We start from the raw sequence: 72,089 nt of genomic DNA on the forward strand, positions 1-72,089 counted from the left end.
TTCCAGTGCTTCACCACCCTCCCAATGAAATAGTGTTTCTGAATATCCAACCTAGACCTCCTCCACTGCAACTTGAGATCATTGCTTCTTGTTCTGTCATCACTGAGAACAGCCTACCTCCATCCTCTTTGGAACCCCCCCACCTCCTTCAGGTAATTGAAGGCTGCTATCAAATCCCCCCTCACTCTTTTCTTCTGCAGACTAAATAACCCCAGTTCCTTCATCCTCTCCTCGTAAGTCATGTGCCCCAGCCCCAGTTGTCCTCTGCTGGACTCTCTCCAATTTGTCCACATCCCTTCTGTAATGGAGGGACCAAAACTGGACGCGGTACTCCAGGTGTGGCCTCACCAGTGCTGAATAGAGGGGAATAAGCACTTCCCTCGATCTGCTGGCAATGCTCCTATTAATGCAGCCCAATATGCCGTTATCCTTCTTGGCAACAAAGGCACATTGCTGACTCATATCCAGCTTCTCGTCCACTATAATCCCCAGGTCCTTTTCTGCAGAACTGATGCTTAACCAGTCAGTCCCCAGCCTGTAGCGGTGCATGGATTCTTCCTTCCTAAGTGCAGAACTCTGTACTTGTCCTTGTTGAACTCCTCAGATTTCTTTTGGCCCAATCCTCCAATTTGTCTAGGTCACTCTGGACCCTATCCCTACCCTCCAGCATATCTACCTCTCCCCCCAGCTCAGTGTTATCCGCGAATTTACTAAGGGTGCAATCCATCCCATCATCCAGATCATTAATGAAGATGTTGAACAAAACTGGCCCCAGGACGGACCCCTGGGGCACTCCGCTTGATGCTGGCTGCCAACTAGACATCGAGCAGTTGATCACTACCCATTGAGCCCAACTATCTAGCCAGCTTTCTATCCACCTTATAGTCCATTCATCCAATCCATACTTCTTTAACTTCGCTAAAGTCAAGGTATATCACGTCCACCGCTTTCCCCATATCCACAGAGCGATCACATTTATGTTGATGGAAAAAATTCCATTTATTACAGTAGGAACAGGGTTTTTGCTTTTTGACTTTCATTAGTTTTACATACATAAGCAATCTAAGGGATTGCCCATGTGGAGACTTAGGATGTGAATGTACAGCGCACAAGCCTGCTGCATGCTAAGGCCTTTGTCCAACTGCAGTAGGTCAAACCACTCTACCTGCTACTGTGCACTAAAAGTTCCACAATGCACTTTACCTACTGCTTGTTGGAAAGCTCTTATAGAGGCTAATGTCAATATCACCTACTCAAGCACCCAAAAATTGCAAGTCAGGACCCAAAAAATCATGAGATTTTAAAAAAGGATTTTGGATCTTTTCATTTGCCTTCAGGTTTTTGAGTCCAGAGGGTTCACATTTTCCTGGTTCTCTTTATCACCCTGAGAACTATAAACTTTTTAAAATTAAAGCTGAGATTGTCATGTAACCACATGATTCCAGCAGCTGGGACTTAAAAAAACAAAACCAACCCAAATATTAAACTTATGATAAAATTGTGAAAGTTGGCAACAGTGTCTTTGGCTTAATAAAAGAAAACGTGTGTTCTGTTAACAGTTTAATTTGAAGAAATCAGGAAAAAGAACAAAGAAGTACACTTTCTACATTTCTAATTTAGGCCCAAAGAAGCCTTTGTTAATGACCCTGAAGCATCTCTTCCGCATACAATTTGCTTTGGTTTTGGAAAGCTGTTTTCAATTAAAGATATTTATAAAGAAAATTATTTTCTGGCATTGTTTACATGCCAGCACTGAGTTGTTATAAAAATAACAAAATTGTAAAGGGACAATGCAGCTGGCAATTTCCAGAGCACATCTCCTTCTGACAACAGCTGCTGTGTACTGCCTTAAATTATTATCCATGTATTTACAGACTTGGGTATGATTCTGATCTCACTGACATCAGTGGAATTAAAAACGTGGGAAACTTGTGACTGTAAACTAAGGTCCTGAAGTCCTGCATTCCTTAATCAGGCAAAACTTCCAATGTCTTCAAGGACTGCTCGTAAATAACAGTAACTTTTCAGGCTGGCATAAGGCTGAACAAGTAGAAGTGGAGAGGCAGCACCGAGGGTTTAATAAAGTGTAGTAATAATATAAAGAGCCTGTTGCAAGATAATAAGAAATCAGTTAGTTATCTGATGAGAGGTGATTTTTGCAGGGGTAGCAAGTTAACCCTCGCTCCAAAAGGGATGTGGGTTAAAGTAGGCCTTGTTATATACACACCATGCTTTTGAACTAATATAGTGGAGTAGTTCCATCTGGAAATCCCCAGGAAATAAATACTATTTACTGATGCACAGTTGAACAAGAAGCAAGTCTCTGTACATGATCAGATTAGTTTTCCGCAGACAACCAAGTGGTTTTCCAGAAAATGCCTCATGGATAGAATAAGGAGGATAATGAACTTGGATCAAGGGTTAAATAGTATGTACTGCAAATGAAATAGAAATAAAAAACAAAACAAAACAAAAACCTGGATACAAACGACAATAAATTCAGAGCATTTAACATTCAGGCAACATGTGGCCATTCAGTCCTCTGCATTCTCTGTGGGTAGTTGGAAGCAAGATAGCTCATACTGGACTCATTGGCTAAGCTCCAATTGGCTATTATCCAACAAAACTGCAGGTGACTGCAGAGGGAGTCGTTAACTCATTACAAATGGAGTTTCTGGGTTAGGCAGCTACTAAAGGAGACCCTTTCTTCTGTGGTCTAGAGTTTCTCATGTTGTTAGTTGCTGCTGGGGGTTCCATAACCCAGGCAGTATTTCAAGGAATCTGACTTAACGGAATTGATACAAGCATAGTTGCTTTAATAGCATAGTGAAGAGTGAAAGAGGCCTCATTGCACTGGAGCTGACACTGTATCTTTTCTCCCCAGCTCCCTCAACAGACTGATCTCCCAGTCTAGAAGCTGCTCCATAAGATAGATCACTGGGACGAACCTTCCTTACCCTTAATTCTGTGTGTCTCAATGCCAGAAACCCCTATAGCAAAGAAAGGTAAGTCATACTTCATCCGATGAAGTGAGCTGTAGCTCACGAAAGCTTATGCTCAAATAAATTGGTTAGTCTCTTAGGTGCCACAAGTACTCCTTTTCTTCATACTTCAGGGGCTCCCTTAGAGTTTCTAGTCCCTTGGTGTATTTAGATTCCATTAGTATTTTGGGATGTGGTAGTATTCTAAGGAAATCAGGGGGATATTTATAAATCACTCAGACCAGTCAGCTTTGATTATAGCTGATTTCCAACACCTTCTGTAGAGACCAGCTGTGCCTTTGAGAGCCTTATATAAAGCAAATACTTCTGAAAGTCTTAGCAAACTGTTCAAGGTAGTGGGAGTTTTGTCAGAGAAATATCAAATGATAACTGTAAGAACACTGAAATGAGCGGGGATCACTGAGATTCAGTTATAATTGCAATAAGAAATTGTGTGGAGCCTAGTCCTTTAGCCAGAATCTTGCTCCTATAAAGAGTCCAGGAGCAAACCCATCAAATGTTGTGGTGGAACTGCCCTCAAGTCTAATGAGGCAATATCAGCTAATTGTGAATAAGAAACTGCTTTAGCTGAATGAGTTGAAAGAAAAATGTACATAGAGCAAAGTTTCAAATTAAACTAAATTGCTGCCACCTAAATGTTGTTTGTAGGTAGATGCACCTAATTCTAAATATCACTCAAGGTTTTTGTAAGGTGAAAATGTTAGTAGTGTCCATTGTGAGCTGTTAGAAGATGGGTGTTTTCACAAATGTTCTTAGCAGGAGCTGTCAGGGCTTGGCAAATACTGTATGCAGGTTTGCATTTTTAGGTGATCCCAGTTACATAGATTATACACACCAGGGAAAGTCAAACCTATAATCTATTTTATGAGAACTTGAAATTATTTGAAGCCCGTTATTCTGTGATGTACTTTGCTGCTCGTCGTAAAATAGTAAGTGTGTGTGTGAGTGTCTGTGAAACAGCAGTGTCCTCTGTGCTGCTGGGATTTTATTGTATTTGACTGCCTGCAGAGAAACATCCAAGGGAAAAAGTGAATAGAAAGCAACTATTCACAGTGTGTGATAATAAACAGGGGATTTTACTGATCTTTGGCTAGGAATGAGTTAAGCCGGTGGGAGAGAGTTCACACATGAAATTAGACTGACCTTAGCCTAAGTGGCTTACTTTGACTGGGCCTCCAGCACCTATTTCTCAGGCTGGCCTATGCAATCTGGCATAAGCCTAACAGCTGCTGTATCTCTGGTGCATTAATGCATTATATCCTTTTAAGGTGAAATTCATCTCTGTGCAGAGAGCTAAACTTGGACTTAAATGGTGCACAGACTAAGTGCTTGCACTCTGTGCTGGGGTGAATTTCACCTTACATGTAACAACTTAATCTCTACTTTGATATTGCAAAAAGAAAAGGAGTACTTGTGGCACCTTAGAGACTAACCAATTTATTTGAGCATAAGCTTTCGTGAGCTACAGCTCACTGCATCGGATGCATACTGTGGAAAATACATAAGATGTTTTTATACACACAAACCATGAAAAAATGGGTGTTTATCACTACAAAAGGTTTTCTCTCCCCCCCCACCCCACTCTCCTGCTGGTAATAGCTTATCTAAAGTGATCACTCTCCTTACAATGTGTATGATTATGATAATTGATTATCATACACATTGTAAGGAGATCAATTTTGATTATCATACACATTGTAAGGAGAGTGATCACTTTAGATAAGCTATTACCAGCAGGAGAGTGGGGTGGGGGGGAGAGAAAACCTTTTGTAGTGATAAACACCCATTTTTTCATGGTTTGTGTGTATAAAAGCATCTTCTGTGTTTTCCACAGTATGCATCCGATGAAGTGAGCTGTAGCTCACAAAAGCTTATGCTCAAATAAATTTGTTAGTCTCTAAGGTGCCACAAGTACTCCTTTTCTTTTTGTGAATACAGACTAACACGGCTGTTACTCTGAAACCAGTTTGATATTGCTTTCTCTTGTTTCCAGAGTTTTACATCTAACAGGACTGGCACTTGGCCAATGCATGTCAGAGAACAGGTTAGTAATAATATAAGGGTGATCCTGCAGGCCACTTAGACAGAACTCTCATTGATTATAATAGCAGCACTGGGCCTTAATTAAAGATTGTGAGACTTGGCCTATGCACGGTTTCAGTTTTATTGGTGTATGGATCAATTCCTTTTAAGAGATGAGAGCTGGCACTTTATTCCTGACCATATATAATGCACTTTGGTATTTAAAATGTAAATAAGCTGGTCCAGAGATTTAACTTAAAAAAAAAAAAAATGCAGGGCTTGATTCAGCACAAACCACAGTGCAGAAGGCAAACACTTTTTGCTGAATCAGCTAAACCTGCTTATTACATACAGGTCACAACAATCTCTGAGCCTGTCTCACAGAATTAACTTCTCTATTTCTTTTACTTTTTGCTTCTCTCTCCTCATGTTGGCTCCTCACGAGGAGCCAAAGCCTGTGCTGGGAAACAAAACCAAAGCAGGGGGGCTTTAATAACCTGAAATAAAGGGGATGGAAGCCTGCCCTCAACCAATGAGATCTGAGGCACCTACCCTGGTGGGTTGCAGCTGTTACTGCTGAGTATGCGCAGATGTATGTAGGTTACTTCTCCACTATACAAAGGTGTAAGCCAGGCCCTGTAGAATCTGTCTCCTAGAGCTATCAACCCTTACCTGTCCAGATTGCAACCACACTTCCACACTCAGTGAGGAACACCATGGTACTCTGTACCACGGACTAGAGCAGTTCGTCAGTGCTTGTTCTCCACTGCCTGCTCCCCTCCCACAAAGTCTAATTGTGGAATTTCTGCTGCATTTTGGACCAGAGCAAAAGACTGAAAAGGCAGGCATGAGCCCAGCAGAATTCTCCTGTGCTCATGCTTTAGAGCCTTGTAAAGTTCATGGCCAAGAGGAATTGCAAGGTGAGAGCAGAAGAGACTGGGGGAGAGAGGCAGAGAGTGAATGAGGTAAGGGATAGGGGGAGGGGAGAAAGGAAGTTTCCAGGATAGTGAAAGAGGATGCATAAGAAAAGAGAGAGAGTTGGGCATTGAAAATGGAGGCAGAGATGGGGGTTAGACAGGAAGGTGGCAGTTGTGATGTGAGAAGAGAAGAAGGGTGGGTGGGAGAGAATGAAAGAAAAAGAAAATAGGAAAAAGAAATAGAGCGATGGGCTGGAAAATGGCACAAGATGATAAGAAAATGAGATCAAGACAATCAAATGAGAGGACAAGAGATGCTGCATCTCAAGGAGGGAAAGAAAAGGCCCAGGAATAGGAGTAAAATAACAGAGCAAATGTTCAGCAGAGAGCTGGTCAAATATCTCAACAACTGAGTCATTGAATAACTTAATCAATGAAGAACAGCAAGGTTAGTCAAGTAATGTCTGAATAATATCTGACCTAGTTTAATCCCAAACCACTAAGCTTGGTAGCTTTTGGCAGCCATCATTTGACTGATTTTTTTTTTTCAACAACTATGTATCTATTCTGTTTTGCTCCAGGATATTTCCTATGAAATATCCATGCCTTTTTTGTACTTGAGTGAATCCACAAACTCACCAACTTGATATCTGAAATACTATACTCCAATACAATAATGATTATTGATAATACTTAGCTCTTACATGGCCCTTTACGCTTTCAAAGTGCCAAAGAAACTTTAACTCTTGAATCTCAGATTGCTTTCAGACAAGCAAAGTGATCACTGGCATGTTCCCCTATTTTAGCCTGGAAAGGAACCAAAGGCCCTGAGTAAGGTGATTGTGATAAGAACCAAGTTTCATTATTGTCTAGGTTAACCTGAGGGGGTTTCCTGTGGTGGCTGCATGTCTTTAGACATTTTCCTTAAAATAACAGCAATGATGCATCTACTTTTTTAAAGTAGTGTATCCAATTGGAATTCCTCTAAGGGTATGTCTACATGGCAGCTGAGAGGTGTGATTCCCAGCACAGGTCGACAGATTTGCACTAGCTCAGCTCCAGCTAGCATACTAAAAATAGTGGTGTGGACCTTGTAGCGCTGGTGGTGGCTCGGACTAGCGGCTCAAGTTCAGACCCTGGGGATGGGCAGGCTCAGACTCTGGCAGCTAGCTGGACCCACCACCCGTTCTGCCACACTGCTGTTTTTAGCATGCTAGCTTGAGCTGCCATAGCACAAGTCTGTCTACCCATACTGGGAATCGCACCTCCCAGCTGCAGTGTAGACATACCCCAAATTTTCCTAATTGTCTCAATTATCTCTGTAATAATATCCCAGATTAGAACTCTGTGATTTTTGCTGACCTGTGCTCTGCAGGTTTGTGAAAAGCTTTTCTATGGGTTTCTTCTGTCCTTATTTAGGTAAAATTCCTGTTAACATCAATAAAAGACTGCAGGATTTAGCCCATTGACTTCTGTGGGAGTTGCACCTGAGGGAAAACTGAGGCAAGAAGGATTTAGTCCATTAAAAAGGGTTTGAGGAAGAAGTAATGATTTTTTTTTTAAAATAATTCTGATAGTAACTATAGAAAATCATGCCACTGATGGTTCAGGGCTACATTGGACTAGATAGGACGTGGGCTCTGCCCATGCAAGGGAGTAAGGACAAGTAAGAATTTGCCTTACACCCCTCTGCAGCATTAGTGAACAGCACATTTGCTTTTTAATAAATAGATAAATATTCACCCCATCATCTTCTGCGAGGAGACAGGTTTTCACCACCTCTACCATGGAGCAGCAGTTTCTATTTTAAATTATTCAAGTGGGTTTCTAAGGCTGGTTCCCCCCCCCCCCCCCCAAATAAGTGAAAACTAATGCCATTGGTTACCAGGTAATGGAGTGATCTGAGGAAAGCTTTGGTAGAAAGAAAATTCTTAATTCAGTGTGAATATTCTGGAACCAAAGATTACAGATATGCTAATTTACACCTTCTGAAGATCTAGCCCTATAGCTCCTATAGGACTTACAGGGCCAGATCTCAACTGGTGTGAATTGGCATATACTGTATAGAACAAATTCCTATAGGATATATAGGGCTAGATCCTTCAGTAAAGTCAATGGAGCTACACCAATTTTCGGCAGCTGAGAATCTGGCCTATAGTCTATAATTAAGTATTTTATAGATGCTATCACAATGTCTTATGGTCACTTATATTTTCAATATAAGTGGCATAGTCCTGCTCCCACTGAAGCTGATTGGGATTTTCCATTAATGTCACTGGGTTTGTAGTATGGATGCCCAAGGAATATGCAAACACACTTTTGACTTAAAAACAACTAAAATTGAAAACAAAAATCTATCCCCGAAACCATGGTTTGACAGTCAACCCGATAACAGAGTTTGCTTGGGCAACCCTCGTGCTACTTTTTATCAGCTGTATAACTTGTGTACAAGAATTAGTTTGCCTAAAAATAATTATTCTATCTTAATGAGTCATTGTTCTAAGCACAGAGATATTGCACCTACTCAGCTAAAAAAAAAAAAAGCTATTAATATATGAAAATTAACTGAGACAAGTTAGCAACAACTGCTCTGTTCTCTAATTGTCTAATTCAAAATAAGCTTTACAGACTGGCTTAAATAGGCTGCGATTTAAGTAGTTGGTTCCCTAATTTATTAGTCCCCTTTGAAAGTCCCAGCCATAGTCCCTTGCTGGATCTCAGTATACATAGATATGTGTCATTTCATGGTTATCTCAAAATTTTAGAGAAACATATTTGAGCTCAGGAGGAGTAATACATGGATTGACTTCTTTCCATTCTCTTATTCCTTCTCGACTATTTTCTTTCACTTGTATTTTCCTGGAACAATATCCCAAATCTGATCAAGTAGCTTGGAGTGGTGTTTGGTTTATAATCACTTGCACAAGCTGCTTTCATTATCCGTTTGGCCATCCTTCAACTCCAGATCAATAGCTGGATCTGTGTATTATTGGAAAACTTGTAGCATTACTACACTGAAATTCTTCATTATAGACGTGCTGCCTAGATACAGCTGTTGATGGGTGCTATGCCTTAAAGTTATCAGGGAATCATGCCCTTTGTACTTGGCACAATTAATGCATTTCCATTTCTGTACTTGCTGCCGTTCCATGGCTAAAAAGCATAGCAATAGAGGCAGAGTATACTTTAATGCTCATATAACTGTTTTTCAGAAATGCCTGCTCAGAGTGGCTCTTTTTAAGGTCTTAATTTTACTGTGCACATGGTTTTAAGTCCTGAACAGGAATGAACAAGCTAACAGGTTTGGATAAAATAAGAACCTACCTGAACCTGTGACCAACTTTGAACTGCACCTGAATCTTTGAGATCTGGAAATATTCAGTCATCTATTTTTTTTTTCCCTAGAGATGGGCTTGAATCAACCCCCAGATCTGAACACTCTGCCCCTTAGGTTTGTATTGTGAACTCCCTATTTTGTAGGTTGGACCCAACTCTCTGTGTTTTCCATTTCATGTGTGGTTTTTCATTGGACTGGAAGTGGATGTGCTAAAGAACAGGTACTACAAGAATTTATACATACTTTAATTGTATTTCTGGGAAGTCTGGGGAATCTCTCACACGATATTGTTTTTGTGACTTTTCCAATCCAATAAACAGACCAAATAGGTTAAGCTTTGACTAGACTCCATACTTTGGAACGTTTTGTGACCCTTTTGAGATTTACCTGTCAATAATCCTGAGCTTACAAATCCCAATGAGAAAATAATGGAGACAGATAGGATTCCAGCATACAAGTGTTTGAGTTCTCTGGGAATTCTAGTGGACTTTGTACGTGAGAAATGCGCCCAAGCTGCACATTAAGGATCTGAGTGCAACTTTCCTAAAGTTTGAGGTTGTTCTGATATGGGACTGTTCAGCCCAAAATAGAATTCAGAGTAACAGAATTTGGATCTAGATCTGGTTCTGAACATATCTAAAGTTTGGGAATTTGTCCCTGCTCATCTCTAGTTCACTGTATATAAATGAATGTATGCAATATTTGTGACATACTACCAAGCGGGAGTAGTTAAGCTCTGACCTTACAGTTAAACAATTTTAACTAAACTTAATTCAGAAGATTTAGTAACTTCTTTCCTTCAGTGAACAATGTACTTTCCCTCAATTAAAATAAATGCATAACTGGTAGTACATTCCATTGGAAATTGGCTTCATCCCTAAAGCAATAAGATGTCTGCTATAATCTGCAAGTTATCTGTTAGTTTATGATCTGTTTTGTTTTTTCTTGACTGCACATTCATCCCAATGCATTCTTTAATTTCTGCCATTCGCAGTGCATTCTTATGTGAAGGTATGAGGCTTTTATACATATACCTCAACATGACTTTCTTGAAAGTAGGAATGTGTTCATCTCTGCATGCAGCCTAAGGAGTTTTGACCTTGATAGGTACATCTTACTGTTTTAGTATTGCTAACTTTTTCCATCTTGTTGCAGCCTGACAGGATACTGAAAAGTCTTTAAAAAGCAAGTGTAAAATGGAACTAGAAAATCTCTTTGCACTCAGTGTGCACAAAGATAGACACACTGGAGCTGGCAGTAATTACTGGACCAAATGTGCACATTCTTAATATTTCAAGATTGATTTAATTTGAAAAGCAAATAGTAATAGGGGACAGGCTAGCTAGACAGTAAACAATGTATCCCATGCTGATAACTGATTTAACAGGTTGTGGGATTAATTTCTAATATAGACTGTAGACAGGTTTCATGTAGGCATTACTGTCTGTTTGGCTGGTCAAACGGGAAGGTCTTAAGTGTTCATTTTTAAGTGGATTGAGGGTACAATTTTGTAAGCATATATTTCAGAAGTGACCTGGGCACTTAGGTGCCTAAATCTCATTGACTTTTAATGAGAGATGAAAGAATACTGGAATGAACCCTAAAGAAAACATAAATCAGACAGCACAATTGTGATGAATAAATGGCTGTCTTCATGCTATTCTAAAGACTTATCCACAGTTTGTAGGATCAAAAATATTTCTTTGGATTGCCAAGGACTTAATTGCTTAGAGAGATAACTAATGGGACTCTAGTTCCTTTCACCTCTAGTTCAAATCCAGCCCATGGTGATAGTGTTTGAAAGGCCATCTCATGTTTGATCAATAGATTAGTGAACTTGCTTCAACTCTTGTTGGATGCATGGCCGTCTCACAAAACCCACCAGGCTAGTTGGCAATTTTTGCTTCCCAAGTGGTGTTGGTAGCATCCCTCTTTGACAGTCTCATCAGAAGCCAAGAACTGAATAAGATTTTGGGTCAAATTCTGCACTTGATCAAACCCATTGGAATCAACAGAATGTGACCCATTTTCAATGACTGAATTCTCGCCCTCAAGAAGTAATTAATCGAAAACAAGGCTGAGGCACACGGGTATGTGGGGGCAGGGGTAGCCTGAAGCTTACGTACAGAACAGCCTGAGTGCTATCAGGGAGCCCTGGGGTTGAGGCTACATTTAAACAGGAAAAGGAAGCTAAGCAAGACAGAGAGAAGGGGCAACAGCTATGCTAGCTGCTATGGATTGAAGGCCCCTGGCCCCCAGCCTGACCTAGGCCTTAAAGAACTTGGTTAAGCTGTGCCTTCTCTGGATAGGGTCCAGAGTGACCTAGACAAACTGGAGGATTGGGCCAAAAGAAATCTGATGAGGTTCAACAAGGACAAGTGCAGAGTTCTGACTTAGGAAGGAAGTGCGCCGCTACAGGCTGGGGACTGACTGGTTAAGCATCAGTTCTGCAGAAAAGGATCTGGGGATTATCGTGGATGAGAAGCTGGATATGAGTCATAAGTGTGCCCTTGTTGCCAAGAAGGCTAATGGCATATTGGGCTGCATTAATAGGAGCATTGCCAGCAGATCGAGGGAAGTGTTTATTCCCCTCTATTCAGCACTGGTGAGGCCACACCTGGAGTATTGCATCCAGTTTTGGTCCCTCCACTACAGAAGGGATGTGGACAAATTGGAGAGAGTCCAGCGGAGACAACGAAAACGATTAGGGGGCTGGGGCACATGACTTATGAGGAGAGGCTGAGGGAACTGGGGTTATTTAGTCTGGAGAAGAGTGAGGGGGGATTTGTTAGCAGCCTTCAATTACCTGAAGGGGGTGGGTTCCAAAGAGGATGGAGGTAGGCTGTTCTCAGTGATGACGGAACAAGAAGCAATGATCTCAAGTTGCAGTGGAGGAGGTCTAGGTTGGATATTCGGAAACACTATTTCACTAGGAGGGTGGTGAAGCACTGGAATGGGTTACCTAGGGAGGTGGTGGAATCTCCATTCTTATAGGTTTTTAAGGCCCGGCTTGACAAAGCCTTGGCTGGAATGATTTAGTTGGTGTTGGTCCTGCTTTGAGTAGGGGATTAGACTAGATGACCTCCTGAGGTCTCTTCCAACCTTAATATTCATGATTCTATGACCTCCTGCTTAAGGGAATGGAAGAAAGTCAGCCTGCCTCCTGGAACAAGAGAACAAGGAATGCTCCTGGCTGGGGTTGCTTTGGGTTTTGGCCTCCCCTCCTCAGACCTTGTGCAGTGGGTATTGCCACTAACCTTGTTGTGTTTATTCTGTGGAGAACTACATTCTTTAGAGAGAACTTTATGTGCTGAATTCAGCTGATAGGGAAATTGAGCCATTTGGATTTGTGTTACCAGATCACAGCAACCAGGCTCCAACCAGAGACACCACTAATGTATTTCTAAATGTAAGCTCATGTATTGTATTCTTAGCTATGGATTTTGTTACCACTAGCAATCAGAATAGTCCTGAGCCTTACCAACTTTAAGGAGCATTGCAATAGCATGGCCCATCTAGAAGTTACAATATTGGGAATAAACTCCTGCACATCAGTATTGCAACACAGCTCTCTGTAATCCAAAATATAACTTTCTTATTAGATACCTAGATCCAGAGCCTCTCAGACCAAGTCAAGTTGTTGGGCTCCAGCAATGTAAGTTCTGGCTCCACTGGGGAACTTTGAGTTAGCTGGTTCAGGAGGGAATAGAACCAGGCTTGTAGGAGATGTTTCTTTCTCAGATAGGAACCCTGTTGGTGGAAACTATGAAGCCCTGACTGGTTTAAATTTGCTCTTACTAGGGCTAAATCCTTCATTCAGGGTAGCCATTGTCCCACATGATTGGGATGCAGAATATTCCCTAAGTTTTAGTATTTAGTGTCACCGTTTACTAGCTCATTTTAATGGTTACATATGTTTTCATATAATTATCTATTAAAATGTATGTTTTTAGAACTACAAATTAAAGATTTCAAACAAAACCAACCCCACCCTCCACAGATTCCTTGTTGTGACAGTTCCTACAGTGCTTTTCAGAGTTGGTTGGTTTAAAAAACCACAATCAAACTCAAAATCCAGATAACTTCAACCAGCTCTAGTACTTGCCCAGTGATACATCTTTCCTGCTGTAATGAAAGAGCCTGTTTAGTGGCTAAGGACTGGGAGTCCTGGTTCCTCGGTTCTTTTTCTACCACTGAGTAAACTGTGAGTTTGGGACAAGTTGCTTACCTTTCTGTATTTCAAACTACCAAGCTGTAGCATGGGCATAACAAGTCACCTACCTCAAAGCTGTGTTGTGATGTGTAATTAATATGACGAAAATGCTTTGAGATCATAAGAGGAAAGAATATAAATAGGGAAAATAACATTTGTAATACATCGCAGCATTCTTCTAGCAGAAGACAGAAGTCTATAGATATGGTGAATATGGTTTCATTTTATTTACATAGCTGAGTTGGTGAAATTTCATTTGAAAACTATCTGAAAAGCATCAAACACAAAAAGATCCATATACAGCTGTTTTAATATTCAGTAGCTGAATCTAATCTTTTCACAAAATACAACTGTGTACTTTGTGAAATGGAACTAAATGCCAGTTTGCTTAATGTAGTTAGCACCATACTTAGTGTAATAATGCTGCTTTATACTCTCCTCATGTTTATTTTGTCTGATTGCTCCACACTGAAAGAAACTATCAATATAGTATTTGCTGGTATGAATAAAGACAGGAGGATTATAGATGCAGTTTTATGGAACATGACTAGAGATGGTGATTCCTCAAATTAAGAACTCTGACATTTGGGAGGGAACATCCAAACCACACAGGTTTACAATGTTTATATATTTATCTAAATGAAATGACTAAAAATGAGTATACAATACATAAAAACTTTTAATTAAAGTGGGTTAACATTAATAATCAAATTAGTCTAATTATTGGGTTGAGTAAACCCTATCAGATAAACCAGCCATTCCTTATAAATTCTATGTAAGGAATGTGAGAAGGCAGCATTCTTGTCAAGTTAACACCCAAAATAACAGGGCATTATCAATCTCAGTGCGAATTGATATATTTAGGCTCCAGCCAAATAGCTGATATAGGGAGGATCAAATCACTCCCAGGTTGAAGCTAATTTTGAGGTAGCTTGCCCAGGTTAATAGTGGTTAGGTGATAGCCAACCCATATAATACAGGGTTATAATGAATTCCAATATAATTCAAGATGACAGATCTTTTTTGAATATTGAATGTAATAAATTTAGGTGAAAATAACATGATTTCTCAGGATTAAGCATACAACTCCTAACCCATGAAATGTGTGTGTAACCTAGTGCTGGTTTTCGTATCTGAGGAACTATTCTATAGTCACTACTTAAATTCTGAGAGTTATAGCCATGGCTCTACTAGCCATCTGCTAGAGTTAAAAACAAGTACAAGGAGGCTGAGGTAGAAATGTTCTTCTGCAAAAGCATCAACCTTTTTTATTTGGTTTTCCAATGTCTATTAGTAGGAGGTTGTTGTGACTTTTGTGGTTTCATTCAGCTTCTGGAATCAGGTATCTAGTTGAAGAGATTACCTGATGGTCTTGGTGATTCCAGTATTTAATGTTGATAGAATTGCTGGCTAGATGTTACTTGCTTGTAGAGTATGTTGATGTTGTATTCTGTTGGACTCCCGCTCCCCAGACAGGAGGGTGGAGGAAGCACTGGCCTCTTTGTTAGGTACAATAGCCACAGACCAACCACTAATGGCCATAGCAACAGCCGTGGCAAGCAAGCAAGTCAGCAGCAATGTTCCTTCCACTTTTTGAACATGGTGACCTGACTGGTATTTTCTCCTTTGAAACTTCTCTTAGGAGCTTTTTGGTACATCAGAATAGAGAATTCTTCTTCTTCTGAAGCCATTGACATCACCCAATGGGGTCTGATTAGGTCCCCTTCATAGAAATGAAAAACCTTCGTCACTTCAGGCTCGGAATGTCCACAGATCCAAAAAAAAATACAGCCAGTTGGTCAGCAGGTCCCTGGGTATTTTGAGGTCATGGGTCAGTCCACAGACAGACATTCTTAACCACCCTAGAATGTCCTGACTCAAAAATTACATCCAAATGCAAAGGTAGCAAAAAGTTCTAACTGAAATCAGGAATACACCACTCAGACTTGAACTCATCCAGACAGGGACAGTTCCTGTTCTACAGATTCATGTACCTTCCCCTTTATATTTTGATGATCAACTCAATTTTGAACAGTGTTTTTTAAATACACCATCTGGGAGAAAGGTTAGGTTAGATTTTAACTTTGAATAAAAAGTCTTGTCCTCCTTAAATCACAATTCTGGCCTTCAATTTTTATGTGCAGGCCTGTCTGCTGCAGAATGGATTATAACTAGGCACGAAGCAGATGCAGAGGGAAGATTCCTGGCCCCAAGCATGTGGAGTGGTTGCAGATGTAAAGCCCACACTGTGGCCCCATTGTGAATGTTATGCCTCCAGCAGGGCCAAAGGATTTCTCTGCAATTTCTCCTCCTAGCCACTGAGGCTGATAGAGTGCAGGGGGTTCAGAAAGTGAAGTTCCCCCTCTCCTTCTGCTAGCTGCACTCCTGTTAGATCCAAATCAGCATGGAGCTGTGGTGATGAGGAGTTGATCACAGTTGCTGCCTCAGTGGCTGTCGTCAGTGAGGAAGGCAGGCAGAGCCATGTGGCATGGGACCCTATTGTACAGTAAAAATAGCACACATTTGCTGCACACCTTCCATTTCAGATTGTTGAAATATTCTGTGATGTACTCACTGAGAAATGAGAATCCTCACATATAGAAAGTTCATCCATCCTAAATACTAAGACCTTTACTTAGTTTTCACTCCTTCCTACACAAGTTCACACTAACTTCATGCACACGCCCACTAAAAGACTGAGTGATAACTGAATAAAATCTGTAGGGTTTGGCCATTGGATTTGAGCTCCAATATATCAGAGTATGTTAATACTGGAAGTGCTCCCGTTGGATGTATACATTTTCTGTGTGCGCCATCTGCTGGCGTGTGATCACAACACAGTGCCCACTCCCAAATCTTTTCAATTGCCATTGTAATTAAACAATTACAAATTAAGTAAATAAAAAGATGGTAAATATGTGAATAACACATCCTCTAGTTTTTTGAAAGTACCTCTAAGGGGACTGCAGTGTGTGGTATGTATGTACTTATAAGTGTCAATGCTGCACATACTTTTAAAAAGTCAATTTGTCTTAATAATGTGGAGCTGCTACAAACTAAAAGGCACAATCAAAAGTCTCCATTTTAGAAGACAAACTTTAAAACTGAAAGATAAGTTGTCACGGGGTCACTCACCACACTGGTGCCTCCTGCTGGGCATTTCGGGAATTAGCTCAGTCTTAGCAGGTGTGCCCTTGGGTGGTGGAGGCTCTCCCATCCTCACCTTTGCCTGCAGACCTGTTACGGCTCCCTTCTCTCAGCGTCTGCTTCGTGGCACCATGTGTCTGGTTTTTGACTGGAACACCAAGTTGAAAAGGGACCTGGTGGCTTCAGTCAGCACAGCTGACTGGACCATTAAAAGTCCGGTTGGTAGTGCTGCGGCACTAAGGCAGTCCTGGCACCATGCTGTGCCTTGGAAGTGGCCAGTGGGTCCAGCTCCTAGGTTGTGGGGGGGTAAGGGGCTCCACTCGCTGCCCCCGCCCCGAGCACCAGCTCCGCACTCCCATTGGCCGGTTCCCAGCCAATGGAAGCGGGGGGAGGGGCAGTGCCAGTGGGTGAGAACAGCACGCATGGAGCCCCCCACCTGCCTACTAGCGCTGGACCTGCTGGCTGCTTCCGGGGCACACGTAATGCGGTGTCAGGACAAGCAGACAGCCTGCCTTAGCCCCGCCCCCCCCCCCCACTGCACCGCTGACCGCGAACTGCCCAAGGTAAGCCCATGCCCAAACCCCTGCCCCAGCCCTAAGCCCCCTCCTGCAAACCCCTCATCCCCAGCCCCACCCCAGAGCCAGCACCTCTAGCTCAGAGCCCTCACACCCTCCAACACCTTGCTCAGCCTCCTCCCACACTCCGAATCCCTCGGCACCATGCCGCAGCCTGGAGTCCCCTCATGTACCCCAAACCCCTCATCACTGGCCCCAACCCAGAGTCTGTACCCCCTCCCCCACCTTAACCCCTTGCCTCAACCTAAAGCCCCCTCCCACATTCCAAATCCCTCAGCTCCCCCTTCCCCCTCCCCCCCCCCCCCCCCCCCACACCTGGAGCCCCCTTCTCCAGCTCAATCCCCTCATCCCCAGCCCCATCTGGATCCTGCACCCCCAGCCGGAGCCCTCACCCCCTCCCTCACCCCAAGCCTCAGCCCAGTGAAAATGAGTGAGGGTGGGGGAGAGCAAGCCACCGAGGGAGGGGGAAATGTAGTGAAGGGGGGGGCAGGGCCTTGGGGAAGGGGCGGGGCTAGGGTGTTCAGTTTTGTGCGATTAGGAAGTTGGCAACCCTTACACCTCCAAGGAGAGTCCAGCCACCCCTCACAGTGGCTTGGCAGTCCACAGCCAGGCCGCTCCTTTAGCGGCTAGTGGGGGAGGGCCTAGGCCCACCCACCACTCTGTAGGATCCCTGGGCCAGGGCCCAAAGAGCAGCTTCCTGCTGCCTCTTCCTTACAGCTCCACCAGTCTGTCTTAATCCCCTGGGCCACTTCCCCACACCCTCAGCATGTTCGGCTCCTGCCTCTGGCTCCTTCACCGTCTTCCCAGGGCCTCAGGCCTGCAAGCCCTAGCATCCCTGTTCATGGTGCAAGTCTCTTCAGCCCTCTAGGAAGCTGGTCCCTTCCTTTGGGCTTCCTGCAGCAGATTGACTTGCTCTGGACTACAGCTTCCTTTTATAGGGGCCAGCTGGGCCCTGATTGGCTGGGCCAGCTGCTGCTCTAATTGGCTGCAGCCACTGCCCTAATTGGCTGCTTCCTTGCAGTCCTCCAAGCTGGGTTTTAACCCTATCAGGGCCAGTGCTGGACAGATGCCCCATCACATAAGTAAACAATATTTGTTTAGAAGTTCTTTAGTATCGAGTTTAAGGCTGATGCAACTAGTAGCTGGGTTATATTATTTTCAGCCTTAATAGTTTTAAAAGCCCTGAAGTCCTGGGAAATGTATTCTTCCAACACCAAATTCTACTCTGCTACACAATGGAGTTGCTTCAGATCTTTACTGGTGTAACTGAGAGCAGAATTTGGCCCGATAGCTGGATTGTTTTCCTGCCCATAACAATATTAAATTCCTTTCCTTCCACAAAACTGTAATTTTAATAAAGGCTATAGTTTAAGATTTAATGTTTCAATCCAGTGGAATAGTAACTGAAAGGATAAAATTAAAACTATTGGAGAATCCAGAGAGTGAACAATCTGAGTGCTATTGTTCTAATGTTAGTTTGTCCACTCTGACTTTTGGCATTTGTATTTTGTTAATAAATAATAAAATATAAATTTAAGCCTTTAAGACATCAAATCTTAGTTCTTTCCTTCAGACCTATGGTAGTGCGCCCTTCTCGATTTGTAGTGCCGGACCAAATTCTTCCTCGTTATACCCGTGCAACTGTATTGATTTCAGTGTACTGTCACAGGTATGAATGAGGTGAATTTGGCCCACTTTCTTTCCGTTGAAGACTTGTGCCATAATTTCACAGTGCATTCCGGAGTAAACAGACAAACTCATGTTTGAATTTTAATGATTTAATCTCTCATGATTTAATCGAAAACCATTGTGTGAAATTCTGGCCCCATTGAACAAAATGGGAGCTTTGTCATGGACCTCCATAGGGCCAGGACTTCACTCATTGTATCTAATATTTTAAGTACTGATTGTGTAAATATACAAGCTTTATTTTATTTTTTTGTAGTTTGAGATCATAAAGTAAAGTGGACAATTTAAAACATTTTTTTATGCACGGTACTTTTATTTGTACTTTTATTTGTCCAACACCTTTTCCATATTTAAGGTCTGTTCATCTATAATGACACTAACTTGTAAAATACTGTTAACAGTTTTGATCTATATGAATAGATTTAACACTAGTGAAGTAGTTACTGCGCAATAGTAGACCCAATGTCATTCTGAAGGTCAATAAACTTTTCACAATACCTGATAATGAAACATCATTTAAATCCAGAGCAATAACAAGGTACAATAGCACATTCATATCTAAATCAACAAATTTGCTTATATCCACACTGCAAATTTGAAAAGTGTTTTCACTATTTGCAGATCTTGTGGGGATGAAGGAAAGCACAGGAGAAGAATATGGGCCTGATCCTGCAAATACCCTTACAAGTAGCCCTATATATACCAACAGCTGGCTTGAGTAATGTTTTGGAAGATTGGGGCCCAGATTAACTGTTTATGGGTCCAATCCTGTAGTCCTTTCGTAGGTACATAGCAAGAGGAATAATGACTGCAGGATCAAGCCCACTATTATCAAAGCAGATAGGGACAAGGCTAATTCAAAATATTTATGGAAAATAAATTTACAAGTTTCTGTACAAATAACAAAACAAAACTCTCTTCATTTGACAATATTACTTCTGTCATGTTTCTAAATTCCAGGCCACAAACTCTCAAATAAATAAGGTATTAAAGGAATGATTGTCATTCATTTTCCAGTTATCTACATAGTTTAATATAATCCTTTTTTAATTTGATAGCAAAATTCAAATATAATGTATTAATTCCATTACTGAGGAAAGCTTTATCTATTCAAGAATAATAATAATTATTAAATGGAAAATTAGAAACTAAGGTACCTCTAGAAAAGTAAAGTCTGTTTCCTTTTTTTTTTGTGTGCAGAGTGAACAGAAAGAGAATTAGTATGTAGTTCGTTCTCAAAGAAAATGAAGGCACCATGATTTTTACAAGTTTTTGTACCAGTGTAAAAATATGTGGTCAGCAAAATACTGTGCTTAACATTTTTAGGTATCAGGCATATCAAGGCATGTTCTTGATAGAAAGATCCAAATCAGTAAATGATCAAGTTAAAGGAGACACAATCAGGTCAAAATGTTCTCCTTTTGTTTTCTAAATCTATATTAATGGAGGCATCTTAGTCTAGAATGGAGGTACTGTGATCTAGGGGTGCAGGCATGGGCATAGTAAAGAAGAATTTCTCAGTTCTAATCCTGGCTCTGCAACTGAAGTGCTAAGTGGCCTTGGGCAAGACTCTTGACCTCTCTAGGCACAATTCAGATCTTAGTTGTACTGAAGTAACTCCATATGAGTTAATTTCACCTTGGGTGTGAAATTTTAGTTCTAATGAAGTCAATGGCAAAACTCCCAGTCACTCCAATAAGGCCAAGAATTCACGATGTGTTTCTGTTTTCCCATCTGTGAAATGTGACTAGTAGTACTTACTTACTTTCCTCATGTGAAAATGTATTAGTTAGTGTTTGTAAAGTGCTAAGTAACATTAATAGTACATTTAAGAGGTCCTTGGAAGGGAGATGGGATTTAAGCGCCCTTTGTCTTCTATAACGTGCCCATTTATGTACATTGTTTAAATTTTTAAGTTAGCCATTATAATATTAATACCAGGTGGTTTTTAGAAGTATTCTTTTTTCTACTTTAATTAGGGTGTCAGATTTTTGATATCCAGTTTTTAAGAAAGTTGAATAAAAGTTTATTTCTTTTATGTTATAGTGAGAAAAAAATAGTCTAATCATATAACATATGTGGAACTAACAAACCAGTAGCATTTGAACTCTCATCCTTGAGGTACCTGTCCAATCCACTGGCTGACACAGTGACATCAACATGTTCCTATTACATTTTTTAATGCCTGCAAAGAAAGATATTAAAACATTTTGTAGGGATTACAGAGGAAAACAATTACATTCTATACCTTCCATACAAGCCTCTATCTGCAACATGTCATGAAAAATTAGATTTAATATTTTGTAGCTACAGCAAGAAAAAAAAAGATTAATTTCCCCACTTTTAGCTGTCTGTTTCTCCAGAGTACTGTGTCAAAAACTAGGGCTGTTGACTAATCACAGTTAACTCACGCGATTAACTCAAAAAATTAATTGCAATTAAAAAATTAATAACGATTATTCACAGTTTTAATCACACTGTTAAACAATAGAATACCAATTGAAATTTATTAAATATTTTTGGATGTTTTTCTACATTTTCAAATATATTGATTTCAATTACAACACAGAATACAAAGTTTACAGTGCTCACTTTATATTATTTTTATTATAAATATTTGCACTGTAAAAATGATAAACAAAAGAAATAGTATTTTTCAGTTCACCTCATTCAAGTACTGTAGTGCAATCTCTTTATCATGAAAGTGCAACTTACAAATGGAGATTTTTTTTTTTTTGTTACAAAACTCTACTCAAAAACAAAACAATGTAAAACTTTGGAACCTGCAAGTCCACTCAGTCCTACTTTTTGTTTAGCCAATCACTAGGATAAGCTTTTGTAGTAGGCATTGCAAGATATTTGTTTGCCAGATATGCTAAACACTGGTATGCCCCTTCATGCTTCAGCCACCATTCCAGAGGGCATGCTTCCATGCTGATGACACTTGTTAAAAAAAAAATGCATTAATTAAATTTGTGACTGAACTCCTTGGGGGAGAATTGTATGTCTCCTGCTCTGTTTGACCTGCATTCTGCCATATATTTCACGTTATAACAGTCTCAGATGATGATCTAGCAGATGTTGTTTGTTTTAAGAACACTTTCACAGCAGATTTGACAAAACACAAAGAAGGTACCAATGTGAGATTTCTAAAGATAACTACAGCACTTGACCGAAAGTTTAAGAATCTGAAATGCCTTCCAAAATCTGAGAGGGATGAGGTGTGGAGCGTGCTCTCAGAAATCTTAAAAGAGCAACACTCCAATGCGGAAACTACAGACCCTGAACCACCATTCCAGACCACATGAATCCATGCTGATTCCCTATTTGGAATGGTGGTTGAAGCATGAAGAGACATATGAATCTTTAGTGCATCTAGTAAAAACCTTGCAAACTGTCTAAAACAGTGCCACGAGAACGCCTGTTCTCACTTTCTGGTGACATTGTAAACAAGAAGTCAGCAACATTATCTCCCGCAAATGTAAACAAGTTTGTTTGTCTGAGCGATTGGCTGAAGTAAGACTGAGCGGACTTGTAGGCGCTAAAGTTTTACATTGTTTTGTTTTTGAATGCAGGTTTTTTGGTACATAATTCTACATTTGTAAGTTCAACTTTCATGATCAAGAGATTGCACTACAGTACTTGTAATGAGGGAATTGAAAAATACCATTTATTTTGGTTTTTACAGTGAAAATATTTGTAACCAAAAATAATTATAAAATGAGCACTGTACACCTTTTGTTTTGTGTTGTAATTGAAATCAATATATTTGAAAATGTAGAAAATATCCAAATATATTTAAATACATGGTGTTCTATTATTAACAGTGTGATTAATGACAATTTTTAAATAGCTTGACAGCCCTATTAAAAATGCTTTTGCTCATGCAATGTGAGGGTCACCACATCTGTGCAGAAGCCCAAAGAGAATAAAGCCATTCCAGTGAGAGCCGTTACTATATGTTTTCTGCAGAGACTTTATAATAACTTATCTATTCTCTACCAAGACTGTCAATACATTAATGCTCTGTTTAGGCAGCTCTCTTAACCTAGGGATCTGAAATAACTTACAAACAATTTACAGCTGAACCAATCTATACCCAAATCTGAGGTGAATACATCAGCTACTAATTAATGGGACCTGAATTTTGTTGTTGCTTTTCTTCTAGTCATTCCACATCGGTTTCTACATCAGGATATCTGCTGTGCCCTAGTAGTGTAAGGTGAGGAATTTAACTAGTTCATTACCACTTCCTCTTCTTTTTTTTCTATCCAACTCTTTGGGCATGAATTTTTCCAAAGCTCCTGAGTGACATAGGCACAAACATCTCAGTGGAAATCAATAGGATTCATGCTCTGAAGTCACTTAGGCTCTTTTGAAAATCACATCCTGTTTCTATAAGGTTTCAGTAAAAACATTTTCCTGGGCCTTATATTTAACACACAGTCAGCATTACCAAACAGATACCTAGTATTGCCTCTACACTTAGTTGACAGAATGATCTAGGGGCTGCACTTCATTAAGATATAATACTTAGATAACATGCCAGTGGGTATAAGGAAGGCACTTTGGAAAAGCCTTAGCTAGCTAGCAGTAGTAAATTAATCTGCTGCCATTTTGATCTTTGAACTCCCTTGTAGTACCATCTTCCCTGGAAGATCTCCTTTTTTCCTTTTCTTCCCATTCTTCTTGGCACTTGTGAGACCTCAGCTGGAGTACTGTGTCCAAGTCTGGTGCCACAATTCAGAAACAGAGTAACCCAAAGGGGAGCAAAAAAAATGATAACCTGTCCCCCGGGTCAGATTTTAAAAAAACTTGGCATGTTTAGTCTTGAGAAAAGATGGGTGGTAACAGTTTTTAAATATGTTTAAGGCTGTAATAAAGAGGATGGTGTTCTCCATGTCCACTGAAGGTAGGACAAGAAGTTATGGGCTTAAAGAAAATTTAGGTTAGTTAAACTTTCTACCTATCAGAGTACTTAAACTCTGGAATAGGCTTCCAAAGGAAGTTGTCTAATTTTCTAAGAGCAGGTTGGACAAACACCTGTCAAGGATGGTCTAGGACAGGAGTGGGCAAACTTTTTGGCCTGAGGGCCACATCTGGGTATGGAAATTGTATGAGGAGTTCACTGTGCAGGAAGGGGCTCCGGGCTGGGGCACAGGGTTGGGGTGGGGGTGAGGGCTTTGGCTGGGGGCATGGGCTGTGGGGATGAGGGTTTGTGGTGCAGGAGAGTGCTCCGGGCTGGGACCAAGGGGTTCGCAGGGCAGGAGGGGGATCAGGGCTGGGGCAGGGGGTTGGGGTGTGTGAGGGAGTCAGGGGTGCAGGCTCCAGGCAGTGCTTACCTCAAGCAGCATCCAGAAGCAGCAGCATGTCCCCCCTCCAGCTCCTATGTGGAGGTATGGCCAGGCAGCTCTGCATGCTGCCCAGTCCGCAGGCGCTGCCCCTGCAGCTCCCATTGGCCATGGTTCCCGGCCAATGGGTGCTGTGGGGGTGGCGCTTGGGGCGGGGGCAGCGTATGGAGCCCCTTGGCTGCCCCTACATATAGGAGCCGGATGGGGGACATGCTGCTGCTTCCAGGAGCCACAGTATGCATGGAGCGGGGCAAGCCCCCGACCCCGCTCTTCGACTGGAGTGCTGGAGCAGGGCAAGCCCTGGACCCTGCTCCCTGGCCGGTGCTTGAGGGACAGATTAAAATGTCTGAAGGTCCAGATGCAGCTCCCGGGCCATAGTTTGCCCACCCCTGGTCTAGGATAACTTGGTCCTATCTCAGCATAGGGGGCTGGACTTGATGACCTCTTGAGGTCCCTTCCTGTTCTACTTTTTGATGATTCTGTGAGTCCCCAAAATATGCAGCTTCTCGTCTTGATCATTATTTACAACTGAAGCTGTTTCATTACACATGGCTGAAAACTCTTATTTGTTTCAGTGATTGTCATATTCTTATTTTAATATTCAGTACTGTATAAATCTGGCTCTTGACAGAGTTATGAGAGAGCAGTGAGCTGCAAAAGGACAACAGTCAGAGAGAGATGTTGCGGACCTCACTTTGCTATTCTCCTAAGTGGCATAAAACAGGATTTAGATATTTATTTGTTCTAGGCATAGAAGGATGTACTTTGTTTGACCATTTGTGTACAGATTAACTAACCTGTCAGGACAGGGCTAAATAAGAGGGCTTCTGACTGATTGTTTGGCCTTTATCAAGACATTAATTTTGAGGGCTCCCTTTCATAGGCATAAAACCTGGAATTTCCTTGTCTAACCAACGTCTTTCATTAAACCACAAAGTATATTTTTATGACAGTTGCTACTGACCCATGTAACTGGTAACAGACACATTTTGATACACAGGACCTTGGGGTGCTATTCTGTAGGAATGTGCAATGAAAGATGTTTCTACACCTAGCCACATTTTCAGCGGGAAATGTTGCTCTGCATGTAGAACTCCTGTTAGCTGATTTTCACATATCTGATTTCTGGAAGGTCAAAAACTGGTTTCAGACCTGTTCTTAAAGCTAATCCTGATAAAAGGTGTACCTAGTTGTAAAAAATACCCTTCACAATGCTCTATACGTGTCTGTTTACTGTTTCAGGATGTTTCCTGATTGACGTACCAAACTTCTGATCAGTCAACCCCTGAACCCCACACCTGCCCTGGAGTGGATTAATGAAGTCCATTCGTCATCGTCAAGAGTGACCAGCATCCACATCTGGAGCCAACTGCTGTTCTCGTTTACACCAGTGTAGCCCTATTGAAGTCAATGGGAGAGCACCCGTGTACTTGAGAGCAGCATTTGGCCCATTGCCTTGAAAAAGGAGCGATGAGGGTTGTGTGGGATTTGGAAGGGATTCTCCCTCCTGCTGGGGTCTCTTTAGGAGGAACAACCCAAAATCTTACCCTTTAAGACAGAAGTCCCTGGCACGTGTCAGCTGTGGTTTAAGTAGATGGGGTCCTCATCCATGATGATGGTTCCTAGGGGCCATGATAATGTAGGTAATAAATAATAATCATTGAAATAGGAGGATATGTTTTCATTGCAACAGCTGAGGAGGAAAAAGAACTACTCCCGCCAAGCCGGGAGAGGTGAGAAAGCTCTCCCTCAGGGTTGGGGAATGCTGTGCTCCACCTGTTCCCTCTTCCCTTATCTCCTGGGTGTCGGGCTCCATACTTTTCAGTCATGATTGGGCATTAATGGTGTGAGGTGAAGACACTTATGGAGCTGCTGTGGCTATGACTTTGGGAATAGAGAGCTTGGAAGCCTACTGCAGTTTTCTCAAATGCTATCTATTTCTTGATACCTTTAGAATTTAATATAATCAACAAAATGTATCTAACCTAATCATTCTTTGATCTTATCTGTTTAATATACCAGAAGGAAAAACATTGCAGAGGGAAAAATTGTTTCAAACTTCTCATTCTATAGACAGTATATTGGTAAACTGGCTATATCCTCATTACCCTTAGAGGAATTTAGTAATTGCTATAGATAAATACAGTTCATACATTTCCCAGTGTTTCTCATACTTTATACTTTATTTCTCATACATTAGTAGTGTTCACTAAAATGTTTTTGATGACAGATAATTAGACCTGTTATAACAACAGCTGATGATGCTTCTTGCGGGGGCCCACCTCCTGCCAAAACAAAACAAAAACCCTTCACAGCTAATCCCAACCATATCACGCAAGCCTGCAGGCATGGAGCACTCAGGACTTGCAGTGTCAGAAGCAGAACAGAATTCTGTTTGAATTGGATGTTTTTTAAAAAGTAATGACAGTTTCTGCATGCAACATCTCATCAACTGAAGACAGCACTTGTCTATATACTTGGAACTTATTTATCAGTTTTGAATAGTGACCAGAACCTGGTTCTGCTGTGCAGCAGAACACGTGATCACCTAGAGCAGCAATGCATTAAGAACAACAAAATGTTTAGTTCAGAGCATGCGTGACTGCACCTAGGAGGGTGGACATTTCTCAGAATTTGACTACAACCTCAGAAACCTTAGACCTCTGAGACCACTAGTGATGTGTTGTTAGTCATCCTGACACTTGTCTATGTTTCTTCTTGGCATGAGAAACATCTCCAAAAAGGGCTGTCGTTCATTTGGGTGCATGGATAAGTCATTGCTTTTCTGGATGTTGTTAAGGCCTCTTCCTTTCGGGGTCCGTACTCTGTACCGTCTCAGAAGAGTCACCAGGATCGCCTTCATCATTACCATGGCAATAAACTTTCCTACACAGCCACGAGGGCCAAATCCAAATGGCTGAAAGTAGCGAGAAGGAACCTGTGTGAAACAATCAGAAAGCTGCATTGAAAGCACATAGAACAATTTCCAGAACTGAATTATTAAGAATGTCATTGAAATCTCTAAGCATTTTATGGAGAAACCTTTAGACAAATTCTTTTTGGTTTAAGTATTTTTTTACATGCAGACTTCCTGGTCTTAATATCCTTGTTTGTTTTTATCCTTTTTTTAAAAAAAGATCAAATAAAAAAACTTGTGGAAATAACATTTAAAATTGCAATCTCATTCTATGACCTCAAGAACTGCAAAAGTGAGGCAGCCAAATTCTGCCCATAAATGATGGCCAGTAGATCCCACTGACTACAGTGGTCTTGCACAGGGTGTGAATGAGGGCAGGAACTGGTCTCGGAAGCTGGAAATGTGTCTGGATTCCAATGATATCATAATCTCATCAGTTAACTTATTGATTGGTGTGGGTTGCTGTTCATTTAGAATAATGTGTGTTATGTGGCAAACAGAATGAACCAAGTCAGATTGTATTGCTCACATTACATTAGTTATGAATCCCAAGAAAATGTCTGCTTTAAATACTTGCTCAAAGGGGAATATTTTTAGCAGCAAAATGAGTTTAGAAAGCAATCAAGAAATCCACTGAGAGAAATGGTTAGAATGGAAATAATGGATAAAATTGATGAAATAATCTAGAGTGAAGAATTAACTTGATAAATTTAGCCACTTTTTCTCTTTGTGAATTTTCCACAATGATAAATTCTTGGGCTGAAGATTGTGTGCAAAGTTCATTGTTGGTAGTTAACTATCAGCATGAAAATATTCGCCTTGTTGGTTAGTTTTGATTGGTTGGACAGAGTACATGATACTATTTATTCTCTGACTGGATGAATGTAAATCCTAGGATCTCATTTCTGGTTTGAATCTTCACGTTCGAGAGTTCAACATTAATTTATGGCAAATATCCCCTCATATTTTCTTAATTGTTTCTGCAAAGATCCCCACCAGTAAACATGTTTCCTAAAACATTCACTAAAAATTAGCACAAAATGGGTGTCAAAATGAATTCTTCTATTCACTTTTTTATTTGAATATTATGTGTGGATGTTTTTGGAGGTATTTGCCAAGAGCTAATAAAAGGTTTGAATAGGTAACAAAACAGTACCCACACACTGAGTATACAACAGGTGCTACTAAACCTCTGGGAAACATTAATACTAATGTTACCCTCAAACCCTTAGCATTTCGCAGGTTACTAGAGCATGGGGCAGGGAGTTTGCATAGTGGGAAAACCCACAAAACCATCATAAGGAGGTTTGCCTTATACAATCAAGATGGGGATGTACCTGTTCTAGGAGAAGATCGTGTCAAGCCCTCCAAGTTTGCATGGCTTTTTGGCCTGCTACCTCTTGAAGTTAAGGAACTCAATACTTGCTTCAAACCATTAAAGCCTGATAATCCTAAGTGCCTCTTGAGAAGTGCTAAATTGATCTTAAAATTTCATAGTCCATGTCCTTTACCACTGAATGCATTGCAGTATCTTCAGCTTACTTCCAGTTAATTTGATCAAAAGCTGAGGAACCAAATAATTTGTGTTAAAGTAATACACCCCCCGACCTCTATTTTGATACATTTTTACCACTTGAAACAGCTCTTAGTGGATAATCTAATTTCTAGCTATGGAAAGCAGCCATTTAATTAATGACAAGCCAAAATTCTGAATAAGAGAAGAAGAAAAGCCCAAGGAAGACCCCTTAATAGTAAAAGGTGATTGCAAATAAGTTTTGCTGTTCATACATTGCTGTTGACATTGGGCCCAATCCTACAAGGTGCGGAGGAGGCTATCCCCGATGGTACTACTTGTGTGCTTACACTTAAACCTTTACTGAGGCGCTTGCTGAAGTGGTGCCATTTTGCTCAGCATTATGCATGATTGAGCCCACCATAATCATTATAATGTGCTATGAAAACTGATGTGCATCCAGGTGCTTACACGGATAACGAGAAACTGACTTGTGGAAAGGACTTAATCCAATTAAGAGGAAGACCCATTTTGCATTTTAATTAGAAATAATACTCTATCCCCTAGCAGAAAGAAGACAGGAAACTTACGTTCTTCTCAAAATTTTTGAGAGAAAACTCATTAGGCTTTGGGAAGAATTCAAGCTTATGCATACGTCCAATGTTCAGAATGATGTTTGTCCCCCTTTTCACAGGATAGCCATCAATTACATCATCTTGTAAAGCCTTGCGCATGACCAAATCCACAACTGGCTGGTATCTCATACTCTCATTAATAAAATTCTCCACAACCTTTAAGTTTGACATGTCATTGCTCTGTACATCTCTGTCACCTTGAGGAATAAAGCAGACAAAAGATTTTTGATTTTGCTATTCTAATTTTACCTGATTGATATTTGAAATGTTGCAGTTGATGCCAGAATGGTTTTGGAAATCCCTCCATTCAGTAAAAATGCTGTCTCCTTTCATGATACATGGTGACAAGGAGCCTATGGGTTCTTGTGGCTTTGTGTTGCCTCACATACTACAGAAGCCAGCCATACTGTTTACCAACATGGACACTATGTGACTAATCAAATGATCTACCCCAAAGCCAAATCTCCTCTCTCCCACACAGTCTGGCTCTAATCCTGCTGCCATTGACGACCATGGAAAAACTGCTTCAGTTCAGTGGAGCAGGAGCAGGGCCTTGTATGAAACTGATTTAACATGCCATAGATTCTTAAGCTGAAGGGCCAGATTCACTGACATGTGGCACTGGCTGTGCATGTAAATTACACCTCCAGTGCACCAGTAAGGCCCTTTGCTGAAAGATGGGGATACATACACAAGGAAGGCAGTTAGCATTTCCACTGCCTTTCTCTCTTAGGGGTCGCACTAGTGGGGGAAGGCAGGAAAACAGGGCTAAGGTTTCTCTACACGATATGACAATGAGCACTACGGAGGTGTGATTTTGAAAGCATACTAACATGTTGAGCACTAATTGGTCCGTGTAGACCCTGCTAGCTCATTCTAGAAGTTCCCTAGTGGATTTTAATGGAGTACTATTTCAAAGTTTTCAAATTATGAAACATTGCTGCATCATGTAGATGAGCCCTGGTTCAACTCCTGTTGGAGTCAATGGAAAGACATTCATTCATTTAAATAGAAATTGGATCAGGACTTTAATTCCTGCCAGGAACCAGGAGTGATATAAGAGATACAATACCCACTTCTCAGCCATCCACTCTTAGATTTGTCTACTGATCTCTCTATCTACCTTAAAATGATGAGGACCATGTAAGTGTAGTGTATGAGATCTTTTCAGACATCTGCAGGAGCCCTACTATGGCTGGTCAGAATAAAATTCCCCAAACATTCATGAATTGGCAAACTGTGATTAAAACAAAATTGAAACCTTTCATGGTGATGGGTTGATTAAAATAAAACTCCACTGAAAACCAGGCAGGATTCTGATGGAAGCCTACATGCCAGGGGTTTCAAAACATGCCTGCCAGGCAGGTTTCCATCTGAAACCTTCCTGGTTTTCTGACAGCTCACCTATCTGGCTTCTTGGGAATCTGGGCTTATAGGCTTCCAGCTCCTTGATGGGGAGCTGAGAGCCCAGCAATCCTTGGTTCCCAGTATTTCAACTCCTTGACAGCCCAAACTCCCAGGGTGCTCTGCACCGGAGCAGGCCACCTGGAAGGCTGTTTCAGAGTGGGGACTCCCTGTACAGATAAGGAGAAAACGTTTAATAGAAATTTTTGAAATGTTTGGGTTTCATTCTGAACTGTAATAAAACCAGACTTCGAAATCTCTCAACCTCCACAAAATGGAAGTACTCTTCTCTGCCCAGCTCTACTTGTACTCCCTCAGTGCAGGGGACAGTGAATCTCGCCCAAATTTTACAACTATACTATACTAAAATATTTATTTTTTAAAAAGTTAGCTAACTGTTGAAGCTATTTGCTGTCTTCACGCTGTTCCAGTACAGTTCTGTATCCTCTTCAGTGAACTTTAATGGAATGGTGCAGGGGACAGTCATGGAATTTTTTGAAATCCTGGCAATTACTGGAACTGTTTGAAAGCTAAACATTTGGAGAAGTAAACTTTCGGTCAGTTGTTCAAAGGAAACAAATATTTCTGAAAGCTTCCCTGCTGTATTAACTCTATCTTCTGCTCTCCCAAATGAGACTGCCTTCAAAATTACAGGTCTTTCTGAAAAACTGGAGCCTAAGGAAACAGGGGTTAGATCTTAATATGGGCGGAAAACTCTGTATTAGTAAAAGAAGAATAATTAATTAAACTTACTATCTCGCCAAGGTACATAACACACACTGGAGAAATCACTGATGTGTACGAGATTATAGGAGACAATTTACTTTAGAAAACTCAGCAGTCTGATACATTGTGGCACATGTAGGTTTTGCTGAGGCATTTTGTAGTTGATAGATATGAGGCTGCCTTTTGGCATTAAATTATAGCTGACTGCTTCTAGGAAGCCAAGTATAGTTGTGAAAGAGGCCTTTCAGCTACATATTAATGAGAACTGTTGTTACTCTTGTATGGCCCATGGGACTCAACACTTAGATATCAATGTGCTGACTTAACATACAAGTCCAGAGTTTGCTGGATTCACTTGGGTTACAAGGCTACTGGACAGCTAGAAAGACAGAGACATCCACATGAAAGAAAGAAAGAGAAGAGAGATGCAGCTTGCTAGCTGGAGGGAAGAAAGGTGACAGGTGCCGTTTAGCTAAAGCTCTGGGACAACATTGAAAATATTCTCAAAATAGTTTTGCACAAATGTTACTTATTTCAGATATGCAACTTGGTTTATAAGCAACATAATGAACCAAAATAAAGGAGCAGAGTGCCTGGAGATAATGGTGGATGAGAGTGAATGCAGTGAATATTTACATTGTTTTTTAGGCTGGGAAGAGAAATTAAAGAAAGGGAAGACTAAAAGTTTAAGATAATTTGTGGGTCTGCTGTTCATTAGCATCCCTCAGAGGAGACCAGAAAATGGACCAGAGTTTTAAAAATCCTCAAGTCATTCTCTTCAGCCATTTAACCATTTTTGTTGCTTTTGTTTCAACTTACTCCAGTTGATCTACAACTTTCTACTAATGAGGTGCTCAAATTCAGGGAAGCAATTAAGCACATGTTTAAATCCATATGTATTCAGGAAGTATTTAGGGACATGCCTAAATCCTATTAACTTCTTTGGGATTTAAGTATAGGCCTGAAGCTAAGCACTTGCTAAAGTGGTCTCTGAAGAGGGATGCTTCCCAGAACGGGGGCCTCATTTCAGTATTAGAAATGTGGCTTCACCAGTATCTTAGAGAGGGACTTTCACGATGCAGGTGATTCATCCTTTGGTGTGTCCATATAATATATCTTAATGAGATTGCATATTCAAAATAAAATAAAAGATTAAGTTTAGCGCTAATAGATCAACTTGCAAATTCTGACTTTCTCTTTTTTCCATATGCTTTTTTGATTGCTTGAATGGTTTGACTATTATGCAGAAAATATTCACATGATAGAGTTCTTAATTTAAAATTTTCCAGAGAGAATGTAGTATTTTTAAACAGCTTTTTACCTGTGCATACTATGTATATCGGGATAATATGATGTGAATAGTTGTTAGCTCAGCTAAGCTGGAGAGATCATACCTAATTTCACAGTTCAATACCAGTGGTTAAAAAGCACCATGAATCAGTTTCTGCTCTCAGTTACACCAGTGTAAATCCAGAATAATTCCACTGAGGTTGGTGAAGTGACTACAGGTTTATACTGGTGTAACTGAGGGCTGAATTTGGTCCCATCATTCTAGCTGATTGCCTCTGATCCTAATTTATTATTTCCTTAGTAGTTGTTTATCTTTTATCATTTTTTTTCCACTCAGTTTTGAAAGATCTTTCTTTTTACAATATTATGCAGCAAGATAATTATTGCACCCACTTCACAATAAATAAACTTTAGATTTTTCTTCCTGAAAATGATTAGATCACTGCTCAAGCATAATTATTTTCCAACATCATTGTCTTTATAGACAGTCCTTACCTATAATAGCTTGGATTTCCTTCATCATATCCTCTTCCACTTTAGGGTGCTCTGCAATCAGTACTAGCATGAAGAAGAGAGTCACAGACAGTGTGTCAGGTGCAGCTATCATCATCTCCAGCACACACTGGTTCACATTCTCACCAGTCAGATCTCCACGACTCTACAAAATTCAAGGGGGCAAATGTTGAATGCTGTACTTGAGCTCCAGCAAAGATTCTTAGGTCAACAGGAAAGGGAGAATGTAGAACATGTAGACTCACTTGAAACAACTGGTTAAAGCCCTATCAGACTTTACTCAGTCCTTTATACTACTGGGAGAGAGAAGTAATAACCACTTCATGTGTCTCTCAGATGAAGCACTGAAAACCAATGTCTTGCCTGGCGTATATGATCCTATAACTCTTTTAAGAAAAGTAAGGGTTTGTGCTTAACCCAAATTCCTCCTCCACTCACTGTGCTGCAGCATACTATGCACCATTCACTTGCTATACTCCATCACAGAGCGTACTTGATTGCCAGACATTCTGCATGGTTATGATTTCTGAAGCACTTGGGGATCCTTTGGAGTAAAAGGTGTTTATATAAATGGAAAATATATGGGCCAAGGAGAGGGTGGAGGGGATAGGGGCATGAGCTTGAGAGCCTTGGGCACGTGGATATAATCTGAAAAGGTTCAGACAAGCAACCAAACATTTGGATGCAATTATTCAAAGCCTGGAACTTTGTTGCGATGCTCCAAACACTAATTAATTTGTATTAGTTTTAAATGACATTACTTTCTGCTATATAGGTTAAGTCAAACTCTGTTTACAAATCCCATTTTGTTCTCGGTGACAGGAGCATTTTGGACAAATTCATATGTTGTTCATATTCTCAGTACCTGTGCAAAAATCAGTTGTGATGCAAAGTCCATGTGGTCTTCCAATTTTTCAACAGTGGAAAGTCTCTGTCGTTTCTGTTCTATTAAGATTTCAATTGCTTCTTTCAAATCCTTGCTGAAAACAGATAGAACCCAGTATATCTATAAACATCTGTGATATTTTAGTGCTTAGTAATGCAGGATGGGAAATGTAACAATAAAACAGACAAACAAAAGCATTCTTTGGATAATTCTGTAGTGAAGCAGTAAAATAAGGCAGATTGCCTCTAGAGAAGTGAAAAGTGACGCTGTTCTTATAGTGAAGCTATAAGAGCATAGATTTGCCCTGCCAGACCAGATTGGTCCATCAACTAAGGTAATATGTCTCTAGCAGTGTCCAATACAGGTGGATCCAGAGGAAGGTGGGCAAACCCACAGAACAGGTAGCCTACTGTAAAATGCTGTACATGAGAGAGGAAAAAATTCATGACCATTATTAGACTTGATGAAAATGTGGCAAGGAATTTCACAACTTGACTATATACTGAATGAAGTCCTTTTTTGCACAAAACTGTGGGAGCGTCTACACTTGCCAATGACTTTTTGCCGTGAAACTCAGATATGCCCAGTAAAAATAATGTGTGTTTTACTGGCACTATATTTGATGTTTTCCAGTGAGAGATTTGACTGCCCTCTTCGTGACCAGGGGAATCCCCAAAAAGGCACACTTATTTTATGTATAGTGATAGAGCCATTTTAATAACAATTGTAGAGGGATTAAAATGTCTGTAGTTGATACAATTTGTGTGGAAATACTGTATGCAGGAAGTCCTGATTAATGCATGGTCTTCCCTTCCAGTTGAATCAGAAACCTATGGGAAACCCTGGTATGCTACAGTTCTCTAATTCAGTTCACTTTAGGTTCAGGAGTCTGTCACATTCACAGTAAGAAGTAGTGGCCACTAAAAATTCAACATTTGCCTGTAGTTGTCATCTAGCAGTAACTGAGCCACCACAGTTGTCTCCTTAAGACATATTGAGTAAAGCTCTAGTATCATACATACCATTGCGTAGTGACTAATGTTGGCATTTTAGAGATTGAGTGGAGGCAGGATTTCACCTTCTATGTGATTTTTGCCATTGACTTTCCTGGGGACAGGATTTCCACCACGGTAGATAGCCTTCCTTCCTTAAAATCCCATGAGTTCTTGTGACACAATATTATGAAAAGTACTTAATACACATGCTTTTATAGTGAATATTTTATCAGACTAGTCAAGGACATCTGTCCAAGTAAGGATAAAGCGACTGCCCGTTTGTTTTATAACCAGTCATTTTTTGGTACAGGAAAACAAAGGAGACCCTGAAAACTCAGTAGAAAAGGTTTTGGTTGTTTTTGTGCTTGTCGTCTTTAAACAGAAAGACGGCAAAACTAATTTGTTCCTATTTGAGGGAAAAGAGATGACAACCAGCATGATAAATGCTAAGTTTAAATCTGAAATGAAGAATTTTGGCAAAGATATAAGCACCAACAAGCAGGATTATACTGATGCACTGATTTAACATTCACTATATTGCCATGACTATAAAAAGGACTTGCTGTCTCAAGGAATTGCCAGCTTTCTAGGTTACTACTGGAGCCCTGGTTGGTTAGGTAATAAGTGAAAGTGGATACCATAAGATGGCATTTCACTGCCTGTGTGAAGTGAACTGGTGATTTTCAGTTTTATACCTGAGTTAGCACTAATGTGTGTCTCAGCAGAGAAACCAAGACTAAATTGAATTAAACTGAATGGTCCCTCTCATTCATTTTTAAAAACAGAGAGAGAAAACTGACAAGCAAGAGTGACTCTACGAAGGAGGGATTTATGTTACTCAGGTGATCTGTAAATCTGTTGATACTTACGCTGACTTTTCATATTTCTTGTACAGCCAAGAAATCTTAAAGAAGATGTCAGGTTTCAGCAAAAGCGTTTGCCAAGCATCGAAGTAGTTCTGAATTTTAAGCACAATGGCATTTTCTGAAAATTAAAAATAAACAAACAGCAATGTAAAATGTAAACTTCAATAGCTAGTTCACACAAATGTCACCCTAAGCTGCACAATAAAGGCCTGCTCCTGCTGAAGTCAATGGGAGCCTGATCAGGCCTTAAAAGTAGGGTTTCAATATTATCATATTTCTCTTTTACTGCCATGGCATTGTCATTACTGACATTCAAATATTTTGTTTTAATGTGATAAATAGCAGCGTGAAATATTTTTAGACTCCTGTGCAGATTGTGCAGTTTGTAAAAACCAAGGCACTTCAGCTGAAAGGAGGCTGCAATGTGATAACCAATGCCAAGCCATCTCCCACACAAGTGGAGTGATGGTGGGTGGGGGATTACAAATGAGTGGAAAACTTTCAGGTGAAAGTTTAGCTCAGTGGAAAGTTTATTCTGACTCTTAAATGCACATAATCGTCAGATAGGTGCCTGCAGGTACATGGAAATCTTGTTTTGCAGATTTCACAAACTTTCGTCTGCCAACAAACATTCTGCAGCTGTGGATTACTTTGTTGACTATATCGTGATTGTTAGGAACACTGGAAAACTAGCCTAACTAGCCTAACTGTCAAGATGCAGATGCTACTTCTCAATACGTGGGTCTTGTCAGGCTTAAAAACTGAATACAGGTTTTAAAGACCATTTTAAGCTCTTGCTCATGATTAGAATTAATTGCAATCAAATCTGACAGTGTTATTAAAAACTGAGCATTAGAGCCAGACCATGATGTACTTACTCAGGCAAAACTCCCCATTCATGGCAATGGGAAATTTTGTGTGAATATGCACCTTAAAAGTGAATCCATTATGAGATATAAGAATGTTATCTGTACCATCCAAAGGGATCCCGAGAAAGAGTGTGTTAGAAGCGTCCAGTGTGATCTGTCTCATAAAATTCAGCACATTGATATTTCCCGGTCCAGCAGTCACATCCTCCAATCTGTCCAGATGGTCTTTCGTTGATTCAACACAAATTGCTATCATGCGCACGAGACCTGGACCAGACAAAGCTGAAATGTACATATAAAATAGTCAGATTGTTCAACTTTCATGTTATCTGTATTATCCACCCAGTGGCAATAAATTTGTAACAGATGATGATGTAACCAAAATAATTGGAATACAATATTTTTACAATTTTTAGCTTTTTAACCTATCCTCTGATTTAAACAAAAAACCCACTTTGGACATATTGATTAAAATAGCAAAATGTTAAATCAAAGCAAATATACGCTCCCTTTCCCCAGCCATTACTATTATAATACTTAACACAGTGTGAGGCTTAATTAATCTGGAATTTTCAATTCTCGGTGCCTTTGTTAGGTACCTGGATCCATATTTATGCACCTGAGTAAATGGCCAGATTTAGAAAGGAGCTGGGCAACAACTTACATTGACTTCAGTAGCTGTGGTGCTCAGCACCTGTCATGATTTAGTAAAACAACTTGGAATATCCTGAGCATGAAAGATGCTACATAAACCAAATTCTATTTAATTCTTCTCCATTTTCTAATTTTAACAAAGCTCTAGTAATAACATATACCTCATCATCTGCCCACTTTCTATAAAATTCCAGTAGACTGCAGTAGACTTTCATCTAGTCTATATTGGTTTCTAATGGTATCTTCTGATTTTTGCCAGGGTGGTTGTTCTCACATGGACTATAGGTTGTCTACAGAGCACTTGCTGGTGGTCTGTAGAGAACTAGCCAGCCACATGGTGGCTAGTCTATCTTACTACCAGATTGCATTAAAAGAACATAAGAATGGCCATTCTGGCTCACACCAATGGTCCATCTAGAGCAGTACCCTGTCTTCTGACAGTGGCAAGTACCAGATGCTTCAGAGAGAATGAACAGAACATGACAATTATTGAGTGATCCATCTAGTTGCAGTTTCTGGCAGCCAGAGGCTTAGGGACACCCAGAGTGTGGGGTTGCATCCCTGACCTATCCTCCATGAACTTATCTAATTCTCTTTTGACCTCAGTTATACTTTTGGCCTTCACAACATCCACTGCCAATGAGTTCCACAGGTTGACTCTGTTATGTGAAGTACTTTCTTATGATTGTTTTAAACCTGCTGCCTATTAATTTCATTGGGTGACCCCTGGCTCCTGTGTTATGTGAAGCGGTAGATAACACTCTTTCTCCACACCATTCATGATTTTATAGACCTCTATCATATCCCCCCTTAGTTGTCTCTTTTTTTCTAAGCTGAACAGACAGTCTTTTCCATCTCTCCTCATCTGGAAGTTGTTCCATTCCCCTAATAATTTTTGTTGCAATCCTCTGTGCTTTTTCCAGTTCTAATATATCTTTGATACAGGGTGACCAGAACTGCATTCAGTATTCTAGGTATGAGTGTACCATGGATTTATATAGTAGCATTCTGATATTTTCTGTCTTATCTATGCTTTTCCTAATGGTTCCTAACATTTTGACTGCCACTGCCTGTTGAGCAAATGTTTTCAGAGAACTATCTATACTAGCTCCAAGATCTTTTTATTGAGTGGTAACAGCTAATTTAGACCCCATCACTTTGTATGTTTAGTTGGAATTATGTTTTCCGATATGCAGTACTTTACATTTATCAACATTGAATTTCATGTGCCATTTTGTTGCCCAGTCACCAGATTTTGTGAGGTTCCTTTGTAACTTCTCCCTGCCAGCTTTAGACTTGACTATCTTGAGTAATTTTGTGTCGGCTGCAAACTTTGCCACCTCACTTTTTACTTCCTTTTCTAGATCATTAATAGGGCCGTACCAAATTCACGGCCACGAAAAACGTGTCACGGACCATGAAATCTGGTCTTCTGCTGTGAAATCTGGTCTTTTGTGTGCTTTTACCCTATACTATACAGATTTCACGGGGGAGACCAGTTTTATCAAATTGGGGGTCCTGACCCAAAAAGGGAATTGTAGGGAGTTATTTTAGGGGGGTCACGGTATTGCCACCCTTACTTCTGCGCTGCTGCCTTCAGACCTGGGTGGCCGGAGAGTGGTGGCTGCTGACTGAGGGCCAAGGTCTGCAGGCAGCAGCGCAGAAGTAAGGGTGGCAATACCATACCAAGGCATCCTTACTTCTGCACTGCTGCTGGCGGCAGCTCTGCCTTCAGAGTTGGGCGCCTGGCTAGCTGCAACCGCTCTCCAGCTGCTCAGCTCGGACGGCCACCAGCAGCAGCGCAGAAGCATGGGTAGCAGTACCACAACCCTCCCTACACTAACTTGCGGAAACACCCCCACCCCAACTCCTTTTGGGATCAGGACCTCTACAGTTACAACACTGTGAAATGTCAGATTTGAATAGCTGAAATCATGAAATTTACGATTTTTAAAATCCTGTGACCATGAAATTGACCAAACTGGATTGTGAATTTGGCAGGGCCCTAATTATTAATGAATATGTTGAAAAGCAGTGGTCCCAGTACAGATCCTTGGGGGAACCCCGCTATTTATCTCTCTCCATTGTGAAAAATGACCACTTATTCCAACCTAAAAATGTTATGGGTGGGATTTTTAAAAGCATTAGTCAACTCTGCTCCCAAGAAGTCAATGAGAATTTTAAAGTTCATTTAATGGGAGTAGACTTAGGCCAATTTTGAGTGTGTTTGAAAATCATGCACTCAATGCTTACTCTACTCTTCGATGTAAGAAATTTCTGTAGTTGCCTCAAGGATGTTAAGCTATCATATATGGGGACAGGGGATCGACACAGTGGTGATTGGGAGGGGAGGAGGTCCACACTGTAACTGAGTTGGTGAACATTTGTGTAATTAGAAGTATACCTGCCCAGGACTGAGTAGACCAGTCGAACCAAAATCTAGATGCCAATTGGAACCAGCTGATATTTTTCAGCAACAATGTCCAGTAGGGTGAAGATGTGGGACAAAACCCCAAAATAGGGGGTGGTAGAAGAATAATAGCATAGAAAACTTAGAATGATGGCAAATTAATACTTTTCTAATATTTCATGTCTTTTCAGCTTCTTACTTCAGGCCCCAAAATCACCACAGGGAGCTGTGCAGTTGCAGTGAGCCCACAGCCTTTCTTGAATTATGGGGGGTTGCAGAAGGACAAAGTAATAAGGGAACTATTGAAGCTCAGTGGGTTTGTTAAGAAACCTGCAAGTTTTGTTGGAATCATTAAAGTTGTTAGGTTCAAATGATCCCCAAATGTTATAAAAAGTCTACAATTGAAATTTGACAGTTTAGGTTTGTTGACACCACATGAGCCCAAAATTACAAAAGTTGTACAGCCCTAAAATAAAGTTTTAGGCCCAGATTCTCAAAGGAATTTAGGCACTTAACTCCCATTGAAAGTAATGTATGTTAATGGATCTAAATACTGCTGCAGATCTGGGTCCCATTGTTTAGTACTGTCATAACACCTCACATTTCCTTTTTGAGTCTGGGCCGTGTTACATAGCAACTAAGTTGATATTCTCAGCTGACCCTGTTACTTCCCTGATTTTCAATGTTCTAAAACAATTAATGATTCCTGCTGCACAGAGCTCTTAAGTTCATTCTGAAATGATAAACACATTTTAAATTAGGGTAGGAGTGAAGTTTCTTTGAAATCAGTTGAAGTTGGGATACAGAACCTTCTAGTTAAATAAATATTCTTACAAAATTGCCACTTGAATTAAGATGAACACTGGGCCACAAATGTAAAAATATTCAAATCTGTGGCTTGTGGGACATAATTAGGATTTGCTTAGAGGAAATTAGGAATTTGCAAAGTTATTGAAAGTCCTTCTCTAGTGTCATGAGAATCAGGATGAGTGAGGAAAGAAGACTGAAATATTTTAGGGGGCGGGTCAGAGAAGGAAAAATGGCTCCTTATACTTACTTACAAAAAATGCCAATCCCAGCATTTCAGAAGCACAAAATATATGGTACAGTAGATATGTGATAAATATAGAAATACATAATAATTTACCTTTGGTGAAAAAAGGTCGAATTTCTTTCCAGAGTGCTGGGTTATTATTAAATATAATACCATTTTCATGCATGCCAATGCACTGTAACCCAAGCTTGCTTCCAAATCTAGAGATATATTGCCCATGTTTCATTACATGGAAGATACTGGAGGATCTGGGAAAGGAAAAAAAGATCCTTTTGTAAATATATTCCTTCAGTTTGACTTATTCTACTTCAGGCCCAATTGTCTGAGGTATTGATCACTTGTGAGACACAAAGCACTTTCAACTCAAACATACTGTGCATGCAACATTGAGAATGCACCCGATGAAGTGAGCTGTAGCTCACGAAAGCTTATGCTCAAATAAATTTGTTAGTCTCTAAGGTGCCACAAGTACTCCTTTTCTTTTTGCGAATACAGACTAACACGGCTGCTACTCTGAAACATTTCTTATACATACGATTCTTTAAAAGCCATGAATTGATTGACAGTATGATGCATGGCATTATTTTTATAAGTACAGTTTTTTTATACATGGGCCTAGGCATGCACTGTTTTCTCAGTAAAATGGCAATTGACTGCCACGGAAATTCAACCGGAGTAAAGAGTGGAGATGCATAGAAATCTATAGGAACATAGACTTTGCCATACTGTCTCTGACAATGGCCAGTATCCGATGCTTCAAAAGCAGATGTAAAACATTTGATGGCAGTTATGCAATAACATGTCTATAAGGGAAGTTGCTTCTTCACCCTCGACAGTTTTTGGTTGCATTTCATTTTGAATCATGAGGATTGATAACCTTTGTACATTTTTAATTTTGTTACTGGTTAATGTAATAGAGAATGATGTTCTTATTATTCCTGTGTCTCATCCTTTAGTGATTTCTGTTAAGATTTGTTCCTCAATAATCTCTTATGGTAGGGAGTTCCACAAGGGATTGCATGGGAGTACAGACTTGGAAACCTTATATATACTCATTACCCTTGGAATGTGGTGGTGTGTTTTATTCATGGAGAGTATTGTGTTTGGGAAGTTTGAGTCTGGTACTGAAAATACAACCCCCTACATCTGTTCACTAGCCCCAGACACATTAACAGAGTGAGATTTTCTAGGTCACCAGTTGAAATCCAGTCCAAAAAGCTGGAAATTGTTGTAATCTAACAGCTTCTCAGTGACCTAAATGAAATGAGTTGGTGTTCCCGAGTGCACAGGCTTTCACGTCTTAAAAACTGCCAGCACCATTAGCACTAGTTGGCAATAGGAAAAATTAAATACAAACAAAACAAACATACCCAAAAGTTTTGGAAGGGGTATAAATTCTCATGCTTCAGAGCATAAGCCAATCTCCATTAATGTGGGTTAGGAACAAACCAAAGTAGTGAGTATTGCTAAGGAATCTCTGGTCACTTAAATCGCATGATATTTATCTGTTTTCTAAGTAGATGATCCAGTCTTTATAAACTACTGTTGCTTCCATCCAAAATGAATGTACCTGCACTCTTGTGAAAAAACAAATGTTGTGCTGAATGTAAAGATTTTGAACTATTGAGCCCATTGGAGCTACTGACTTGCCACAGATAATTGTCCAAACTGAAGTTTCCTTTTATGCAGGATATGAATGCGGCCATATTTTAATGTGATTTGGAATTCAGCATAATGGTTCTGAATTTTCTCTCTACTTTTCGCTCAGCTCTCCTTAAGACCACAGTCATATTCTGATCATTTTGACAGGCTCAATTTATAAACTATGGGACTGCAAAACTGCATAGCCTGTCTTTGAGGGATTAAAATGTGCAGATGTTAGATCCCATCAGTCATAGCAGGCATATACTGCCACCTACGCATTTTATAGATATTTGATCATTGGCAAACCGATGATGAAACCACAGATATACATGTGTAGTAAAATTCTGCTACCTGAACATAAACACTACCCACTGGAGAATAAGGGAAGTCTGTCACAAGGATGCTCCTTAGAGACGAATAAATGCGACCTCAGTCTTCCAGTTTCATAGGGCTCAATCCTGCAAGGTTCTGAGCCCTGTGGACCATTAGCTGCTTTGCTGGATCAGAGCCAGATCGCTCATTGCTTTGCAAGATCCAGCCCATAGTGCGCAACATGCATCACGCGATTCAGTGCCTGGTCTAACTATGTACCCACGGTGAATGCACAATATAACAAGGACCTTGCTTTACCAGTATATGGTAGTTAGTTACATTATAATTCTTTGCTTTTCATATGTTTAATATAAAATTACTAATTAATTAGCAGAGATTAGAATTACTCATATATATATAAAACCAAAGAAGAAATATTACAAAAACAAAGTATGTGTCAAAAACAACCCTAAATAAATAAATAACCCTAACACCACCAGAATATACCCTCCTCTTTTTCTGTTAACCATGCTTATTCAATTATCACACTCTGGCAAACTGGCCTCCATCAGCATTACTACTTTAGAACCCAATTTCCTGTAGAGGGAGCTAGCTGCTCAGAAATGCTGATCCAGTGGCACAAACTGATCAGATCAAAGACACCAAAGAAAGGAAGAGTGAGACTGGCAGAGATCAAACAGTCAGCCACTTTTCATGCCACGCACGCTTCAGAGACCAAAGTCTGAAATCCTTACTCAGTGTTAACTAAGACAAAACTCTTATTGAAACTCATGGCCTGAGTGAAGACAATGGAGTTTTGAAACTGCCTTTAATGGGGCCAGGATTTCACCCAGGGAGTTTTGCCTGAGTAAAGATTGAGTGAACACTAAGGACTAGAGTATGGAGTAGAGCAGAGGCACACAATCAGAGAGGAATTCTGCTTCAAGGATTCTGCCAGGGGATTGTGCTCAGAGCTGCAACCCTTCAGGGAGTGCAGTATATTCCCCCGTGTCCCTACTGCCCTGCTCTCTTTCTCTTCCTCCCCACCGCTCCTGGGCATCCATTGTGGTGGATTGTGCAGGGAAGGAAGAGTCCCTGTACTTCCATGCGCGCAGGGAGTGGAATGACGACAGGCCCGTCACAGATGTGCAATCATGGGGAGAGGCTCCCTATGCTCTTTTCCAACCTGTACACTCACCTAAGTGCGGATTTCAGGATTTACCCCCCTGAGCAGAGAGAAAAAATAAAGGTAGCTATTAAAATTGGGCTGGATTTTGCTGATGGAAGCTATAAAATCATATTTCATAACAAAATTATGCAATCAAGGCCTGGAGGAGACAATGTAAATTGTATTGCAGACTCTGCAAATCCCTCTGTGCATCTGCTTTTAATCTAAGTGGAGCTGATGGCAAAAGTTCAATTGCCTTAAAGGGAGCAGGACTGTACCTGTATTTTTACAGAGCTCAGATCTTGCTGTTTAACTGTGACAGGCCCTAAGAACCACTGTGATTGCTCTATGGACATTGTAAAGGATTTTTAAATATTAGTTTTCCATGTCCTGTCATGGTTTTTAAGTGAGAGGCAATCCTGACCAAAGCTGAGGTAATGACTGCACAGTCTGATTCATCTGCTGCATTGATTTGTGTATCTGATTATTTCTTATAGACCTGAATCAAATAGTGAAAGAGAGCAATAAGCAGTCTTTGCATTTACACAGTCTGACATGTTTTAAGCATTGTGTGGACATTAAGTAATTAATCCTCACTACCCCTATATCCAGTCAGGAGGACGGGTAGTATTCTCATTGTCATCACCAGTTAGGTAGAAACTGAGACAGAAAGGTGAAATGACTTGCCCAAATCTGTACAGAGTCAGTGATAGCATCAGGATTAGAGCTCATTTCCCTGGGCTACAATGTCTTTCAACAAGCTGGCTCTGACTTTTATATGACTGACGTATCTGAATCCAGAGTAGTTAGAACGGCTAATCCAACAGTTGTTTTTGTTGTTCTTTATGTGTGGAAAAGACTTTATTAGAGTTTTCATTTATGGAAAAATCCTCATCCTTATTACGAGTGCCCAGAACGTCAAAAAAAAAATCACTCCCCAAAAAACAAAACAAAACCCCCACCTCTATTGCAGTTAGTAAAACTACATGCTCCAATTCAGCAACATGTTTAAGAATATGTAATTTAAGCACATGAGTAGTCCCATTGATTCCAACGGGATTACTCATATTCCTGAAGTTTTGCATGTGCTTAAGTACCTTGCTGAATTGGGGCCATAATCTTCAGCTTTTACTCACATTTTGAGAAAGATCTCCATGAGGCTATATGAAATTAATTTTTGGCTTGATCCTGCAGGCTATCAATCAATCAATGTTCTTATATAGTGTCTTATACTCAGTAGTCCTATTATAATTAATGCAGTACAAGTGAGAGTAAGCGTTTACAGGATTGGGCCTTAGGGTCTGATCCTTGTTCCATTGAAATAAATGGCAAAACTCCCATGTACTTCAGTGGTGTAGGGCCAAGCCTGTAGTATATAAGTACTGACATTCAGAAGCTGCACACAAAAAGAGAGTCAGCAAGTAGCAGAAGATAGAAGATTTCGGTTAGTGAGAAACAATTTTGAAAATCATGAAATAATTCTAATATAGCAAAGTGCCTGGCAATGTATATTATTAGAGACAGAGAACAAAGATTTACTTGCTAATAATGAGTGTTTCCTCTCCACTGATCCAGACTCTCATAAATTCTCCATACATCTTATTGTAATAGTTGCAGGCATTGCCCACTCCCATCCAAAGGAATCTCCCATGTGAAATGAGGGGACCAATTCCCATACAGAAACCAGGCCCTAAGGAAAAGGTTAAAGAAAAATATGACTCTTAACAACTGATTAGAAAATATATCAGTATCACTCTTTGCCAAGGATCCTCAACACCCAAGTCACAGAGTCTATTGGACATTTGATTTCACATAAAATTGGCTTATGCAAACCTGATATGGAACACCTGTATCTGCAGAGTTGATAGTTTTATATCCACAGCAGCTCAATCCTGAGCCTGATGTATATTCTGTGTGCATGTAATAAACTAGACTCTGAACCTTTTTCTGATACTTCAAGCAGATGACTATGGGGTGGTTTTCATTTAGAGGTATAGTGGCTAGGTATCAAGGCAAAGGAGTAAGAAATAGTTCAAAGAATAATGACATCATACTATTGTTTATCCACTTGCAAATTTAACAAATAGTTTTAGGGACAAGGGCCTTTTTTAGACAGTAATATCACCTACAAAGTCAACTTCCTAGCTTTCTTTTAATATAAAGAATAGTAAATGAAGAAAATACAGTTTTAGAGGATTGGTTTGTATAAGAGCATTCTACTCAATGAGTTTAGGGAAAGTAACATTCTAATGTAAGAGGTCAGAACAGAATCATCTAAATTTAGTCAATGGTTAAGATTCTGAACTGAGTTCCACCAGTGTAAATCTAGAATAACTCCATTGACTTCAGTAGAGTGATTCCAGAGATGCACTAGTGTAACTTAGAGCAAAATTTTGTCCCCTTGGGGAAAAAGTGTGGGGGAAGAGTCTTAGAATGGCTAAAGGAACCTGTTCTAAAGGGACCCCCCTCTGTTCTACGTGGTCAGTCTGGCTTGCCTGCTGTAATGTCTTGGGATTTGTTCAGAGACATGAAAGAAAGCAAGTAAAGTTCTTACAGAAAAGTTTCACACATTATGTTCACAAGATGTACAAATACCTCAAGATACTAGCCTTTATGAACAGGAATCAGAAGCCAGGGTTATTTAACTGTAAATTTAAGGCAAATGAATGCTGTTATCTCTCCTGGTTAATCCCATAAAGCATTCAGGCTGGACTACATAACCTTCTGCAAATGCTTTTCCAGTATTCTCTGAACTCTCCATGAATAAAGGTTATTCAAAGATAATTTGCCTGGGTCTCCTCTCAATTAGTTTTACTCAGGTGTAACCCCATTAACTTGAATAGCTATTCCTTATTTACACCAGTGCACTATGTTCCAGTTTATGGAAATGTATTATCCTGTACCTAATGGAGAATAAACTGAACAAGTGACATCTACATATGTTCCTGAAAACCTAGCAACAAGGGTCATCTGAATGAGAGGACTTTTGATGTTGGTCCATAAGGGGGCTATTCTTTAGTGTCAGATACATGGGAAAAGGTGGGTAACCAAAAAGCTCCAAAATGACCCCATCTCCTAAATTAGGCTTTTTTCGAGCAGAAAGCATCTTCCAAAGCTCTAACATTTGCAACAGTAACAAAATGTGAAGCTCTAAAACATCCATGAAAATAATCCAGACCATAAATATCTAGGCACCATGCTTAAAATTATATACTATTATTCTATCATATGCACACAAGGACAGATCTGTTCTGAAGAAAGTAAATAATGTGATACTTTTAGCTGACCAAACAAACTTTAGTGCACAAAGTTTGGGGGCAAATAGGGCACTTCAGATTTTTGTTTTTCTTAGCATTAAATCCCTCCTATATTTTATACAACATATTCCTTCTGTGTTTCCTTGATATACACTTATTACCCATCACTCCCCTTTTTAGCATAGTGTGAACAACCAAAAAACCCCTTTGTAGCATTTTGGGGGATACCATGTCTAAAATCAATTTACCTGGTATCGATGTTTCTTCATAATTCCATATTAGGAAAAGAAAGCACATGAGGAGGAGTATGGGCACGGTGGCAGTTGGCATCACTTCTGGCACCACTCTGGTGATATTGTAATGCATCAGATTCAGGGTTTCCAGTATCATCTTTTCTAAGAGAGTCTACTTTGCCTTCAGGGGGAAAAATATGGAAAGAGGCAGAAAGTTTCAAAATGCTAAGACACCTTTAATTGGTACCTTGCAACCCCTTTGCAAGTCCTGTAACTGAGCAAATTCATACCAGTAGTAGCTTTGTTTTATAATGAGACTGGCTGCTTAGACAAGACAAGCTAAACCACAAGTCAAAACAGACGTACTGCAGATTTACTTTTTGCCCAGAAATAACAAAGCATTTCTGACCTTGGTATTGAAGCTCAGGTTCCTTTGGATGCTTTGGCCAATAGACCTTTTATCTTTGATATTGCCCTTGGCTGGCCAACAATGACGTTAACTCCAGACAGTGTGCCAAATTTCTAATCATAATAAAAGAAATTAAACTCTCAACACATATGGAGGGGTTGAATGAACTCACTTGTAGTCTTTTATCTGAGATACCTACCTTTTTTCCCCCTCCATGTCACTAGCATTTGTGAATGTCCTTGGGTTTCCAAAATAACCAAGTATATTTCCCAGTAAACAAATGTAGCTTGCCCTGGGTAAAAATTAGCAGGCATCTGGGTAAAAATTATATTGGGCTTTATTTTTATCTGACATTGAGTGTCGTAATGCTTTGCCTTTCTTTACTTTTTTCAAAATATTTAGCAGAAGAGTATAGTACTTGTCAGACCAGACCAGACCATAGATTCATCAGGCCTTGTGCCATATTTTCTCTTTGACAAAGACCAATGCTTGACTCTTCAAAGGAAGTCAAAAACATAACAAACCATGCTGTAAAAGAGGGAGAAGAAGGGTTCCTTGCTGGTCCCTGCAGATGTTAAGTTATGCCATAAAGCATGGGATTTGATTGTCCCTGTGGAGGCAGATACTGTTATCTGTATGAGGATGATCATGCAGCGGGGTGGGGGAGCATTGTCCAGCTTGCCAGGGAAGAGGGAATAGTGCTTTACGTGTGTGTGTGTGTGTGTGTGTGTGTGTGTGCGCGCATGTGCGGGGGGGGGGTGCGGGGTGCCACAAAAAGGGGGAGTGGGTCAGTGTGGTGACACTGACTCATCCCCAAGGACCAGAAGGGTTGGGGAGTTGAAAAGGGACAAGCACAGCAAGAGAAGCCCCTTTTCCCCTGGACCAGGTGGTTCAGCACCCACCCACGCTCCCTCCCCTTGAGGCGGCGAAATACTAGGTTTGGTCAGGACCTGCTGTGGGCATCATGCTAGCCGCTCCTTCCTGGGGGTCTGGGCAAGAATTTTTCCCTCACCACCATATTGGCCTAGGTGGAGTTGGGGGCTGGGGTTTGTCTTCCCAACAGTGGGTTCAGGGAGAGTGAGCAGGGAAGGGAGTTAGGCTATGACGTTACAACTCATTATGTAAGTGTGGGGCGGTTGTGTAGTGCATGGAAGGGATACAATGACCTCATAAATGGCTTTGTAAAGGACATATAAAGGAGGTGTTGGTTAAAGGAGCAGAATGAGGGAGTTCAGGGCTCCTATGACTGCTACAGCAGGAAACCAGCCCCTCTTTCTTATAGCCCACCTTAACCCTCGTTTGTGGGTGGTGGTGGTAAGGTCCCAGCAATGGGTTGGCTGGGGGACCTGGATGGAAAAAGAGGGGGGGCTGGTGAAAGCCTGCCAGGTAGATATTGAATTAACATGGAGTTACCTGCATTGTACACTTTCATCTGCCGGGTAGTCCCAGACATCTAATAACAAAGTCGTGGCCTGATTAAAACCATATCAAGTGTCTCCTGTCCTTCTTTTGGTATAGCCAGACAAGAGATGTTTTACAGCTTGTTACTGTGCAATACATTAGATTAGATGAGTAAAACCCCCTTTTAACTCTGCTCTTACAATAACTGTCTATTTGTATTGTTCCCTAATCACTTAATATCTAAGTTCCAGGGTATAGGTACTCAGCATGTCCAGGTACAGCTGTTCTAGCTATTTCTTCCCAATAGTTTGTGTTTTCATAATGTTTATCTTGAAACTTTCTCTCATATTGTGCTTTTATTTATTGTGTGTTTTTGTCTCGTACTGTAGACGAATGTACTACCATACTCAGTTAGCAGTAAGAGTATTATTATTATTATTATATTTATGTAGTGCACAGAATGTGCTAGCTGCTTTACAGAAAACAAGAAGATGAGCTTACAATCTAAGTAGAAGATGTACAGAATACAAACAAAGGATGGGGCAGGGAAGTAATGATTCAGAACCTTATGAATTGAAGGGTTACTACAGTGTTTTGGATCATTACTGTGAAATACTTGTAGCACTTTTTAAAGAAAATGTCTTACTGTAAAACAAAATGCCAAATGACCCTTTGGAAATATGTGTACTACACTGATAGGTACTTGGATCTCTTGACGCCTTTTGTACCTATGGATGCTCCTGTATCTTACGTTGCTTTACTGTTGTCCTCTCTTGCATGCTGGGAAAGCTTTGTGGATAAAAGCACAGGAGATCAGAGCTATATTCGTTGCTTTGTCACAGCCTTACCAGGTGAGTCTGGCCAAGTCACTTGACCTCTTCAAAATGCAGGTAATTATACTATAGTTATCCACAAGGTACTATGAAGACTAATTCATTAATGTCTGTAAAGCGTTTTAAGATTCTGGGATGGTAGTATAATTGTATTCTAATTATTGTTGTTCTGACTTCAACAATGATTTTGATGTTAACAATATGTGGCTCCATAGTAGCAAGAAGGTAACTGCCTTAAAGATTATAGATTTCATATATGGTAATGGAGATGTCTGCTTTTATATGACCGTAAAAGATAAGCATAGAAAGTGCTGCCTATGAAAAAGTTTGCTTTCTTCTACAATTCAAGAAAATATACCCTGAGAACAGGGTGTGCGTATCACCGCTGTGTATCTTTGCTCTCTGGTAAATTTAATGGACTGTGATTTAAAATAAGTACCATTGACATGCCCCTATATCTGCTGCAGAAGATGAAGACAGCAACTGAAGTTTTAAGAATGCAGTGGAGATGCAGAAACAGAGGTTGAGAGTCCAAAGTAGCCCCTAGTGTCCTTTCTGACCCCCAAGTCCTCTCCTCTGGAACCTTCATCTCCCAAAAATCCAATCCCTACTATGTAAGACATTCCGTCTCCAATATGTCTCCAGTACATGTATGGGATGTGATAGATTAAATCCTGGATTAACATGAATCCCATGACTTTTACTATCACCTTCCCAGAACCTAACTCTAGGGACTAGATTTTCAAAAGAGCTCAGCACAAGGGGATGCAATTGGATGCCGAGCTCTTTTGAAAATCTGGTCATCCATAGATTTCAGAGTAGAGTGAGCTGTAGCTCATGAAAGCTTATGCTCAAATAAGTTGGTTAGTCTCTAAGGTGCCACTAGTACTCCTTTTCTTTTTGGTCATCCATAGAGGCTTGTTTGTTCTGGTGAACCTGGTATTTCATTGGTTAGTATTAAATGAGTGTTTTAATTGGAATTGGAACAGGAATCCAATTTCCCCATAAGAATGAATGTAAATAGTGGGGGTTACGTTCTAGGGAAATTTTTTTTGCCAGTCAGAAGACATTATATACATATACAGTATAAGTTTTAAATAACTGTAAACAAGCAATTTAATACTGTACTCACCAATGATGATTGTGAAGCTTGGTTGAGGCAGGGGCGTAGTGGGGTCGGAGTGTGGGGGTTTGCCCCATTCCACCTGCTCGGCACTCCTGCCGGGGAGCAGGGTCGGGGGCTTGCCTGCTCCCTGGCTGGAACGCTGGGCAGGCAGAATGGGGCAAGCTCCTGCGCCCCAACCCCATTCCCCAGCAGGAACACCAGGCGGGCAGAGCGGGGCAAGCCAAACAACGTTATAATGGAATATTGTGTGTCTTTAAACGAGGATATTCTGTAATAGATCAGCAACCTAATAACAAAACAGTGTTAACCAGGACGACTTTAAATGAGGAGTTACTGTACTTTCAATTTAAAAGTCTCTGGCATAGGAGAATGATGTTGTTCAGTTCCTTCATCCATAGATGTATGTTTCCCCAACCTATCTGCTACCCCAAATACTACGTCCTAGAAACACCATTGCCCACAGCCACCACCCAGACAGTGAGATAACAAGTATCTAAATGTTTCCTTGTAGTACATCTGTTGTTTAGAAAACAAAATATGGGGCCAGCTCAACAGCCTAGAGGCAGTTCTGTGTGCTACCAAACAAGAGACCTACCCTGGGCTCACTTTTTCACTCCAGATTGTTGGTCCAGCGCATGATGCAGTTGAGGACCTTATCTCCCAGATGAAGGTTTAGGCTTGTGTCACTTTTGTGACCTGAGCCAAAGGATAGGCAAAGTGGGGGGCAGTATGGATAGTGGTAAGAGGAGGAGATGGTAGGAGTGGGGAATAAAGAGAAAAACAAGGCTTAATGCAGGTACATTTTTAGAGTGGTCTTCCTGGGTGTCAAGCTCTAATGAAGCCGTTGACAGTCGGCTTTTGGAGGTTTGTGTGTTGCAGAGAATGGAGCTATCACAATTTGTGAAATGCAGCTATTGTGACTGCAGTTGTGTGGGATCTGAAAAACTTGAATGGAGGAAGTGGCTAGTAATTGAACAAACAATTTTTTTAAAAATGCAATTGTTTTCACTGCGCAATGGTATTTATATTAATGACAGTAGTGCATTATTGCAAACTAAAAACAAATAGAAACACCTAGCACTCTTACTTGAAAGTGAGAGATTAATTAGAAACAAGTTTGGGTGCTTTATGTGTGTTACCACAATATCTGGATGCAAGCATGCTTGAATGTATAGTGTACAAATGGATGAGTTCCTCCCATTTTTCACCTAGTCTCCATCCCTTTCCACCTGCTACATCACTTCATGAGCCTACAGTCTCCAGATGGTGGTATGAACCAAAACAAAAATAGCACATCTGTGTGGATTAGAGATGGAGGAAATGAAGGTGTTTCTTTTCAGAAGTGCCAAAATTTTGGCCATATATAAGCCATATATTCATTACAAATTCAAACTCTGCGACCCTGCTTTTCAAGGACTGCTGGTCTCTCCTACCGACCTTTGGCAGCTAGTGAACTGCAGATTCTTTGTTAACCTGCCAGTGATAATTAATATGCTACATTCCCTTAGCAATGCAAAACATGACATTATTTTTGTCTTGTGGTGGGTTCATCCTTTGCCTCTGTCTTTAATAATCCATGGCAATAAAGGCAGCAAACAGAAATAAGTGACAGCACATTTGGATGCTACAGCATGGAATAACAGCTGTGCAAAGCCCCATACATACAAATATTTCAACTGCAGGCTCAAATGCCATGTGAGGGTCCTGAGCACCTAGCAGGAAGTACTCAACATCTTGCAAAGTTGAACCCCAAAGTATCTTCCAGGCAGTCCTAGATTTTGAACATGTTCACAGCTGGGATTTTGTCCCATTGTAAAGATATGGGCCAGCTGCAAAATTCAGACCAAGAAATCGATGCAGACTTCAAACCCCTCCAAAATTCAAGGATTATGGGAGTTTGAGGTCAGACTACTTCTAATTTTAACACTTATTCTTCTGTCAGAATAAAAATTGCACCTCTCTGATCCTTTGTGCGGTGGCATGAAAACAACTCAGTTACACCTTGTCATTAGTTTGAGTTTTACACTGAGGAGTGACTTATTTTGGATGGGTGAGCGTTGATGCTATTTTTCTACTTTACTAAGACACAATCTATTTCAGAGTGGCTTGAGAAATAAAATGGAAAATTACAGCTTCTTTCTTTTAAGTGTTACGCTTCACAATATGTGCTTCAGTGTTTAAAGGTGTAACTTACAAACCATCAATCAACACTGATACAAACACATTCATGTGATTAATTTCTTGTAATTCAGCCTTTTTGCCATGACTCTCCACTTTCTACTTTTAACTGTCGTTCACTTCCCTTTTTCAATGAGTCATTATATTTCTAGATAATAAAACCAGTTGAATGTAAATGTTTATGAATAAATGTAACTTAAACATACTTGGCCTAATTCTTATTTACACTAAGACCTTTTAACATTATTCTGCCTTAAAGTTATGGCCCCCTTTATACTACCAGAGTGGTGTAAAGGAGTCTTAGGGTATGTCTTCACTGTAAACAAAAAGCAACAACAACAAAGGTGTGTTCTTAACTCAGGTTGGCTAACTTGGATTAAAATAGCAGTAAAATGAGGTAACTCAGGTTAACAGCTTAAGTTATAGTTTATAAGAGCGCCTTGGGTTGAATTTGAGCTGCTAATCTGCTTAAAACCCAAGTTGCTTTGTCTTCACTGCTATTTTAACCTAAGTTAGCTAGCCTGAGTTAAAAACACACCTGTACTTTGCAGGGAAGACATATCCTCAGTGTAGATAACAATCAGACCTCAAACTCTTTCATAAAGAGAACAGATTTCACTTACATTTCTTAAATATATTCTCTCGTGCACAGAAAAACGTTGGTCCTAGATTCAGTGAGTGTTAAGTGCCCAAATTTGCAGGTTTCTATTTTTTATGCCTATTTACTTTAAAAAAAAGTTTGTTGTGAGGAGAGAGTGGGACGATATTTATCCATAGAGAATCACTTCAGCTGAGCCATCCTGCCTACCAAACTGCTTATACTCCTTCCTGTATCTGCCTCTCCTGATGACAGCCATATGTGGCCTCACTTCAGTGTTATTCTAGGAAATAATATGGATCTGATGCACAAGAGTTTATTGACAGACAAACTTGCCTAGATAATAGATCTTGCTGCAAAGACTCTTATTTTCTTGAATTTCTATTATATATCCTTTGAATCTTTTGATAAAAGACTTAGAAACTTAACAAAACCAGGAATGACAACTGAATTAGTGACAGAGGCTTAGCTATTCCTGGTAATTTCTTCCTGGAATGTACCTTGTGTGTATTATTCCTTTCATGGATAAAACAGGCTGATTTGTGCATTTGGTTAGATTCTTGCTAATGGACTGTGTCTTTACTTTACTTTATTTTAAGGAGAAAATTAATAGATTTTATATTTTCAGGGAGGCATGTGGTACATTGTAGATCAAATAATTAGTGAAGTGAAAGGGGAAGCAATGGTGAAATTAGCACAAAAAAAAAGAGAGAGAGAGAGGTTATTGCTTTCACATCTTGATTTTTATTTTGAGTAGAAAATGCTTCAAACATGTTAATTCACTTTGCCTGTATCCTGACTAGGAGACAGCCTTAAAAAAAACAAGGTAAAAGTCAAATACTGGGGGGAAGCCCATCTCTATTCAAGAGAGAGGGCTTTGTGAGACAGAATGTTTCTATCATTGCGGAGCTATGAGTGTTTACTGCAAGTTTCAACTGCTGCTAAAGTATTTGCCACCAGAGGTCGCTGTAGATTATAAATCTAAAAGGTCTGCAATCAAGTCTATTAGGAAACTTCTAGACTGAACTGAATTCCTTAAAATAGATGTTGCTGTGAGTGATTAGATGGGCTTCAGTCAAGCATAAGAATGTCCAGGTTTTAATGATTTTTGTTTTTTTCTCTCAGGTTATCAACGTTGTAACTGTATAAGTTTTAAAATAAAAGTAGGGAACAATAATCCTTCTCACCTGGCTCACCGAATGTGTGATGGCACAGGCCATGAGGTCAGAGCTCAGTGTGGTACACTAAGTCTCATTGAGAGAGAGGTTAACTGATCCCAGAAGGTTCTTTACAGAATCAGTCTTGCCTGTAGGAATTTTCCTCCACTCCTAACAGCAAACCAATGCTTCAGGGGAGGGGAACGTTCCATCCTTTATTCCAGGAAAGGTTTTAAGCCTCCTTGAGAAAGTATAGCTACCTAGTTAAAATTATGAGTCATCAAGAGTTTTGCAGAGTAACATCATCCTCACAGATGACTCTGGCTTAGCTCAGGTCAGAGTATTTTCTCTGAATAGCTGGGGATGACAAATTCGGATATGTTTATTTAACTATACACAGGTTTTACAAAAGTGCAACTCCACTGACTTCACTGCTGATTTACCTTGGTGTAAGTGAGGGGACCTCAGGTGTTAATTGTATAGTACTTTCCTTATTCTAGGGGTAAATCTTACCGATTGCCTGCTTTCATTGCTAGTTTGAGGTTGAAGGTTTCATTCAAATAGCAAAGGCTCAGCCATCCAATTGTGAGTAGACACCTGCCAAAAGCTGTGTGTTGCACATTACATGTTCATCTCTGGCCAAACAATTATGTTATGTTTATTCTGTGGATGCTGCTTAAATGTGATATAAAGAAAGAGCTAAAGTGGAGAGGAACCAGGGAAAATGAAGTACACCTTGATGGGGGAAAAAAGGAGTTTAATTTCATAAATAAGGGAAGTGGGTAGACAATCCCCATATAAAAAGTTTCCAAATCAATTCTGTTTTACTCCAACCAATAATATTCCAGTGCAGGATATTCATAAGGAATGTGACTATTCACATAAAGAAGATTTTTTTGACGGCTGTAGCAACAAGTTCCACACAGTTGCAGTGAACTCTATGACTATTCTAAACATGCTTTTTTTAATAATAAGGCTGTGATGTGTTTTTCTGGCAATAAAATCCATAGCTTGAAGAAAGTATTTATATAGATTATAGTTTGTCTGCAAGACTTGTGCAGAACTCCTTCAGCATTAGTGCTCTGATATGAACAATATGATTATAATTTATCTCGTTATGGGCATGATTTTGCCAGGTGCTGAGCATTATAGCCCAAACCAGAAAAACAATCATGCTGTAAACTAAGCACATGAATAATCCCACTGAAGTCAGTGGGACTCTTCACATGCTCAAAGTTTAAGCATGTGCTTAAGTGTTTTGCTAGATTGATGTCAAGTACTCAGCACCTTGCAGGATCAAGCCATGTAGCTTTTCCCTTCTGATTGCAAAAGGATTTGAATATGGTCATAGAAATTCCTCTGGTGCTATATGCATAGTTTTTCTCTAATGCTGTAATTCTTACAAGATGTGAAGGAATGGCAATGAAAGAGTTCCTTCAGGATGTACCATGCACCTGATATCTGCCTATCACTCCTTCCTGATATTTTTTTGTTTTCAGAAGTTCCATGATTTCTTATTTCCCTTTTTACTTGCTTAATAGTGACTCCATTATGACAAAGCATACACCTTGCCATAAATGATGCTATCCGCATTTTCTTGCATTTTGTAATAGGATGTGCAGTGCTACCTTCCAAGAGTTACTTGTTTACATTTTTCTACACCAGAAAAAAGACTTTTTTTATTTTGGGCCATATAGTGTTTTGTTTTGTTTTTAAAAAAAGCTTCATTCCACATTAGAAAAAGAAACACAATTCCCTAATCTGCACATTTAACCATAATTAATACCCAATGCCTACAGTTAACTCTTCCCCAATGTTTCTAGAGCTATAGTCAGCACATGTAAAACTAGGTCAGTCACATAGATCTGACTTTTTAATCAATTTTACATAAAATCTTTGGGTTATATTCCAACATCTTAAAGATGTTGCAGGTTTGGTGTCTTGTAGTTAATCCTGCAGTATTTGGCAGAGTATGAGCTCAACCAAAGTCCCCCCAGCAATTCCTTTAAACTTTCTTTTTTTCTTTGAAAAGATTTTTGGAGGGAGTAGAGGCAAAGTGGGTGAAGTAACCAAGACAGCAGGGTCTTCATTGAGGGGCTGAGATGGAGCGGGGGACTTTATACTGAACCTCTTTGCAGTCTGAGAGGAATTCAGCACTACTCTTGTTTAATGATGAAAGGGGGAGGAGTTTGGCAATTTACTGTGTTTTGGGGCAGGTGAGGTATGAGAATGTGGGGGTATGTGTCAGCATAGACAGTAGAACCTAGAGGTCCTAGTTGAGATCAGGGTCCCATTGTGCCAAATACTGCACAAAGACCTAACAAGAGACAACCCCTGCCTTGAAGAAACTGTAAAGAGAGACAAAGATTATCCCCACTTTACAGATGAGGAGCAGACACACAGGGTAGGTTTAAGTGACTCGACCAAGGTCACACAGGAAGTCTGTGGCATACGTAGCAATTGACCCCAAGTCTCCTAAATCCCAATCCAGTATTATAATCAACCACTATGTCTGTCAATCCTGGCAGAGAGAGAGAATTGCATGTGAATGGGTCTATTCTCTCTTTTCTTAGGACCCAGAGAGCCATATTGGGACAAGCAAGGATCTGTTGTCACTTCTGTTCAAAGAACACTAGAAGGTGGTGCTGGAGATAGGGAGGCAGTTTGGGTTTCGGTACTGTTCCTCATGGTGACATGTTTTTCATTTGATCACTTACCTTTGAGTGTCGGACTAAGATTGGGGCACCAATATTAGTTAGTTAATTAATAAGGGTGGGGTGATGTTGGGATGGGGGGACAACCAAACCAAAAGGAAACGTGCCCTTTCAGTTGTGTGGATCCACCCTTTTGTGACACAGGTAACATAGGAGTCTTATTGGATTCTTGGCTCTTTTATATGTCCAGATAAAAGCTGTAGATAAGAATATATTTTCCATCTTTGCGTAGCAGGGTGGTTGTTACTTTGCCATTATTATCCATGCTTTTGTCATCTCCTGTTTTGATTACTGTCATGTACATTGGGTTACACCAGAAGACCATTCAGAAACTTTAATGCAAAATGCAGTTGCCACTTGTCATTCAGGGAATGCATTATATCCATGTCCCAGAGACTGTGCTGGCTTCCGATTTCCCTCTGCATGATATTAACAATGCTAGTTTTGAGCTGCAGTGCCCTGCAAGATTTTGATCATAATAATTAGTATCATGTTTGAGCTAACAATCCCTTTAGAAATCAAAGGGTAAGGGTTAGGCTTTTCCTATGAAGTCACTTCCCTCCCACCCCTCATTGGTGCTCAAGTTTGTTGACCTTCCAAGTAGTCAACCAGTCTTCTCAATTAACTCAGGCCATTTCTGAGTGGTGGATTGGGAAGTATGTTCATTTTCATTATACTGGATATTTTAAAAAGTCCTATTGCTCATGCATGCAGAGAATTATAGGTGAACAATAGAAGTTTATTAAAAATATTTCACCAGCTGAAGCAATAGAGTCAAAGAATTCCTATTCACAGCCTCATAAATATGCACCCGATACAGCACTATTAGTAGTAAATCTTTTTTTCAGAGGATATCTAGAAAACAGAAGATGAGAGATCTGGCCTTAATTTCACTGTATGATTAAGTTTATTATTAGTACCCTACCTATACACCACAAACACAGAGAAACAAGCACCTTTCCAAACCCATAGAAATAAATACATGAACAAACCAAAAGCCATCTGTTAATTTTATTTTATTTATAATACCTGTATGCATTCAAAATATCTTGTTAGTCATTGCTCCACCACCACATGCAAATTTCAAATCTATGAAAAAAAGAATTTGAATATAAGTGGTTACTGTCAAACACCAATAAACATTAGAAACATAAGGAAAAGTTAAACAAACAAACCCTGTGAAATACAATCAGAGTGGAAAACTGTGAATAAACAATCGGCACAAGGAAAATAACGGGCTACACTCTCTCCACTTCCAGGAGAGAATTTGACCCACTACTTCTGTGTCCTCCAGTCTTTTTGCAAACTCCTCCTTCACTCTCCACCATGCAATTTCCCCCATCTCCAAGATTTCAATCACATTCTGGTATCCTGGTACACCACTTCAGCTTGCCTGCTGCCCCTCAGCTTTTCCTTCTTCTATCTTTGCAACTTTAGTGTGTATGGGAACACTGCAAATCTGAAAGAGAAGAGAAGGTCATGCCATGCTGGTCTGACAGTTGGACATTGACTCAACAGTTATGGTTATTTTATTGTTCATAAAGTAAGAGCATTGTCTGCACACATAAAGAACAGCTAGATAAAAAGCCTACCTACAGTACACAGATGTTTTGCAGGCAAATTCTACCATAGCACACCTTAGCACAACTCCTCTACACAGTGACTAATGATCAAACAAGATACTGATTATCAAACCTGAAATAATATAAAGCTTTACTTACAGCCTGGGAAGAGCAAGATCCACAATTGTATCCCATCTTAGTCTCCACAGATGGTTGCAGGGGCCATGTGTAGCCTATTAAAGGTTACCAGTTGTTCCTGGGTCATTGGGATTGCTACTTTGATGGTGCATCTTGTTGATTTGTAGCTATACATCAAACGTGCATTGTTTAGTTAGATTTCTGAATGGCGCCTATCTAAAACTCAGTACAGTACCAGTACAGTACCAGTACAGTAATTATACGAATATATTCCTGGATCAACACAGAAAAAAGAAATACCCCACAGGAAAATGAAACCTTCAACCCCAGTCTTCACAATCACACCCTCTATTCCTGTGTCAGTGAAAATCTGAGAAATTGGCTACGCATTGCAATCTGACCTGGAGAGCAGCACATTAGGCCTCTGATAGAGGAACGGGGTAGGAGCGAGGAGAGAGTTCCATAACTGGGGACCTCTTGGGGAAAATGTGCTGCTGCCATCCTTTCCCTGTTTATACCAAATGGCTGTTTGTGATCAGCAAAGCTGCTTCAGCTATTGCTGCATCCGTGTCACACAGAGTCCTCAAGCTCCTTAAAGATCAAAACCCACACCTCTAAATGCATCCAGAAACTAACTGGAGGCCAGTACAGATTAGAGTATTGGAGTAATGTGGTCACTGTACCACCTGAAGTTTCCAAATGGTCTGATGGTGTAGCCCCATGTTGAGAGCATTGCCAAAATCTAGTCTTGGGGTGACAGCAGGGGATCGTCTACAAGGAGGTCCACTTCCAAGAGGAAAGGTTGGCCACTTTTGGCCACTGCTTATACCTGGCTTCTTGGCAGATTATGGAAATGCCAATAAGACCTTCAGGTTACAAACGTGACTAACAAAGAACAAGAAAACTGCCCTCATAGGGGGGATAATTGTAATCTCTGTTTGGGTGCATCCCTAGCCTAGCAGCACCCCTCCTTCAGGCTTACCTGACAGAGCTTCAGCACGCTACCCTGCTCTATTTAGTGTATGTAGTTATTATGCATCTTTGGTCATAGTTGGTCACCATATGCCAATTAATCCATGTCCCCAAACACAGCAATGCTCCCTCCTTCCTCGTAATTCTTATAATTTTTTATGTGTATAAAATATTTGCTTAGGTAATACAGGTTTATCTAACGCATTTATGTGACCCCTTTCTGTAGTATCTGAGCACCTCACAATCTTTAATATATTTATCCTCACAGTACCCCTTTGAGGGAGAGTACTACATGCAATGTTTCATGTACCCTAGTTGATATATATTCTGTCTTTTGGATGGGTACAAACCTATGCAATGATTTCTCCAGAACAGGCATATTTTTGCAGACTGCTCTGTTGCTATATTATTTCAAGGAAATTTTGTCATGATGCTTTTAGTGGGTTCTCTTCTGGAATACTGTGCAAATTGCCACTCATCCCTTCCCCACCCCCTGAAAGAGCAGTCTCATTTTGACAGGGCAGTCCTGTACCCTGCAAGGTATTAAAATGGTCCCAAATATCTTTTGGGACGATGCAACAGGATAATAGAATCTCTTAACATTACAACACAATCACTGTGACCTAGAGGACAGTGTCTCTAATATGACCAAGGCCATGTGGATGCCTTGTTTAGTTGTGGGGCTGTGAAATGGCAGACTCAGTGTTACACCAGGATGAACTTAAGCCAAGACTTTCAAAAGTCACCAGTGATTTTGGATGCCTCAATTCTTGGGTGGCCAACTTCATTTTTCACAGCGTGGTTGCTCAGTGGTTTCTGAAAATCAGGACCCAAGTTGGGCACTCAAAAACTGAGGCACACAAAATCACTAGTAACTTCTGCAAATTTTGCCCTAGTGAATTAATAGACTTGCCCAGTTATAGAGTGATGTTAATTGCTCATAGTAAACGAGACTAGAAAACACACCTGCTTTGGGTAACTTCATAGCGAGTATTGCATCCACCTTTCTTTCATGCCAATCACTGTGGTACCTTGGGAGCTGTTATTTACCTTAGATCAAAATACGAGGGAAGGTTCACTACATGGTGTCCCAGTGCACAATAGGGCTCTTCATTTCCACAATGATCTGTGATTGATTAAATTACAATTTCCACAAAAAATAAGAAGGTTCTGAAATTAGAATTTGGACAATGGCCCTTTCTGAGATTTTAATTACATTCTGATGTATGATTTGAAAAATACCTTGCCAATTGTGTCGCTTTTACAATAGGACTTTTTGTTGCTTAGAGACCAAAGTAGTGTTCATGAAAAGTGGCATCCCCAATAGAAGCTAGATGATGATTTTTGCATTGTACCTTTTAATGGAAAACACTGGATGATGCAGAATGAGAGTATATCAGTTCATGCTAGCCATCAGATTGAGACATATATACTAACAAAGCAGATTCAAACATATATACTAACAATGATCTAATTTGTAGGGACACTTTCGAGGTTTTTTTTTATTCCTGGTTTGAGAGTCTTGTAAACCATATTATTCCCATGTCTTGTCCAAAAGAAACTTTTAGGACAACTTAAAGTGCAATTATACCTTCAAAAGTGACAGGAAGATTAGTGGAGAATGGATGGTCAGTATTTATCTCTAATTTCTATATCAAATTTGCTCAGTTTACATGTCAACAGCTGTTTTTCTTAACTGCTAGCAGCCCTGCAAACTCTACCTGTTATCTGAAAATCCAGCTGTGTTCTTTTTGCCTCTTACATCACCACTAGCAATATAGAGTATGCAATTATAACTGAGCAGACAATTTAGTTTGTCATATATAGAGAGAACAGAATCCAGATCTCTTTGTCATGATTATATGTCTACCATGGCAATGCTAATAGTAGTAGTAGAAACCTGTTTTCGCTGGTAAACAGATACGACTTTTAGAGATAGAGGGAGCTATTTTATTAAGTGGCATCACTTTTCACATAGTGACTTTAATGTCTATAACCTCACCAAATGTTACCTAGGATATGAAAACCGCTGCATATATTCCAATGAGTATGTTAATAAAATTTAGAGAAGCAAAAACAACTTTGGTTTGGAAAAGGAAATAACAAACCTCATTTAGAATACAGTTTTTCCAGACATAATTTTCTGTTCAAACAACTGTATGTATCAGAAATGGACAAGGAAGAAATTCTAGTAGTTTAAGTAAAGACAGATCCTTACCACAGAAAACACCAGTGGCCGTGAGACAATTAACCAACTCTCCAGATCAGTTATAGATGTGTAGTGTTCTACCCAATGCCTTCTTTTTCACCTCCATTTTCATAATTCTGACAGTTGATTTCTCCCTGTTATGGCTGTGTTACTTGGAAACCATAGTTTGCCCAATTCCAGTCATTTTCTGCTTAGCTTTACTTTGAGAATCCAGCTAACAGTTGACAATATCCATTCTCTCCCATATCTAGTTATGGAGCAAATCTTTCTCTCGAGCAGTGCATATGGACAGAGAAAAGGTTATTCTAAGTAGAAGAAACCCAGAAGGTACTAAAACATTAGACAGCGAGCATATTTCTTGCCCATGGAATTTGCACCAAAAATGCAAGAAGTTTGTAATTAAATACTTTTCATACTGTCTAAATGGTTTGAAAAGTTGAATGAAACGAACAATTTCATTACTGCAATAGTTCTGCCAAAATGTGCTCCTTTTTTGAAAAAAAAAGTGAAACATCCCATAATAAATACTTACAAAATGAGTTTCTATAATTTTGTTTTAAATTGCAAGACGTGTTTGAGTAAGAATGCTTTATGCTGTAAGTCAGAAAACATGTAAAGAGCTATTCAGACATTATATCATTTACAGAAAGTTAGCCAGAGTAAAGTAAGATCAAAACAACTCTAAAATTAATCAAATAGTATCTATGTCTCTTTCACAGTTGTTCTAGCTTAATTTTTAAAGAAAAAATGCCAAAATATGAATGTTAAATAAGTTACCTGTGTCCTTTTCTTATTACTTCGTTCAGTTCCTGATGAGAGCTACCTGTGTTATCGGGTGTGCTCCTTTTAAAGATCAGAACAGGTTTTCTGATGACCACTCTGTGTGGCATCTCTTATGAAGGTGCTTCTTGTTGCTAAGAGATCAGTTGCTTAGAGATGAAGGTTTTTTGGTTTTTGTGTGTGTTTTGCAATAGGTTGGGGAAGGAAGGGTGTTAAAACGGATAGCATAGTGAGGAATAATGGGATAACGTTAATTCCTTGAAAACGGGAGACTTTTAGAAACAAAGCTTCCTTACGCTGAGATGTATTAAGCAATCAAAGAATTTCCAGCATAAATGCGAAGAAATGGAAGCTGCAGTACTTTGGCTATTTAAAACTGGAATGGACAAAACAATATAAAATGTGTTGTATGGAACAATCCTGAAATGGCAGCTGCATGACTAATGGGTCTTTTAAAGATCTACCTTGTGTGACTTTCTGACTGTATACAGATACAGTACACATAACGACACATACAGGTTACAGTCATAATGATTCTTTTGAGGAATTGCATATACACTGCTTGTTTCTTTAAACTTCTGTTTTATAGTGCTCCTAGTTACTTGTATAGTTTTGGCCACCTTTGTAACTCTAATTTACCCTATGGACGTACAAATGAGTTATTTTGCATTTGTTTAAGATGTTGCTACAAGACACACAGAATGTCCACTTTGCTTTGGAAAAAGATTTGCAGCTTTGTTAAAGGGCAAGATTAATAATGATACCTGAGGATAATATACCTACATCAATTAATTATTCTCAAATCCAACACAGAGATCACCCTCACAACTTCTACTGAGGCTTTATGTGAACGGCAAATCTTTAGTCAATTAATTGCCTCTGCCAGTAATCTATAGAGGAAGACTCCAGGATTGCCACTCTGTGTGGCGTGTCATTATGAAGCCTAGAATGTCTGTATAGTCAGTGTGAATGATGGAAACAACTACAAGGATGATTCTTTTTGTTCAGAATATCACCAGGTTCAATCATCACTGGGATTTGTGCTCTGTGACTGCCCAATCTTTGCTGTGAGCCATTTTCAACTCACCGGTTTTCCTTATTACTGACAAGGGGACTGTAGCCAGCAAGGTGGCAGCCATTGCCCTATATTTTATCTCCATGTAGAAGCGAGGCTGCCCTTAATAAAGTTGGATGCCACCTCTCACTGTTTTCAGTAAGATTGAAGCTGTGCCCACAGGCACAGAGGCTGCCCCGCTATGGTTCAGGGATCTGGACAGCACACAGGGACTTGATGAGCAGCAGAGACACTATGAAAGGTGGAAGAGTGAGGGGGAGCAGACAGTGGGGGGAGCAGAAGACAGATTTAGGGGGTGGAGGGGGATGTGGGAACAAGGAGAGGCTGAGGAAGGAGGGAGGCTGTTGGGATGTGGAAGCAGGAATCAGAGTTAGGAGTTGCAGGGGGTTATGGGGGGCAGGGGAGGCTGAAGGCTAGGAAGGAGGCTGAGGGAGTACAGGGAAATAAGGGAGCAAGGGAGGGGTTGGGGGGGTGCAGAAGATGGGAGGCTGAGAGGGATGCAGAGGACAGTTATGAGGGTGGGATATGGAGGGAATAAAATGGCAGCTCCCCCAGCCTAGGGGTAATGGTGGGTAAGGGGGGTCACCACCAAACAGCCACAGGAAATAGTGTTGCCAGCTCTCATGAGCTGATCATGAGTGGTGGGATTTTGGTGTCTTCAGGGAGCAGCTGTTGTGATGATACAAGAAGTTCCTTCGAACTCACGAGGTTCAGAGCAGTGTGAGAGAGCTTCAGGGCTGAGCTGCCCTGCTAGTGAGCCCTCTCTTCATGCGTGGCCCTATAACAGAGAGGGTCCTGGGGCAGTGGGAAGCAGGGGAGGGTGAATATTGGGAAGTTGGATCCAGGCAGAAGAGAAGCCCCTGGGCAGCAGGAGGTAGGTGAGTTGGGGAGTGGGGCTGCTAGGTACCAGGTAGAAAAGCGCTGAAGCAGTAAAAAGTAGACAAGTATTTCTGTTGAGTCAAGACTGTAATAGGTAGTTCCCCTATCCCTGGGGTGAGGTAGAGGGTAAGTAAAGTCTCCAGGGAGAGGCATGCAATTTTTGTGTGCGTTAAAGGTTGACATTTCAACCTAAAATTATCACACATACATTCAGAGAGGAATAGAGGGGAGTTAAAAAGTCCAGAGACAGGCAACGGTGGAAACATACTTGAATACGTCATCAGTACAGTGGTATACTGAGACTGGCAAAACGTAATAAATAAGTTTCATATTCAAATCAAAGAACTGGGAGGAAGGTGGGCTTGTTTTGGGTTAGGTGGTATGAAATAATGTTGTCACATGCACATGGCAATTTGGCAACGTGCATATTTTCTTTCTATGTTTGTTGCCTAATATTTTCTTCCAGCAGGCACTGTTGCCTCACATGACTTGGGCTTTCAGCCAGTTTACCTATAATCTCTCCAGATTAATTTAGAGCAGGTTAGACAAACACCTGTCAGGGATGGTCTAGATAATACTTAGTCCTGCCTTGAGTGCAGGGGACTGGACTAGAAGACCTCTTGAGGTCCCTTTCAGTCCTACTATGTTATTACATACAATGGGCCAATTTATTCCTCAATGGGAGCTTCTAGTGTTCAAAACCTCTGAAAATCAAGCCACTAGAGCCTATTTTTTTCAGACGTGCTGGGTGTCTCCAGTTGAATCAATGAAGGGCAAGAGTGCCACATCGTAGATTGGGTACCTAAAAATGGTGACACCCAAAGTAAGGCCAGTTTTGAAACTGCAGCCCTTAAACTTTCTCCACCTAGTTTTATCCATCTAGTAAGATATGAAAATGTATCCATCTTTATAATGTTCTTTCAGAACGTAAGAACTGCAATATTGGTCAAACTGATGGTCCATCTAGCTCAGTATCCTGTCTCTGGCAGCAGCAAGTACCAGAGCTTCAGGGGGAGTATGTAGAACAGGACAGTTAGAGTAACACAACTGTCTTCCTCTCCCAGTGTCTGGCAGTTGGAAGCTTAGGGTCGCCCCGAGCAAGAAGTTGAGTCCCTGACCACCTTGGCTAATAGCCGTTGATAGACCTATCCTCCATGAATTTATCTATTTTTTTTTAATTCAGTTATATGTTTGGTCATCACAACATCTCAAGGCAATAAATTCCACAGGTTAATTATGCTCTGGGTGAAAAAGTACTTCATCTTCTTTGTATTAAACCTGCTGCCTATTAATTTCATCAGATGACCCCTGGTATTTGTATTGTGGGAAAGGGTCAATAACGCTTCTCTCTTCATTTTTTTTCCACACCATTCATGATTTTATAAACCTCCATCATATCCCCCCATTTGTAATTTCTTTTCTAAGATGAACAGCCCTAATCTTTTTAATCTCTCCTTGTATGGAAGATGTTTTGTAACCTTGATCTTCTTAGTTGCCCTTCTGCGAACGTTTTCCAGTTCTACTATATCTTTTCGGAGAAGGGGCAACCAGAACTGGACACAATATTCAAAATATGGGATTACCATGGTTTATATAGTGATATTATGATATTTTCTGTCTTATTTTCTATCCCTTTCCTTATAGTTCCTAACACTCTATTAGCCTTTTTGATCGCTGCTGTGCAATAAGTGGAAATTTTCAGAGAACTATCCATGGTGATTCCAAGATCTCTTTGTTAAATGGTAACAGCTAATTTTGAATCCACCATATTTGTGTAGTTAGTATTATTTTTTTCCAATGTGCATTACTTTGCACTTATCAGTGTTGAATATCTTCTGCCATTTTGTTGCTCAGTCACTCAGTTTAGTGAGATCCCCCTTGTAACTCTTTCGCCAGTCAGCTTTGGACTTACAAAATTATTCAAGGTACCTGTAGTTATCATCTGCAAACTTTACCACTTTACTGTTCATGCCATTTTACTGGTTGCTCCATTTTCCAGATCATTAATGAATACAGTAGAACCTCAGAGTTACGAACACCAGAGTTATGAAGTGACCAGTCAACCACACACCTCATTTGCAACTGGAAGTATGCAATTAGGCAACACCAGAGATCCCCAGAAAAACAAAACAAAAAAACCCCCACTCAAATACAGTGCAGTACTGCATTAAATGTAAACTACTAAAAAAAAAAAAAAGGGAGGGAAGCATTTTTCTTCTGCATAGTAAAATTTCAAAGCTATACTAAGTCAATGTTCAGTTGTTAACTTTTGAAAGAACAGCCATAACGTTTTGTTCAGAGTTATGAACATTTCAGAGTTACGAACAACCTCCGTTCCCGAAGTGTTTGTAACTCAGTGGTTTTACTGCATGTTGAATACCACCGATACCAGTACATATCCGTGGAGGACCCTGTTGTTTTACTTTTCTCCCTTGTGAAAGCTGATCATTTATTCCTACCCTTTGCTTCCTATCTTTTAACCAGTTACTGGTCCATAAGAAGACCTTCCCTGTTATTCCATGACCACTCAGTTTCCTTAAGAGTGTTTGCTGAGGGACCCTGTCAAAGGCTTTTTGAAAATCCAGGTACACTGGATTACCCTTATCCAATTGCTTGTTGACACCTGCAAAGAATTTTAATTGACTGGTGAGGCATGACAGTACTACAGCTTCTACCAGCTTGCCCGGTACTGAATATAGGTTCACTGCCCTGAAATTGCCAGGATTACCCCTGGAGTCCTTTTTAAAACCTAGCAGTCTATTAGCTACTTTACAGTCATCTGGTACAGAGGCTTGTTTCCGCAACAGTTACATACTACAGTTAGTAGTTCTGCAATTTCTTATTTGAGTTCCTTTCAGAACTCTTGGTGAATATCATCTGGTGCTGGGGACTTATTACTGTTTAATTTATCAATTTTTATCAATTTATCAATACCTTTGCTATTGGCATATCAATGTGGTACAGTACTTCAGATCTGTTACCTACATCAGAGCTATCTTTCTGGGCATCTCTCCCACATCCCCTGCAGTGAAGACTGATACAAAGAATTCATTTAGCTTCTCTGCAATGGCCTTGTCTTCCTTGAGTTCTCCTTTAACACATTTGTCATTTAGTGCCCCCACTGCCTGTCTGGCAGGCTTTCTGCTTCAGATTCTTGGAAAGAAGTGAGCACATAAATGCAGAATATCATTACAGCTATAAACCAGCTTCGAAAAATAAGGGTAGAACTATGTTCCTTATACTCTGAGGGGCAAAGGGGGCAATTGCCCAGGGGCCAGGGCGATTTAAAAGGGTCTGGTGTCTGGGAACCCCAGGCCCTTTTAAATTGCTCGGGCGGTCCGCAGGGCCCTCTCTGCAGAAGCGGCAGGCTGAGGAATTCAGTGGCTGCCCTGGCCCCGCAAGGAAACATGTCCCCTCTGCCGTGGGTACCAGTACCAGGCAGGTAGGGCTGGGTGGGTCCCTGGGGGAGGGGACCGCTCTGTGCTCCCAAGCTTCAGCTGTTCTTGCTGGGAGGGGGGATCCTTGCTCTGTGCTGGCTCAGCAGGGCCGGTGAGTGTGGCCGGAGGGCAGGGAATGGGGGGTGCTGGGCTGTGAGGAGCGGGTGGCGCTGGGCAGTGGGGAGGTCTGTGTGTTGGGGTGTGGGGCAGTGGGGGGGTCTGTGTGGAGTGCTGTGTAGTTGTAGCAGTGGGGCTGTGGGGAAGGGCATTGGGTAGTGCAGGGTCAGGGGGATTTGTGTGTGTTGGGGTGCTGGGCAGTGGTGGGTCTGTGTGGAGTGCTGTGTACTTGTGGTAGGGCTGTGGGTGGCGGGAGTGCTGTGCAGGGATGGTAGCGTGCATGGCACTGGGCAGTTGTGGTGGGGCTGTGGGCAGGGGGTGCTCGGCGTAGCAGGTCCGGGGGAGGCGGGGCATAGGGAGTTGCAGGGTGTTGGGTGGGGGGGCTGTGTGGTATGGCATGGGCCCACCCCAGAGGGAAAGGGGCACGCTGGCAGCACAGGTCTGGGTGGGCCAGTGTGCATCTGGCAGCTGCAGGTTTTTAAACAGTGCCCTTGCACTGGGCTGGGCAGAGCAGGGCTGCCCCTCTCCATGCCATGCCTCATTGCCGCTGGCCGGCCCCTCACTCCAGGTACTGACCTCCCTGCACCGTGCTCGATTGCCCCCATGGGGGCCCAAAAATGTTTGGTGCTGGGCCCACAAAAGATAATCCGGCCCTGGCTCCTAGGCACGTTGGGGTGGTACTGACGACAAAGGCAACCTGGTGGGCACATCCCTTTCTAGGAGGCCCATTAACTGTTCTGCCCTGGGGCCCAGAATTGCTGCTGGCAGGACTGTATAGCTTTAATATATTTTATCTTGAACTTTGCCAGCTGCTAGTTTTCTCTTTTCCCCTGTTTTCTTATTTTTTTCTTCTTCTTCCCTGACTGTTCCATATGTCATAATCACCATTAAAAAGTAACCATTTGCTGATAGATAATACAAATTTATTATGGTTATTTTCTATTCTGAGTGTAGGGGGAAATTATGGGATCTCAGATACCATTGTGTGGTTACTATTGGCAATTGCTGACTTTTGAAAAGTGACTACATTATTTTATAGATCCTGGAGCAATCTCTAGTATTTTGTAAGTGTAATAGCACTATTAGAAAGGGGAACACTGTGAAGCATCAGATTCTCTATTGTTGAATCTTAAAGGACACCATGATTGTCTTAACATACAAACAAGTATAGTAATAGTAATAATGGATGGGGTTTTAACTTCCAATATACCAGACTGGTAAGCATTTGGAAATAAGCTACTTAACTATTCCTGCTATATGAACAGCATCAAAGTGAAAAGATATTGGGCCAAATCCAGAGGTGAATGTAAGGGAGACTAAACTGGTGCAGTTCCCCCCTTCTTTTGTTCCCCGCAGCATGTAATTTACACCCACAGTGACTTCCAGAGACTATGATTCAATTACACATCACCAAGTGGGTGTGAGTGTAAATGAAACCTCTTAAAACTCACCGCAGTTTTCCCCACTGAAACTAAGGGAGTTTCTCGTGGTATAATTCTATTTCAAGGGAGCAGAAATAGAAGAGTGTAATGGGAAAAGCAACTGTTGTACATTGGGGAACAGGACTAGCTAGTACACAGTTGGCTCAGGGTTAGGGAAATCCAAGAGTGACTCGTCACTTTTGCATACATGCAGACCTACCAGATTTTTAAGTGCCCTATGGACATATCTCTTCCTAAACATACTCTCAGGCACAAACCTGCAGCTGCTCTGTATGCAGAACACCTACACGAACTAGCCTGTTATCTTCATGTGCCCTCTTGAGACCTGTATTTGAAACAGGCTGCTAAAAATGGCAATGTCTTTCAGGCTATGGCAGAATCCATGAATACTGCTAAGAACACATTACTGTCATCTTGAGTAAATGAATATCAATAGTGATTTACTGAGAATTGCTTGATTGAAAGGATAGTGTCACAGATGTCAAATTATTTTCTAAAAATGGACAGTCCAACCATCTTTTAAACAGGACATAGAACTTTCTGGTGACATAAATAATGTTGGTCTTTTCTTCTTTTTTGTCTGAGCCATGTATTTACTTATTGATGAAAAGTATTTTATATATGAACTGTGATGACACAGGGGACAAGAACCCCTTTAAATTAGTTGTAAAACGTCAGCACAGAAGAGGTTAAATAATGTGAAAATACTTGTTTCTTAACACAACTAGGTTTAGGCAAGAGTTACTTGTGTGGGATATATCTTGAAATCAAATGTTGTTATGATGTGCCAGAGAAAATGTATTATAGTTCTTTCATGCCAAAGAATTCCCGGAACTTTGTATAATGCGACCAGAATAATTGGACTTCTTGTTCATTACAAAACTCTCTAGCTGAACGCTAAAAATTCTTCAGTCTGAGTAGGCATTCAGTGAATTAACAAAGTTCTTTTTTATAACATTAAAAATAATGCAGATCACTTCTAAATATTTTACAATAGACTTTTGTGAAAACAAGATGCAAAATGTTTTCTGTAATTGTAACAGGAGGACATTTTCCTCCCTGACAGTATGCCTCAAAATAATGATAAAATAGAAACCTAACTTTGGGTTTGTTTTAATAGCAGGATCCTAGTTCTCATCTCACTCCAGTGTAGATCAGGAGTAACTTGATTCAAGTCACTGGAGTTAAAACTCCTGAGGGTTAGACTCATTAGTGTGAGATTAAAACCCAGCATTGATGTTGTATGGACCTGATCCAAAGCTCACTGAGGTCAATAGGAGTCTTTCTTTTGAGGCATTGCCTTCTCTGCCCCATGCTTTTCTAGAATGGAATCTTCTAGAGTTGAGATAGCTCTATGTTGTAACCATTGCTTGACCCAGCATCTCCTATTCTTCTCCCCATGTCTACATTGACTGTAGCCTGCTTCTTTCACTCACCTTATGGGAAGAAGCATTATGTCTTTG

The 72,089-nt window shown here is 40.5% G+C and overlaps 1 protein-coding gene and 3 long non-coding RNA genes across 4 annotated transcripts; 1 reads left to right on the plus strand and 3 right to left on the minus strand.

Annotated features, from left to right (window-relative positions):
• Window positions 1–1,540: 1,540 nt before the first annotated feature.
• On the plus strand, window positions 1,541–26,675 carry LOC122462003. The gene is made up of 5 exons (XR_006284321.1): window positions 1,541–1,551; window positions 2,700–3,005; window positions 4,996–5,046; window positions 23,071–23,124; window positions 25,496–26,675. It is a non-coding gene; the product is annotated as an uncharacterized LOC122462003 (long non-coding RNA).
• Window positions 13,696–18,119, minus strand: LOC122462004. Its single transcript, XR_006284322.1, has 3 exons — window positions 17,929–18,119; window positions 16,627–16,786; window positions 13,696–15,987 (listed from the first exon to the last, which is right to left on the minus strand). It is a non-coding gene; the product is annotated as an uncharacterized LOC122462004 (long non-coding RNA).
• On the minus strand, window positions 26,642–47,891 carry LOC102946653 (aromatase). The gene is made up of 9 exons (XM_037910921.2): window positions 47,615–47,891; window positions 45,649–45,799; window positions 41,079–41,233; window positions 36,973–37,149; window positions 36,002–36,116; window positions 34,117–34,231; window positions 33,234–33,396; window positions 29,274–29,515; window positions 26,642–27,191 (listed from the first exon to the last, which is right to left on the minus strand). The coding sequence occupies exons 1-9, from the start codon at window positions 47,754–47,756 to the stop codon at window positions 26,940–26,942; spliced, it is 1,512 nt and encodes a 503-aa protein (XP_037766849.1). The 5' UTR covers window positions 47,757–47,891; the 3' UTR covers window positions 26,642–26,939.
• An 11,125-nt stretch (window positions 47,892–59,016) lies between these two features.
• Window positions 59,017–63,839, minus strand: LOC119567165. The gene is made up of 3 exons (XR_005227004.2): window positions 63,674–63,839; window positions 59,737–59,882; window positions 59,017–59,474 (listed from the first exon to the last, which is right to left on the minus strand). It is a non-coding gene; the product is annotated as an uncharacterized LOC119567165 (long non-coding RNA).
• Window positions 63,840–72,089: the final 8,250 nt, after the last annotated feature.

This window comes from Chelonia mydas, chromosome 10 (genome assembly GCF_015237465.2).
Source record: "Chelonia mydas isolate rCheMyd1 chromosome 10, rCheMyd1.pri.v2, whole genome shotgun sequence".
NCBI lineage: Eukaryota > Metazoa > Chordata > Testudines > Cheloniidae > Chelonia > Chelonia mydas.

Excerpts from the sequence above, each read along its gene's own strand:
- LOC102946653 (XM_037910921.2), bottom strand. The coding sequence starts at position 47,756 with ATGATACTGGAAACCCTGAATCTGATGCATTACAATATCACCAGAGTG. Across the intron at positions 41,234-45,648 it reads GAAACACTCATTATTAGCAA|ATCCTCCAGTATCTTCCATG; the intron begins GTAAATCTTTGT and ends TTCCTTTCCCAG. Across the intron at positions 27,192-29,273 it reads TCAAAAATTTTGAGAAGAAC|GTTCCTTCTCGCTACTTTCA; the intron begins GTAAGTTTCCTG and ends TGTTTCACACAG.